Source organism: Pecten maximus, chromosome 12 (genome assembly GCF_902652985.1).
Source record: "Pecten maximus chromosome 12, xPecMax1.1, whole genome shotgun sequence".
Classification (NCBI taxonomy): domain Eukaryota; kingdom Metazoa; phylum Mollusca; class Bivalvia; order Pectinida; family Pectinidae; genus Pecten; species Pecten maximus.
Genome location: NC_047026.1, coordinates 36,717,360 through 36,789,448, shown reverse-complemented (window position 1 = coordinate 36,789,448; position 72,089 = coordinate 36,717,360). Strand labels below are relative to the sequence as shown.

The 72,089-nt window shown below is 35.8% G+C and overlaps 1 protein-coding gene across 2 annotated transcripts; it reads left to right on the top strand.

Moving 5' to 3' along the window:
* Nucleotides 1–15,823: 15,823 nt before the first annotated feature.
* LOC117339629 (methyltransferase-like protein 27) lies at nucleotides 15,824–47,674 on the top strand. Of its 2 annotated transcripts, none has more exons than XM_033901325.1 (6): nucleotides 15,824–15,899; nucleotides 42,185–42,335; nucleotides 43,233–43,370; nucleotides 45,798–45,933; nucleotides 46,602–46,694; nucleotides 46,943–47,674. In XM_033901325.1, exons 2-6 carry the CDS (start codon nucleotides 42,186–42,188, stop codon nucleotides 47,125–47,127), a joined length of 702 nt encoding a protein of 233 aa, XP_033757216.1. In that variant the 5' UTR covers nucleotides 15,824–15,899; nucleotide 42,185; the 3' UTR covers nucleotides 47,128–47,674. The 2 variants fall into 2 exon arrangements, with proteins under 2 accessions (XP_033757216.1, XP_033757217.1); XM_033901326.1 differs by lacking the exon at nucleotides 15,824–15,899 and adding an exon at nucleotides 30,800–30,818.
* The last annotated feature ends 24,415 nt before the right edge of the window (nucleotides 47,675–72,089 follow it).

The following is a 72,089-nucleotide window of genomic DNA, read 5'->3' as shown; positions in this document are numbered from 1 at the left end:
TTCAGAAACAGCCCTCTAGTACTTTTCCAACAAGGGGAACCTATATATAAAATTTAAGATTTAGCGATAATGGCTGTCTGTCGGCCATGTTGTTTTCCGATTGGTCCCAAAATGCAATACCAGGGACCAAGGGGAACCTACATATGAAATTTGAGAAAAATCCCTTCAGTACCTTCTGTACAATAGCGATAACAAACTTCAATTTTCAAAATACAAGATGGCTGCCTGTCAGCCAGGTTGTTTTCCGACTGGTCTCAAAATCCAATATGCATAACTAGACACAGAGGGCAACCTACAAAAGAAATTCAGAAAGATCCTTTCAGCAATTTCTGATCAATAGCGATAACAATCTTCAATTGTCAAAATCCAAGATGGCTGCCTGTCGGCCATGTTGTTTTCAAATTAGTCTCAAAATGCAATATGCATAACTAGGCACCGAGGGACACCTACATATGAAATTTCAGAAAGATCCCTTCATAAGTTTCTGAGAAATAGTGATAACAAACCTCAATTGTCAAAATCCAAGATGGCTGCCTGTCGGCCATGTTGTTTTCCAATTGGTCTCAAAACGCAATATGCATAACTAGGCACCAAGAGGAACCTTATATGAAATTTCAGAAAGATCCCTTCATAAGTTTCTGAGAAATAGCGATAACAAACTTCAATTGTCAAAATCCAAGATGGCTGCCTGTCGGCCATGTTGTTTTCCAATTGGTCTCAAAATGCAATATGCATAACAACGCAGCAAGAGGAACCTTTATATGGAATTTGAGAAAGATCCCTTCAGTGCTTTCTCAGAAATAGCGATAACAAACTTCAATTGTCAAAATCCAAGATGGCTGCCTGTCGGCCATGTTGTTTTCCCATTAGTCTCAAAATGCAATATGCATAACTAGGCACTGAGGGGGACCTACATATGAAATTTCAGTAAGATCTCCATATTAGTTTCTGAGGAATAGCGATAACAAACTTCAATTGTCAAAATCCAAGATGGCTGCCTGTCGGCCATGTTGTTTTCAGATTGGTCTCAAAATGCAATATGCATAACTAGGCACCAAGGGAAACCTACATATGAAATTTGAGAAAGATCTCATTAGTTTCTGAGAAATAGCGATAACAAACTTTAATTGTCAAAATCCAAGATGGCTGCCTGTCGGCCATGTTGTTTTCCGAATAGTCTCAAAATGCAATATGCATAACTACGCACTGAGAGAAACCTACATATGAAATTTGAGAAAGATCCCTTCAATACTTTCTGAGAAATAGCGATAACAAACTTCAATTGTCAAAATCCAAGATGGCTGCCTATCGGCCATGTTGTTTTCAGATTAGTCTCAAAATGCAATATGCATAACTAGGCACCAAGGGAAACCTACATATGAAATTTGAGAAAGATCCCTTGATTACTTTCTGAAAAATAGCGATAACAAACTTCAATTGTCAAAATCCAAGATGGCTGCCTGTCGGCCATGTTGTTTTCCGATTGGTCTCAAAAAGCAATATGCATAACTAGGCACCAAGGGGAACCTACATATGAAATTTCAGAAAGATCCCTTGATTACTTTCTGAAAAATAGCGATAACAAACTTCAGTTGTCAAAATCCAAGATGGCTGCCTGTCGGCCATGTTGTTTTCCGATTGGTCTCAAAAAGCAATATGCATAACTAGGCACCAAGGGGAACCTAAATATGAAATTTGAGAAAGATCCCTTCAGAACTTTCTGAGAAATAGCGATAACAATAATTGTTTACGGACGGAGGGACGGACCACGGACCACGGACGCAGGGCGATTTGAATAGCCCACCATCTGATGATGGTGGGCTAAAAATAGTGATAACAAACTTCAATTGTCAAAATCCAAGATGGCTGCCTGTCGGCCATGTTGTTTTTCGATTGGTCTCAAAATGCAATATGCATAACTAGGGACCAAGGGAAACCTACATATGAAATTTGAGAAAGATCCCTTGATTACTTTCTGAAAAATAGCGATAACAAACTTCAATTGTCAAAATCCAAGATGGCTGCCTGTCGGCCATGTTGTTTTCCGATTGGTCTCAAAAAGCAATATGCATAACTAGGCACCAAGGGGAACCTACATATGAAATTTCAGAAAGATCCCTTGATTACTTTCTGAAAAATAGCGATAACAAACTTCAGTTGTCAAAATCCAAGATGGCTGCCTGTCGGCCATGTTGTTTTCCGATTGGTCTCAAAAAGCAATATGCATAACTAGGCACCAAGGGGAACCTAAATATGAAATTTGAGAAAGATCACTTCAGAACTTTCTGAGAAATAGCGATAACAATAATTGTTTACGGACGGAGGGACGGACCACGGACCACGGACGCAGGGCGATTTGAATAGCCCACCATCTGATGATGGTGGGCTAAAAATAGTGATAACAAACTTCAATTGTCAAAATCCAAGATGGCTGCCTGTCGGCCATGTTGTTTTTCGATTGGTCTCAAAATGCAATATGCATAACTAGGGACCAAGGGAAACCTACATATGAAATTTGAGAAAGATCCCTTGATTACTTTCTGAAAAATAGCGATAACAAACTTCAATTGTCAAAATCCAAGATGGCTGCCTGTCGGCCATGTTGTTTTCCGATTGGTCTCAAAAAGCAATATGCATAACTAGGCACCAAGGGGAACCTACATATGAAATTTCAGAAAGATCCCTTGATTACTTTCTGAAAAATAGCGATAACAAACTTCAGTTGTCAAAATCCAAGATGGCTGCCTGTCGGCCATGTTGTTTTCCGATTGGTCTCAAAAAGCAATATGCATAACTAGGCACCAAGGGAAACCTAAATATGAAATTTGAGAAAGATCCCTTCAGAACTTTCTGAGAAATAGCGATAACAATAATTGTTTACGGACGGAGGGACGGACGGACGGACGGAGGGACGGACCACGGACCACGGACGCAGGGCGATTTGAATAGCCCACCATCTGATGATGGTGGGCTAAAAATAGTGATAACAAACTTCAATTGTCAAAATCCAAGATGGCTGCCTGTCGGCCATGTTGTTTTTCGATTGGTCTCAAAATGCAATATGCATAAGTAGGGACCAAGGGAAACCTACATATGAAATTTGAGAAAGATCCCTTCAGTACTTTCTGAGGATTAGCGATAACAAGATTTGTTTACGGACGGAGGGATGGACGACGGACCACAGACGCAGGGCGATTTGAAACAAGAGATCCCAGAGGGATCTTGGCGCCCACCATTGAATGATCTTCATAGGTTCCATGTCAGATTGATCTTGTCTCTACTTTTCCCTTCCTCTAAGTCTTACTAATCTGTGTAAATTCAGAAACAGCCCTCTATAGCTAGTACTTTTCAAACAAGGGGTACGTATATATGAAATTTAAGATTTAGCGATAATGGCTGTCTGTCAACCATGTTGTTTTTGGATTGGTCCCAATATGCAAAACTAGGCACTGAGGGGAACCTACATATGAAATTTGAGAACGACCCCTTCAGTCCTTTCTGAGAAATAGCGATAACAAACTTCAATTGTCAAAATCCAAGATGGCTGCCTGTCTGTCATGTTGTTTTCCGATTGGTCTCAAAATGTAATATGCATAACTAGGCACCAAGAGGAACCTACATATGAAATTTGAAAAAGATCCCTTCAGTACTTTCTGAGAAATAGCGATAACAAACTTCAATTGTCAAAATCCAAGATGGCTGCCTGTCGGCCATGCTGTTTTCCGATTAGTCTCAAAATATAATATGCATAACTAGGCACCAAGAGGAACCGACATATGAAATTTCAGAAAGATCCCTTCAGTGCTTTCTGAGAAATAGCGATAACAAACTTCATTTGTCAAAATCCAAGATGGCTGCCTGTCGGCCATATTGTTTTCAGATTGGTCTCAAAATGCAATATGCATAACTAGGCACCAAGGGGAACCTACATATGAAATTTGAGAAAGATCCCTTCAGTACTTTCTGAGAAATAGCGATAACAAACTTCAATTGTCAAAATCCAAGATGGCTGCCTGTCGACCATGTTGTTTTCCGTTTAGTCTCAAAATGCAATATGTATAACTAGGCACCAAGAGGAACCTACATATGAAATTTGAGAAAGATCCCTTCAGTTCTTTCTGAGAAATAGCGATAACAAACTTCAATTGTCAAAATCCAAGATGGCTGCCTGTCGACCATGTTGTTTTCCGTTTGGTCTCAAAATGCAATATGTATAACTAGGCACCAAGAGGAACCTACATATGAAATTTGAGAAAGATCCCTTCAGTTCTTTCTGAGAAATAGCGATAACAAACTTCAATTGTCAAAATCCAAGATGGCTGCCTGTCGGCCATGTTGTTTTTCAATTGGTCTCAAAATGCAATATGCATAACTAGGCACCAAGGGGAACCTACATATGAAATTTGAGAAAGATCCCATCAGTACTTTCTGAGGATTAGCGATAACAAGAATTGTTTACGGACGGACGGACGGACCACGGACCACGGACGCAGGGTGATTTGAATAGCCCACCATCTGATGATGGTGGGCTAAAAATGTAGAACTCTTGGCCATTTGAAATGTTAATGATTAATGATTTACATTCGAGCATTTATACGCACAAGGCGGGCTGCAGATGAAAACCTATTTATTATTTAAAGCACTAATGAATACCTATCGACTGAAAAAAAACACTAATGATTTACATCCGAGCATTTATACGCACAAGGCGGGCTGCAGATGAAAACCTATTTATTATTTAAAGCACTAATGAATACCTATCAACTGAAAAAACAGATATTTTCTAAAAGAGTTTGGTACTTTGAAAGAACTTCATCAGTTTCCCTTTTAGCCAATTCATCATAACCCAAGTGGAGGACCAAACTTTTGTAATTTGTTACCAAGTTCTTCAACTGATTCCAAGCCTTTTCAAATGTTAATCCACTTTTGGAAATAACATGCATGTCACATTTATTGCCATTTTCAAAATGTTGGTAAAAATACCTAATCTGAGAATTGCCAAACACTAGGGTGGCCATCATGAAAAAAAACTAACAACACTATTAGCACTACACAATTACTTAGTAAAATTATTTTTTGAAAATATAGGAAAAATATCTAGTCTAACAATAAGTATTAAAAATGATGAATTATTATATACCAGATTAACAGTAAAGCACTAGTAAAGCAAAGACTATGAGTGGCTATGTCTGCAGAAACCAACCAATGTGGGGGGTGGGGGGTGGGGGGGGGGGGGGGGGGGTGGGGGGACGCGTTGTGGACAAGCCCATGTACGCTCTATGGTGGTGTAAAATTATCCCACGTTATAGTTTTTTTGTCGTGGGAGGGCGACCGAAGGGAGCCAAGAGGCTTACTATATAATTATATTAAAAATTTATCGTTATATATATTTTAAGTTATTTTTACAAAAAATATCGGTAGATATATATGTGTGTTCCAGAGTGAGATTATTGTTGTATGTTGGTGTTCAAATAAGGGGCGATATATAATGTGTCTGTTATGTACCCCGGGTTTAAGGCCACCAGTTACACCCGACAGTCAAGGACGTCACTGCTTCCGTAAGGTACAGTACTTTGTCCTTTTGCCAGGCTTGGCTGGAGGTATAGATGGTCCGGGGCGTCCCTATAGTGTATGCAGGTTTTTATCTTATATTAGTGTATGCGTATCAAAAGTATATAAGAAAAAATGCAGAAAAAAAGCAGCAGTAGAAATTTAATAAAAAAACAAAGGATTTAACATGAAAAGGAGGAGGGAAATTCGTTAGCTGTCTAATACTTATAAAAAGTAATTTATTGATATGTGAGGGCTAATGTACCCAGCTCATTTAAATAATTACGTAATAGCTACGTATAAAATGTATAAGCTAAAACATTTTAAAATGTAAAAACAGTTAAAAAAAAAAAAAAAATAAATAAATAAATAAATTCAGCTAATTCCTCTGCCACTGGAATAGTTGTCTGGTATCATTTTAATGAACAAAAATATTAAAGATATTATAGTTGCCAGGCGGACTGTGTCCTTTAGTGTCCTGGCCAAAAAATGGGGAGTATGTCTGCAGTGAAACTATACACAGTTTATAGGTCCACTCGATCCCATTCTGATCCGCTGTGTTTGTCGTTGGATTAGCGACTCATTTATCGAGCTTTAAAAAACATCATTCAAATTTGTTTTTTCGAATGAAAATGGTGTTTCGACATGTAATAACACCCATTCTTGCATAAAACACTGAGAAATAACACATTTATAATCAATAAACACCTTTAAAACCCATTCAGGTCCAGATTCAGGTCCGTTCATGTCTTTAGGAGGACCCACACTTTGAAGAAAAACTATCTTATAGATATATATAATGATAAAATATTGGCAATTCTTTAATTTTATAAAGTAATTTTCTATAATACCTTTTTTAATACCGTATGTTAAGTAAAATTTTGTTACAACAGGTTTCTCGCAATCTAATTAAATGCGACAAAATGAATCAATTCATAATTGACATTATTTTAGTACTGTATAATTTTGTCAGAACAGGTTTATGTAAACAAATGTTGAAATATGTTGATAAAGTATTTTAGGTAAAGATATTTGAAAATTTACTAATTTCAACATGTGTGCATATATGACATTTTGAAGAAAAACTATCTTATAGAATAATAACAAAATATTGGCAGTTCTTTAATTTTATCAAGTAATTTTCTATAATACCTTTTTTAATATGTTGATATTGATTTAAATCCAAAAGATGAAAATAAAAACAAGGTTCCAAACCCTAAATTAGTTAATTTAACTTAATGCAACATAACAATTGACATAATTTTAGCTAATTTTAGTAAAATTGTCAGAACCGGTTTCACGCACATGGCTTTCTTTTGCACATGTATGTAAGCAAAGGGTTGAAATATTTTGATATGGAATTTATAATAAAGCAACTTATAGATATTTGAAAATTTACTAATTGATGAAATTTCAAAGTCGACCAGTAAAATTGTGATAGCTAAAACCTGGTAACTCTTTGATTTTGTCAAATAATTTTCCATCTTTTACTTTTTTGTAATAAGCTGAAATAAATTTAATTTCAAAAGTTAAAAAAAATTACACACCATCTTTCTACACCCAAAGTAACTGAATTTTACTTAATGTGACATAATAATTGACAATACGTTAGCTTAAATTTGTCAGGAAAGCTTTCATGCATATTATTTTCTTCGATGCATGAAAGTGTAAGGTTAAAATATGTTGTATGGTATTTGAGGCAAATATATTTGAACATTTACTTCATTCACTTATCAATACAAAAGATGATATAATTTGTCACTGTCCTAAGAACCATCTCAATAAAGGGCAGGTCAGAGACTTTTATTTCAAAATTTAAAGCATTTGAATATAAATAATTCATTAAAAATTTGAGAAAAAAAAACTGTTATTGAAAACAAATTGATCAATATACTACTAGTGTGTACTGAAGTACATGTACAGTATACTGCTAGTGTGTACTGAAGTACATGTACAGTAGTTCCTTGAAAGTTCGTGTCATTGTAAGCTGATATGTATGTGATATGATTCTCGAAACGTTGCTCCTCGACATAAACAAATATCAGCTGATTAAGATATCAAAACATAAACATATATCAATTAACTAGGCCTAACGAAACAGTAATTTCATTAAACAAACAAACAATACAGTAAATAAATATTACATATTTAAACGTCGACCGTCTCTAAAACGTGAATGAACACGTATGACATTTACAAGCTTACGCGAGTTTAGATAATTTGTTATCGAAAAGAACTGAACGCTGGTCTGGGTTGAATACCCATTACTGATCATGTCAAGCAACCAATTTGGTCATAGTAGAACAGCTATAACCTCCAATGTCACCTTTAATATGATATAATATTAAAAAGTCCTGGTCCTTGCGGTAAAATGTAATATAACTCACTTTGACTGCAGTTTAAGCATTGAGTTGAACGAGTAAGCGGCGTGAAGTCCCCGGTGTTATTCTATCCGGAACTCCTCGGGGAATCATTTCAGGGACAATACCCGATGAGTTCCGGATGGCGTTATAGTTTTCCTTTATATATGCGGACAAGCCGACAGAACCAAATACTGTTAATAATTTCCATTACGTATAGACTTCATACATCAATCTTAACGGACCTGTTGATGTTAATACAGACTTAAAAAGACATCATCAATATGATTCGCGCAAAACAAATATAAAACCAGTTGATCCACAATGATTTTAATGCTGATAACTCTGTTGCCGATCCAGTCCATCTGTTCCAACCGTGCTAAACGGAAAGGAAACGCCCGGTCTAGCGTCATCAAAACAGGCAGCCTATTTATAGGTAATTACCCCAGTCGAGTGGGAAAATACTGAGAAGGTCGAAAAAATAGGCCATTTTCAAAACAATATTGTAACCGTTCTGCTAAAGATATCGAAAAACTAAACAGACTGTTTTATTCAGGAAACATTTATCTCTTTGTATAACCATTGTATATATCTCTGGATTTTTTTCTGAATTTTGAGGGCGATTTAAACAGAACCTCTCGGTCAAAATGTCGATTTTGACATGTTTGACCCAAAATGTCTCACAAAAACGATTTTCCACAGAGATACCAGATACACCCAGACCTAGATCGAGCCGAGTTTTACAATGGCTCAAAGTATCAACCGAATTGTATGTGCCAATTTTTCTGTCCTCAAATCGCTATTATATCCGGCAAAATAGGCGAATTAGCTCGTATTATCATTACGTTCCGTAAGGAACGATAACTCTAATGAGTTATCGCCCCTCACTACACTTCATTCTTTACTAAAACAAACCAAGTATAGACGACACTAAACAAAACTAAAACAAACTAAGTATAGACGACACTAAACAATACTAAAACAAACCAAGTATAGACGACACTAAACAATACTAAAACAAACTAAGTATAGACGACACTAAACAATACTAACACAAACCAAACATAGACGACACTAAACAATACTAAAACAAACCAAGTATAGACGACACTAAACAATACTAAAACAAACTAAGTATAGACGACACTAAACAATACTAAAACAAACCAAGTATAGACGACACTAAACAATACTAAAACAAACCAAGTATAGACGACACTAAACAATACTAAAACAAACTAAGTATAGACGACACTAAACAATACTAAAAAAAACCAAGTATAGACGACACTAAACAATACTAAAACAAACCAAGTATAGACGACACTAAACAATACTAAAACAAAACAAGCATAGACGATACTAAACAATACTAAAACAAACCAAGTATAGACGATACTAAACAATACTAAAACAAACCAAGTATAGACGACACTAAACAATACTAAAACAAACCAAGTATAGACGACACTAAACAATACTAAAACAAACCAAGTATAGACGACACTAAACAATACTAAAACAAACCAAGTAAATACGACACTAAACAATACTAAATCAAACCAAGTATAGACGACACTACACAATACTAAAACAAACTAAGTATAGACGACACTAAACAATACTAAAATAAACCAAGTATAGACGACTCTATACAATACTAAAACAAATCGACTCTATACAATACTAAAACAAACCAAGTATAGACGACTCTAAACAATACTAAAACAAACCAAGTATAGAGAACACTAAACAATACTAAAACAAACCAAGTATAGACGACACTAAACAATACTAAAACAAACCAAGTATAGACGACACTAAACAAAACTAAAGCAAACCAAGCATAGACGACACTAAACAATACTAAAACAAACAAAACATAGACGACTCTATACAATACTAAAACAAACGAAACATAGACGACACTAAACAATACTAAAACAAACGAAACATAGACGACACTAAACAATACTAAAACAAACCAAGCATAGACAACACTAAACAATACTAAAACAAACGAAACATAGACGACACTAATAATACTAAAACAAACGAAACATAGACGACACTACACAAAACTGAAACAAACCAAGCATAGACGACACTAAACAAAACTAAAACAAACCAAGTATAGACGACACTAAACAATACTAAAACAAACCAAGTAAATACGACACTACACAATACTAAAACAAACTAAGTATAGACGACACTAAACAATACTAAAATAAACCAAGTATAGACGACTCTATACAATACTAAAACAAATCGACTCTAAACAATACGAAAACAAACCAAATATAGACGACTCTAAACAATACTAAAACAAACCAAGTATAGAGAACACTAAACAATACTAAAACAAACCAAGTATAGACGACACTAAACAATACTAAAACAAACCAAGTATAGACGACACTAAACAAAACTAAAGCAAACCAAGCATAGACGACACTAAACAATACTAAAACAAACAAAACATAGACGACTCTATACAATACTAAAACAAACGAAACATAGACGACACTAAACAATACTAAAACAAACGAAACATAGACGACACTAAACAATACTAAAACAAACCAAGCATAGACAACACTAAACAATACTAAAACAAACGAAACATAGACGACACTAAACAATACTAAAACAAACGAAACATAGACGACACTAGACAATACTGAAACAAACCAAGCATAGACGACACTAAACAAAACTAAAACAAACCAAGTATAGACGACACTAAACAATACTAAAACAAACGAAACATAAACGACACTAAACAATACTAAAACAAACCAAACATAGACAACACTAAACAATACTAAAACGAAACAAGCATAGACGACACTAAACAAAACTAAAACAAACCAAGTATAGACGACACTAAACAATACTTAAACAAACTAAGACAACACTAAACAATACTAAAACAAACCAAGTATAGACGATACTAAACAATACTAAAACAAACCAAGTATAGACGACACTAAACAATACTAAAACAAACCAAGCATAGACGACACTAAACAATACTCAAACAAACCAAGTAAAGACGACATTAAACAATACTAAAACAAACCAAGTATAGACGACACTACACAATACTAAAACAAACCAAACATAGACGACACTAAACAATACTAAAACAAACCAAGTATAGACGACACTAAACAATACTAAAACAAACCAAGTATATGCGACACTAAACAAAACTAAAACGAAACAATTAAGACGACACTACACAATACTAAAACAAACCAAGTATAGACGACACTAAACAATACTAAAACAAACCAAACATAGATAACACTAAACAAAACTAAAACGAAACAAGTATAGACGACACTAAACAATACTAAAACTAACCAAGTAAAGACGACACTAAACAATACTAAAACAAACCAAACATAGACAACACTAAACAATACTAAAACGAAACAAGCATAGACGACACTAAACAAAACTAAAACAAACCAAGTATAGACGACACTAAACAATACTAAAACAAACCAAACATAGATAACACTAAACAAAACTAAAACGAAACAAGTATAGACGACACTAAACAATACTAAAACTAACCAAGTAAAGACGACACTAAACAATACTAAAACAAACCAAACATAGACAACACTAAACAATACTAAAACGAAACAAGCATAGACGACACTAAACAAAACTAAAACAAACCAAGTATAGACGACACTAAACAATACTTAAACAAACTAAGACAACACTAAACAATACTAAAACAAACCAAGTATAGACGATACTAAACAATACTAAAACAAACCAAGTATAGACGACACTAAACAATACTAAAACAAACCAAGTATAGACGACACTAAACAATACTCAAACAAACCAAGTAAAGACGACATTAAACAATACTAAAACAAACCAAGTATAGACGACACTACACAATACTAAAACAAACCAAACATAGACGACACTAAACAATACTAAAACAAACCAAGTATAGACGACACTAAACAATACTAAAACAAACCAAGTATATGCGACACTAAACAAAACTAAAACGAAACAATTAAGACGACACTACACAATACTAAAACAAACCAAGTATAGACGACACTAAACAATACTAAAACAAACCAAACATAGATAACACTAAACAAAACTAAAACGAAACAAGTATAGACGACACTAAACAATACTAAAACTAACCAAGTAAAGACGACACTAAACAATACTAAAACAAACCAAGTATAGACGACACTACACAATACTAAAACTAACCAAGTATAGACGACACTAAACAATACTAAAACAAACCAAGTAAATACGACACTAAACAATACTAAAACAAACCAAGTATAGACGACACTAAACAATACTAAAACTAACCAAGTAAAGACGACACTAAACAATACTAAAACGAAACAAGCATAGACGACACTAAACAAAACTAAAACAAACCAAGTATAGACGACACTAAACAATACAAAAACAAACCAAACATAGACAACACTAAACAATACTAAAACAAACCAAGTATAGACGACACTAAACAATACTCAAACAAACCAAGCATAGACGACACTAAACAATACTAACACAAACCAAGTATAGACGACACTAAACAATACTAAAACAAACCAAGTATAGACGACACTAAACAATACTAAAACAAACAAAACATAGACGATACTAAACAAAACTAAAACGAAACAAGTATAGACGACACTACACAATACTAAAACAAACCAAGTATAGACGATACTAAACAATACTAAAACAAACCAAGTATAGACAACACTAAACAATACTCAAACAAACTAAGTAAAGACGACACTAAACAATACTAAAACAAACCAAGTATAGACGACACTAAACAATACTAAAACAAACCAAACATAGACGACACTAAACAATACTAAAACAAACCAAGTATAGACGACACTAAACAATACTAAAACAAACCAAGTATAGACGACACTAAACAATACTAAAACAAACCAAGTATAGACGACACTAAACAATACTAACACAAACCAAGTATAGACGACACTAAACAATACTAAAACAAACCAAGTATAGACGACACTAAACAATACTAAAACAAACCAAACATAAACGACACTAAACAATACTAAAATAAACCAAGTATAGACGACACTAAACAATACTAAAACAAACCAAGTATAGACGACACTAAACAATACTAAAGCAAACCAAGTATAGACGACACTAAACAATACTAAAACAAACCAAGTATAGACGACACTAAACAATACTAAAACAAACCAAGTAAATACGACACTAAACAATACTAAAACAAACCAAGTATAGACGACACTAAACAATACTAAAACAAACCAAACATAGACGACACTAAACAATACTAAAATAAACCAAGTATAGACGACACTAAACAATACTAAAACAAATCAAACATAGACAACACTAAACAATACTAAAACAAACCAAGTATAGACAACACTAAACAATACTAAAACAAACCAAGTATAGACGACACTAAACAATACTAAAACAAACCAAGTATAGACGACACTAAACAATACTAAAACAAAACAAGTATAGACGACACTAAACAATACTAAAACAAACCAAACATAGACGACACTAAACAATACTAAAACAAACCAAGTATAGACAACACTAAACAATACTAAAACAAACCAAACATAGACGACACTAAACAAAACTAAAACAAATCAAACATAGACGACACTAAACAATACTAAAACAAACCAAGTATAGACGACACTAAACAATACTAAAACAAATCAAACATAGACAACACTAAACAATACTAAAACAAACCAAGTATAGACGACACTAAACAATACTAAATCAAACCAAGTAAATACGACACTAAACAATACTAAAACAAACCAAGTATAAACGACACTAAACAATACTAAAACAAATCAAACAAAGACAACACTAAACAAAACTAAAACAAACCAAGTATAGACAACACTAAACAATACTAAAACAAACCAAGTATAGACGACACTAAACAATACTAAAACAAACCAAGTATAGACGACACTAAACAATACTAAAACAAACCAAGTATAGACGACACTAAACAATACTAAAACAAACCAAGTACAGACGACACTAAACAATACTAAAACAAACCAAGTATAGACGACACTAAACAATACTAAAACAAACCAAGTATAGACGACACTAAACAATACTAAAACAAACCAAGTATAGACGATACTAAACAATACTAAAACAAACCAAGTATAGACGACACTAAACAATACTAAAACAATCCAAGTATAGACGACACTAAACAATACTAAAACAAACCAAACATAGACAACACTAAACAATACTAAAACAAACCAAGTAAAGACGACACTAAACAATACTAAAACAAACCAAGTATAGACGACACCAAGCAATACTTAAACAAACTAAGACAACATTAAACAATACTAAAACAAACCAAGTATAGACGATACTAAACAATACTAAAACAAACCAAGTATAGACGACACTAAACAATACTCAAACAAACTAAGTAAAGACGACATTAAACAATACTAAAACAAACCAAGTATAGACGACACTACACAATACTAAAACAAACCAAACATAGACGACACTAAACAATACTAAAATAAACCAAGCATAGATGATACTTAACAATACTAAAACACTAAAGCCATTCAAATGCCCTCAATGTTTTTTCCCTAAATATAAGCATATCATATAAGTTTGGAATGCATGTATAATCCCTCAAATCTGACAATGCAATATCCATAAACTCATGAAAATATCTAGGTGCACCTGAAAGCCCAAATGGTGTTCGTACACATTCATGTACGACCCAAATAGTATGAAAAGCCGTGTAAGATCGACACTCTGGCCGTACAAATCATTGATGGGTCTGGAACGTCTTCTGTTCTAAAGTATGATACATGTAGTGTATTCATAACAATAAGCTGAGATCCTTCAACAATATTTGCATTATTTTATTCATATAGCTTATTAACTGAACGTTAAGACGAGTACAGAGGACTCGGCGGACATAGTCCGGGAAAACCCTCTTCATACTGAAGAGGTGGGTATTTTAATGTAATTAAGATAAATGAATGATAATTGTATAAATAATGTAAGAGCTGCTATTTCTATATAATGTATAGATTGATTAAAACAGTTTTAATCAATCTATACATTATATAGAAATAGCAGCTCTTACATTATTTATACAATTATCATTCATTTATCTTAATTACATTAAAATACCCACCTCTTCAGTATGAAGAGGGTTTTCCCGGACTATGTCCGCCGAGTCCTCTGTACTCGTCTTAACGTTCAGTTAATAAGCTATATGAATAAAATAATGCACACATTAAAACCATGCTTCATTGAAATCACTCGCGTAATACGACCACGCCCGAAATCTGAATTAATTTCCAGAATATCAACTTTACTTTTAACAAAAATACTACCTTTAATCAAATATATTATATAAAAGATACTATATTACATTACGCTTATATATATTTTTACACAGGTACTTACGTTTAATGACTCTAGTGTTCGCTACATCTTTTCGTCTCTATGCTGGCTATGATTACCAATATACGATGTTGTCCCTCTGACCGCTCTGTTCATAAGTGACCAGTGCGCCAGGTAAAACTACCCAACATTCAACACTCGCATTCCATAAATAGACAATACGTACACTACAAACAGGTTTACATACACGTTACATCACATCCGCTCATTAGCTCGCTCGCATTCTCACGTGCTATTCTACCGCGCGCGCTAAAACTATTGCCGCATTGCGTACCGTAGAATGCTTCGCGGAAAGCTGACTTCCGTTTCATACGGCGCGTATATTTAAAATACAAAAACATATTAAAAGTATATTGTCAAATAATGACACTACTACATGGATATCAATCAGTTTTCATCTAGCGAAGAGTGAGGTCGAAGTCTACCGGATACACTGATACTTTATACAATAAGGTAAGTAGACAACTCAAGCGTATAAATCTACCGTCTTTATATAACCACATTTCGTCCACGGCAGTTATGGTGGTATAACAAGGGTGGCGACAGTAATCGAATGATGGAAATTACAACAATGAAATGGTAGAAGAGATTTCATAACCAACGTTTACCGGATAATCTAGCTGGAACAAAGTTACACTATTTACAATATACATGTACATAATGTAGATTCGTTATTCAATGATTCTATAGGCTATACAATTTTAAATAAGTCACACATTTTTGGAAAGAGTCATTGATCTCCTTTTTGCCGCATACCATTCGTTATTATCCGTCGAACTCATGTTACACGAAAGTATTCGGCAGTGGCTTTTTCACCTAGTCAGCTGGCGAAGCCAAACATTCATACCATACACAATAGGAACACAAAGTCAGTAGAAATCAGTTCTGCTTTTATTCCAAACCAAACCATAAGTGTCAGTTGATGTGACATAATAAAAACATCCAAATACCGATCTACCTCAGTGTTAGAAAAACATCCAAGCGTAACGCTAGGGCACCTGTACAATGTTCAAGTGAAAACAGGAAATGTCCTATGTCTATAGATAGAACACTAAAGAGTTCCTTGATCACCAAAAACAAAACAAAATGGTGATATCGTCGAGGGAAATATATAGCGATTCGCAATGTTTGTATTTTAACAAACGTGGCGGATTGCGGTATACGAGGGTGGCGAACGAGGGAATTATATAGGATGGAAATTAGTTCCAGAGGTTTAGGTGGCGGTATGCGAGGGTGCGGTAGATTCGGGTTGCGAAAGGTCGAGGGTAGACTGTATATACAAAGGTCGAGGGTAGACTGTATATACAAAGGTCGAGGGTAGACTGTATATACAAAGGTCGAGGGTAGACTGTATATACAAAGGTCGAGGGTAGACTGTATATACAAAGGTCGAGGGTAGACTGTATATACAAAGCCAAAGCGATACGATGGACATGTCCATGTGTGACATACGAAGCTGTTAACACGTTGAATGTTTGTTTTATTATTTAATGCTAACATATTTAACTCGGTAAAATACTGCTTTAAACGCGATAGATTAATTTCCTTTTTGACATGAACGCCCTTCAGAGATAAGAGTTTGGATTTCAATTTCGTAATTGATATATTTTTTCTAGATAACACCACCCTTTTCCCTTAATTTGCACGTCAGGTGTCGTCGACCAATCAGAAGGCGCTTGACTTTTCAGAATACCAATTTTTCAAGGTTTCACATGCAAATATTTCCTTTCATTCGAATTTTGTCCTCCTATTGTTGATTTTGAAATAAACTTACTAATGCTCTTTATGGGAATAATAAGAGATTATCATATGACGACAGTAGTAAATGATTCGTTATTTACATTGTATTATTGACAAAATCGTTGTTCAATATTATTCGAGTTTAAAGAGTAAAAAAGTAAAAATAATAATATATAACAACATAAATTTCATGCAATTTTTCCATTTTGCGGGCTCTATCGACATGCCGTAAAATAAGAAAGACCTGATAACATCACATGCCACCAAAGAATGCTGCATCGATCCTGTATTTCAATCATTATCTTCACAGTTTGATAAAAAAAAATCATTTGCGAAAAAAACAGTTGACGTCTTGTTTTCCCTACATTTTATTCCTGGCAGAAGGCTCGAAGTTAGGTTATTTGAATATAGCCATAATGATTGCATTAATTTATGTCACAAAAAGAAAACAAACCTCCGTGGCTTTTATCAAATCTTACGATCGTGGCCACGCGACGGATATGTATTTGACCGGGAGCTATCACTATCATATTATTGTTTGTATAATATTCTTAAATGCTGCTAGTTCTACTTTACAATCAGCATTTTATTGCCATTTAATGATTAAATAATTGCTCAAGATTCGCTGCCCGAACAATCGGACAACAAATTATATGGTGAAATTGCATTCAGATGCCTTATTTTTTTATTTTTTTTTTAAATTGCTTACCTCGGCTGGTTCTGCACACGACTCCATGCTCGGTTTATAATTTCGAAGGAATCTGAAAAGGTTACGTAACGAGCCTACCTTAATACTGGGGCAATAAAGATGGAATGCTATGTAACAAAATACGTACATTGTATGTGATATTGTACCTGCTGTCCGCCCTTTGTGAATTATTAGGAATGTGTGAAGGTGTCTACTCCGTTGTAATGAATCTGGTTCTACATTAACCAATGTGGAGGTATTAACTTTGCCAATAAGAACTTTTCTTTTCTGTGTAATTAAACGCCATATTTCTTTCAAGGCGAGGTATTAATGTTTGAAAAGTAGGACCTACCCAATTTTTTGTTTACATTTGAGTTATTTTCAAACATTATTTGTGTAATCAATCCACGAGTTGCTGATGAATATTTCCTCTCTAGAGCTGTTTCTTACCGTTAAGGCTAGTATTATTGATGTGTAATCTCGTGTTTTGAGAGTGAAAAGCAGGAACTGGAGTTAGCGAATGTTATATTATGGCTATAGCTGGACATGACACGTGCTCCAGGCTTAAAGATTCAATGTCTTTCCAATCGTACCGCTAGTGTTCCATAGATGTACATCTTTAACGGTGAGGTTAAGTAGCTAGAGATCATTGTGAACGACCCCACTGCGCCACGTGGTTTTTAGTGTATTTGTATTGTATTTGGTACAAATGTTCTTACACATGTTAAATAACTGTTGAAAGTTATCTTTTTTGAGTTCATTATCATTCTCACTAGTTTAATTTACATCTTAAAATCAAGTGAATAAAAAAATCAGCGACCGAAAGTCGGCAGCCATACCCAGGACAGAAACAATCCGATGACAGTAACAGTCATCGCTGTGATGCATGTGGTGTGCGTTTTGTTTTGTGTTTCTAAAGCCATATCAAAAGTTAAAGTCAATTAAGGATTGCCTTCCTTGTGTACGAGATGCATGCATTTGGCATTGTGTGTGTGTGTTTTGGGAAGTTGTGGTAGTTTCGTTATTTTGTCCCCTGGTGATAGCACGGAAATGCTGCCGTGATTATAGTACTACCTGATCATTGAAGCATACTGACGAAGACACACAACAGACATCCAACCAGTCCACATTGTGAACCATTCGCCCCAATCCCAAAATACAGGACTAAAACCACATTATCGAACAAGAATATGATATACCCTTAGATATCGACAAAAAGTCGTGGCTTATTTTCTTTCTTTGTTAAGGAACTCCCAGGCTTAATTTCGAACCAGGCCTATTTTCAAGGCCGTCTTAAATTTGAGGTCATTTGTCTCATTACTTGCACAAGGCTTACTTTCGTGGCGTCTTACTTCTGCAACTTTTCATCAGTGAAACATCCATTACTGAATAACATTTCCCTTAACTAATAATTAGTTAAATCGTCAGCACTAATCTTGATTACTCAGAATCATTTATGACACTTACCTTTTTCGTCATCTAGAACTGGACTAGTTCTACGGGTAGAAAATTAACTTTGTTTGTTAGTTATAAACAGGTGAACAATGCCCAGATCTTGTGTATCGATATTTCAATGGCATAGCTAACATTGAGCCCGTGATCACTATGTGATGTTCTTATAATTCATTCCTAGACACAGCCAAGCATGGCGAGATATTAGTGTAAATATACCAAAAATGACCTGTCATCGTTACATTTGATTTCCATATTGATTATACCTGGCGATGTAACGTGGCCATTTTACACTGTATATGTATAACGTAAGGATAACAGGTATCTTGTACAGTATCGTTATGTAAGCAAGGAAATGCAGGAGTCATGTGATATGGCAGTGGACACAGTTGTCAAGATCGGAGGTGCAATTTCGATATTTCCAGGATATATTTCTACGTTTGTTTATACATTATAATTTAATAACTGTACTATTTAGTTGGCAAACCAACAAACTTTTTTTTCAGTAAGGGGGAAATATCTGATGCTAAAATGTTTGATTTTCTTTGTTTGGACAATGGAGTCGAGTGACCTACAGGTGCACGCCTACGCCTCAACAAGTAAGCGAGCCGCTTATTATAACATATGAACACACCCGTGTCTTGTTTAAAGTTGCAAACTTGTGAGTCCTATTCGGAAGACACAATAGAATCCGAGTCCCTAAAAACTCTGCTGGTGAATCCCTAAATCCAATCAGCACTGGTAAATTCTCACGTACCAACTTACCAATAAACACATCTGATGATGATTTTTTTTTTTTTTTCAAATCTTATTCAAGCTTTGGTTGAACCTGTAAGCCGTCTTGTAGCCTCACTTATTACCCAGACGTTCACTGCTGTGATCAAACCCACCGTTTTATTTAATATACATGTAGTCAATAATGTGAAAACAGAAAACTCCCTTCAAAGTTGTGTGAATATTTAAATGGGCACTTGAGCGACAAACATATCTACCATGCAGATACGTTCTCCAAGATAGTGGGATGAAGGCGCTACACAGTAGAATTGATCAGTCGTCGAGAGCACGAGGCTATCCTCGACGGAAAAAAGTCGTCGAGAGCACGAGAATATCCTCGACGGAAAAAAGTCGTCGAGAGCACGAGGATTTCCTCGACGGAAAAAAGTCGTCGAGAGCACGAGGAATACGACGATTATTCACGTCGGACATGTCAATATTTTCTTAATGTACCTGTCCCGAAAGATGTGCATGCTTTCGACCAACTGAATGTGGTTTTAGATGTATGTAAACAAAATCTAAAATTGAAAGACCAGCTGCGGTCCATCTCTCGCTGCTATATCGTTGGACCTATCTCTGAAGGTGAAGCCAACATTACCATATGCTTCCTGAGGTTGCATTGACCATGAACAAATATTTTCCACGAAACAAAAACTTCAGGGCAATGAACACAAAAAGCGACACAATTAGTGGATGTTGTCTTGTGACTAAGTGATATTTAATTAAAATATGCATGTTATTTAGTGTTATTAATTAGAATTGAATAGGTATGCTTAATACTTGTTGCACATAAAACTATATTTCCATATTAGATGTGTGTGCGAATGTTAACGTGAGTATATCTGGAGTCCTGTTAACGTGAAATTACATGTTACAAAACCATACACATGGGTCTACTACAAATGCTTCTTTCGAGGAAGCCAACTGGTAAAGGTGATCCGACACTTTATCACCAGCCCTCTACCTCTGGGTTACGTGTTTGAAACCCACGTGGGGCACTTGCCTGGTACTGACCGTAGACTAGTCCTTAAATGACCCTGGTTGTTAACAGGACGTTAAACAAAATAAACCAAACCAAAATCATTCGTACCTGAGTGATTTATCGATGACTCCGTGATTTTTCATGTTATACGATAATGTTAGTGTCGAGGGGTGTCTTGCTCTCGTTCATGGACCTATACTCATATGGAGCCGTCTGGTGGCATGCTCCCATACGCTTAATTTGTAGTAAACTCTTCCATTCTAAATTTGCATATGAGTTGAATTATTCAAGCGAATGCATGTTGACCACCATTCTTCAACAGATTTCTAACATGATATTTCACAAGCATATTCCTTGGCTTAGTATCACGCTATCTGTTTTATATCGTCTACGTTTGCTGTGAACAGACATTTTCCAAACATTTTGATTCTGTTGATATCGCCAGTGTTTAAATCAACGAGCAGTTTTATCATATTCCAAGGAATGTATACCAAAACAATCAGTTGTTGTAAGACCACAAGATAAACTTTGGATACTTTCAGAACTCGGGGAAAGCCATGGGGCTACAGGGTAGACTCCATAAAGTATTCAGGCGCCCATGTCCATTTTAACAAAATAGAAACACCAAAGAAATAAAATCAATTATAACTTGAATTAGTAACCTTAACTCTTATTAGTTACTTTTTGGATACATTATACATAAAAAGTCTCAGATGGTCATATCTATTATTTTATATTATTTTATAATTATTTTATAAACAGAACTGCTATATTTTCCAATATGCCCTCCTTCTCATCGTCAATTGTCACACACCAGAATAATCAACAGGTGAGCATATCTGAAGGTAAATGAAAACGATGAAAATTACCCAAATTTTCTGAAATAATTTCCCTGTCGGTGGCTTCACATGTTAACCTGTAATGCATACAAATGCAAACTGTAACAGATGTACCTGCAGATAAAACATCTGAACAATGCAGCTGGTGTGACTACCAGTCGGGGACATACACTAGATAAAAATAAATAAAATCGTGCTGTATCCCGTCAAGCCTGACGGATGAGATGATACCTGCACTGTATACCTGGATGTTATGAATGAGATACTGACATTCTTTGTTCCCAGAATACAAAGGGAAGGGGTTATGGGTTGGATATTTGTCTGTGAAGTGTCCAAAACAAGACTTGCCATTGGTGTTGTCTATGAATTTAAAGAAGGCGATTGTAAACGAACTTATAGAAGTTTTTAAAAGCCTTCTGCAGCAAACTGTATCATGGATTGATGATATTTGGTCTTTTTTTCGGCACAAATGATGTAAGAGTGGAGTGTGATCCATAAATATTTGGTTAATTAAATTTATCTATTCGATTAATTTTATCTATTTACCTTAAATCCATTGATTGATTTATTGATTGAGTGATTGATTGGTTGATTGATAGTGTTGTTTTTTTTCTCAGGAAGATTTTATTCTATTCTTGATCTTAACAACTAAAAGTGATAATCTCTGACAAAGATCAGTTATAATCGATTGAAAACAAGACTATGCTGATGTACAACACCAAAACCTACATACCACGTGTGTATAACCGTCCATAACTTTGTGGTACCAATTGTATCTTTTGAATTTAAAGAGGATAAATACCAATTAAATACGGATAGACCCAGACACTGCATTGTTTATACAGTATATATAACGTTCGGTCTCAAAATGTGGACAAAGAGAGATAACCCAAAATCTGTTTTGTCATAGTAATTAATCGGGTGGCAACAGGCAAGTTCTCTTCAAGCCCTATATATTCTAAATAAAAACGTATAGAACATATTAAAAAATATTTTGGAACACAGAGTTCTGTAATTAAAGTAATAAAATTGTATATGAATATTCAATGTTCAATAAAACGGATACTGCTTAAATCTTAAAATATCTCGGTATATCTGTGCAACGTTGATGGACCCCCGTTTATAATAAACCCTAGGTCAGTTTTCAACGTTGAATATGAACCCTGAAAATTGGCTGTGTCGTTGAAAAATGAAAACTTAAAAGGTCAATTCTCAACGGGTTTTCAGGAAATAGACATTTTCCTCAAATCCAAACAAGAAGAAGTAGCGTCTGAAAACATTTTGAGACATCAGTGAAAAGATATTTTCTGGGGTTCTCCATATCAAGTCAATCAAAGGTAGGCATATAAGCGACCTTCTAGTTGAATTTATGCAGGAAAAGAACATCGCTATCGGCTTCATGCGAGCACAGGGACACGATGGTGCCAGTAATACTATCAGAACGTGACCAGGTCTGATAGAATAGTAACCGACAGCTCTGTGAGAAAAACTCATTACATAATCGATTATCAACACAGCATTGTCACGACTGTATTGATTAAACATTTTATTGTTCAAAATATAACGTTAGCCTACAAGTAATGTTAACATTATTTTAGTTATTGCTGTTGTTATTATTTCACCATCAAATTACACCTGTAATGAGAAAAGTGCTAATAAAGTGGATTTAATAAACATATATTCATTGATATTGATATATATTTTGTAGTTTTATAGTATGTCATTATAGTGCCTATTAAGGAGGAGGACTGCAGTAGAGAATTATAACTAATCTTCCCGATAACAAATCATGGGTCACATGTCTATACATGTAAAGCATGTTGATCAAAAAGCCTGACACTGATAGTTTGAACAGATCAAAAGATGTATCTGAACTGCCAGCACTGGTTTCAAATTTGTGCAAAACAAGCAATTTTAAATTTTGGCCTCAAAGAAAGAATACAGGATCAGTTTATTCCTAAATGGTTAAAGGATATAGATGTGACATCTAGAGGAAAGATATGCTCATTGTTTTAAATCTCATTTTCATGTTGAAAAATATTTTCTCAAATCAAATGAAAGAGATAGCAGAAATATTTGGTTGTTTTTATATCAAGTTTACATATGCCCATAATTTACTCATTTATTTGTAAGCATGAATCACTATGCCTTTGACAATGTTAAACATTCCAAATTATCCTGTACATTATCCTAGTAGTGCAAAGATATGAAAGGTCTTATTTCATTATATAATGTTTCTTTTCTTATCTATCTCATGAAAATAGGTTTGCAGAAAAACTTGGAAAAAATGCAAAGATCCGATTTGAATCCTTCATATGAAATTGCATATGGCTGTTTTTGTGTTCCAGACTCGTGTAAAATTTGCTGAATACCGGTAAATGTTATCTCTTGTTACACACAACTCTGAATCACCAATAAGATCTTGCAACCTTCAATGCTGGTGTCCATGTAGCTGAAGTTAAGATACCCTGATCATGACCTAAAGCCAATGTCTAGTTGTATTTTTCCGTTGTTGATATGCTTGTTTGATTTATTGAGTTTCAAGCGGGATGTTCATTAAAATGGATGTCCTTTGTTCCCAAAACCAATTATATCCAGGTAAGGTACATTTGTAGATATAACGCTTTTCTACATCTTAATTCGTTGTTTTATCCAGCATTGGGGCCGCGGTGGCCGAGTGGTTAAGGTGTACCGACACTTTATGACTAGCCCTCCACCTCTGGGTTGCAAGTTCGAAACCTACGTGGGGCAGTTGCCATGTACTGACCGTAGGTCGGTGGTTTTTCTCCGGGTACTCCGGCTTGCCTCCACCTCCAAAACCTGGCACGTCCTTAAATGACCCTGGCTGTTAATAGGACGTTAAACAAAAACCAACCAATTGTTTTATCATGGAGAACATATATATATAGAGGATCTGTCATGAGTTTCCCTTCATATTAGATTTATGATACGAGTTTTGAATTTTTTTATTTTTGCGAGCCTCTGGCGAGCAAAAATAAAAAATTCTAAACGAGTATCATAAATCAAATATGAAGGGAAACGAATGACAGATTCTTTTTATCATATGACGTTTTCTTTCATCGTTCTCCATCAAAAACTGATTCTCTCTTTTGCCTTGAATCGTCACATCTCAACCAAAGCACCCGAACCTTTGAAGTAGGTCAATTATACCGACGAGAGAAGAAATAGTTCTAACACAACTGACTCTTGAAAAGGATTAATTTTATTAAATACACGTCTCAAAACAAAATTTCAGCATTTTTTCATTTAATCTATAATAGATAAATTGTCCTTGGTGTTTGAAACAATGACGAAAATATTTTAGTTTGAAAGTACATGAGCGACTGTTTTTGATGTGACGAAGCTGTGACGTCACTTGGCGCGATAATGGAGGCTTCGTACAAATGTCTATTCGCTGTCGCTGTCGTACAGAACCATTGTACGGCGCCTTTTCACTGCTTTGTGTTTATCCTCGTCCTCGCGCGAGTTTATGGAGATGTGAAATTTTCCACCATGAATATTCCCACTGAACATTGTGTTCAGACTGCCGTGAAAAGCGACGTTGGATGCCGATTTGTTGGCAGTGTTGTTTGTGTTGACATTACACGTGTTTGTCGACGACAGTGTCAGCATGTTATTCTGAGTAAACGTTGAAGGCAAGTTGTAACAAACTACATTGCCGTTTTTCATGAGGATTTTATTAAATAATGCTATTATTTGTTTATTTGAAAAGAATCTAGACTAGATATGTCTCATCGGACAACGCAACCGCAATTTTCTATCGGAGTTAAAATATGTTACTAGGGGTCATAAAATAGATGTTTGCTAGGCCTAATTAACATCTTATAGTATAAATATAATTAAAAAAACTTAGGCTGTGTACATCTAGGATTTCATCTTTGATTGTACAACATGTTCTGTTAATACTAATAGACCGATTTGTCGTTCAGTTGATTTTTTTTCAAAGTTTACAAGCACTATAGGTCGCCATTTTTACGAGTCGTAGTAAAAAGAAGTACATGATGTAGGTCGTTCCCACGCGTATGAATACAGTTCTCACGGAACCAGCCAATCAGCGTACGTAGGCTAGCGAAAGGTGTTATTACTAGTGTCATAAAGAAAATTTACGTGATGGGTTTATGACACCGTATATAACGGTAGTCATATGATAAATATATACATATCTACCATGAATATGGTTAGCTGGATGATGCATTCATGTTGCTTGAAGTCATGATATTGAAAAATGTATGTAAACTTTATTTATGTTACAACAATTACAAAACAAAAAATGACAACTCATATTGATCACTCTCGTTGGCCCAGTTTGAAGCGCGCAATGGGGTCTTACTGTGGGAGAAAGCAGCACATAGGAACCCCATGTGGTTCGAAAGGTGACCCCATACATTTTCAAGTCCAGTCCGGTAATCAAAACCTGGACCACCTCGGTGAAAGTCTGAATGCTGGTCTCTAACTGAAACTTGAAACCAAATTAAGGCTAAATGTATACAAATACATGATACCTGGAGGACCAAGACCCAATGTATTTCAACCAATCACTGTTTAGACATAAGATCTATATGTGACAATAGCATATCACAAACTGTTGATCAGAAATGCTTAGTTCTGTATCAGTTCCAAATGATATTAACCCTTACATTAACTTGAATGATATGTGGCATAAAACGTGTAGCTAACTTCTAGCAGTTGTGGAGCAAGAGATCATTTGGAGTGGATGAGAAGAGTACAGATGATTTTCAAATTAAAAAGATATTTCAAAGAGGATAATGCGGGGTTCAAAGAACACCACTCTGGGATATTAAGCACTTGTACTGTTAGCATGCATTCGATGTATTAATAAGTTGTCATATCTCATATTTAAAAACAGTCACCTATAGTAGCTTCATTATATTCCTTCAATGATATAGACTAAAAAACTACAATCTAATCACAACATGTTCTTTAATCACAACATATTGGAGATGTGCCTCCATGACATATATGAATAATAATTGGTTAAATGTATTGCCAATGAAATAATTGCATTTCTATGGTGTTTGTATTTGTATATTAAGAAGGAGACACAAAAATATGAAAGGCCAACATATATGGAGATTTAACATTAGCATTGGCCCCCGCTTAGATTTTCAAAATATGTTAAAAAAAATGTATGGGTATGAGAAGTTTAAATCTGGAAAATTTAGTTTTAGAATTAATTCTGTGAAAAATGTGACCTCCTTGACTAACACCTGTGTCGCTGCTAGAGGTGCTGCTGTATAATTCCCAATCATTCCCATCGTTGTGTTCAGAATATTTCAACTAACATTTTGATACCAAATATTACGATATTTCAAGGGAAAATGTTTATTTTTATTGCTGTTTTAAGCAAAAAACAAATCAAAACTCCATCACAAATGAGAAAATTCCCATTTTGGACATCTGAATTTGCATAGTTCCAGAACCAGTCTACCTTTTATTTAAGGATTAACATCAATTATTTTTTCTGTTATACAGTCATAACAGAAAAAAACTGGAGTGTACTCTAAATAAACCGCGAAGCGGTTTATGAAGGGAGTACACTCCAGTTTTTTATGTTATGACTGTATAACAGAAAAAATAATTGATGTTAATTCTTATAATTTAATTTCGTCTTATACACACCAAGATATTTCACTTTCTTTGGCGAACTCTTTTCTGTGATAAATTATTACGCAACGTCATCAGCCAATCAAAAATGACGTTACATTTCGCAACGTCAAAATTTGTTTATGGAGGTATAACAAAATTATATCAGCCAATGAAAATGCGTGTTTCAAACAAAATTAAATTATACTTGGTTAAAAGTTGGCTAGTAGTGATATATTTCAATACACGATTTATGAAAAAAATGAAAACCGGTAAATTCGACGTTTTACACATTTGTTTCAAAAAACAAAAATACAGATTCGTGACCATTTGTCCTTAAACTTTTGTTTCTTTATAACCAAAAGTCGGTGAGTCTTGATGTTTGGCAAGATTGTTGCCCTGTTAAATGGTATAACTTTAGTTAACATTGGTGACCCCGAACTTCGTTCAAGATCACACGAATGCGATTTGCTGAAATAGTTACAATGTGGGTGAAATAGAATTGAAATTACAAGATTTTAATGTAGGTATCAACCTTAACCTTCGATTGCAACGGCCTTTAATTGTTTGATGAAGCGCTTGTAACATTTCCCACATACAATGTATGCTGATGCTCTCAGCAGTCAGTATTTGCTGCAGCCAGTTATATTTAGATAAATATACCTGTCGTATTTGTTTTCGGGACTCTTAAGGCAAATTGTTCAATCTGGTTTTGCAACCACGACATATACACCTATCTGACATGGGTATGTAGTAAGTGAACTTAATGAGATATATGTAGTTGTTGAAACTTAATAAAGAACGTCTGGCATAGATGTAAGCTTCAGAGTTGATATACATATGTTGGGAAAATAACTTGTGTCGGGTGTCGGACAAGGTTATCATTTCTTACTCAATCTGGTTTTATGCAAGGAGGTCCAGTATGACTATTCGTAATGACTTATCCTATAGGCTTATGGTTTAGTTGCATATATCCACATATAGAAAAATATGAAAGAAATTGATGTGGGGCCAAACGGTGCTCAATAACAGGGCATAGGCATTATACCATGAACGAGCAGTATCGGTTGAAATTTTTCGAAGTTGTAAACATTTGGATGGGGTAATAGCTGATAGTTGTTTGATATTTTGTTTTCAAATTGAACTTGCCATCTATTTAGGGTTATGCCTATCTTCAATTTAAAAAAAAATGAATCACTACATGACTAGTTAAAAATATATAGACCACACACAATACCAGAAAGAATAAGAGGTTTAATTGTCTAGGCCTTGTTGAATATTGACTGTAGTTTTGTAATCAGCAGTTTTCAACCATCGGTATATTATATTTGCTTTGAGAGCTTTTTTTCCGAGAAAGGAGGGTTCTAGCGTTAGCCGTAAATTCTGGCGTTTGACACAAAACAACTACTAGAAATACCCCTGTATTCTCTTTTCTTTCTCATTTCAATTCAGTTTGTTTATTCTGTAAGCCCGTCAGCCAGCTTAATTATTATTAGAGTAGCGTTGGATGCTTACACACTCAATTACACTTAATCAAGTAATTCATCAATAACTTACATATTATATATGCGATGTAAAGTAGAATTACATAGATAATCAGTATTACGAAGAATACTTTACAATGCGTTAAAATCTTTGACATTGTGGACACTAAGCGGCAAAATGATATCAAGTTTATGAAAATCGAAATCAAGTGAGCAAATGATAACGGTTTCAAAAATTTGAATAAAAATGGGTTCAAAATAAAAAGAAGCTCATCCTCAATAATTCGATAATCACACTGTGATAATTATATATGCAAGTCCAGAGTCTTGTATGCACTCATACAATTTTGATGGAACTCGAAGAATTTCTGGGAGATATTAAATTTAACATTGTGGGACTCATGAAAATAAATTGATGATGGATCACTGATCACAACGCACAAATCGTTTGGCAAGTCTGAAGTATGATCTTTGTATTGACAACGACATGATATTTGTAAAATGTGCAGAAATAAACGAACAGGTCTGAAGTAAGTAATGTTGGTACACATGTATACGCTTCAGTAACATGATGACAGTCTTATCCGTGAACCACTTTTCTTTTTGTTCGTCCTGATTTCAGTAAACTGACAAAAGTTAATCAATAAATACATTAAAGTAAGCATTTTGTTCTACCTTTGTAACAAAAGTATGCAAATCCATTTCCCTTCTATCTTTGTTTTTTATTTTTTCAATTTTCAAGTATGAAATGTCTAGGCCTACTACGTGAATGTGATTGCAGAATTGGCATTCTTGACTTCGTTTGCTTTTCCTGTGTACTCTTACGTTCAATATAATAAATAATTTATGAATATAGATCATCGTTCATTCGACGAAACTCTTCAAATAATCGTAAATTAGACGAAACTTATCAATGAGCCGAAGCATTTCCCGGACGAAATGCATTCGGAGATGACCCCAAAAAGTGCACCTGACCACAGACGATTATATAAACGTAATCCCGTATGTAAATGAAGAATCTGGACAGGCTGAGGGAGCAGTTTGAAAAATAGCGTTCTGAGCGAGGTATTCGGCGATGTTTTCACGGATTATTGTGTTTTGGATGTAACGATTCGTATTGAGTGACACGGTAGGTTAAAGATGAATGTTTCCTAATGACGGTCGCATTTAGTGTGAACCGTGTAGTTTTTGATAAATGTGTTTTTTAGCCGATTGAAGTGAGATGGGGTGCCGTTTCGCTATTGACGGAGTTTTCTGCCTTCACTTTTTACACACTACACATACCACTGATATCATTTTTTTTTAATTCTCATTTTCTATGCAAGCGCCTGTGGTTCGAACGTCCACTGTATACGCCATAGTTACTCTCCTTCAAGTACCCATGTGCTCTTTTATTTGTTATCAAACCTTTACAATATGACATCTTTTTTAAAGTAGAGAAAAGTTCATACTTTGATTTGATATAAAATTCACATCATTTGAAATTGGTATGAACGAATGGGTGGGTTTGAGTCACCAGTAAAACACGTAGTAAAATATTTAGTTTGGTTTACTTCTTGTAATACAGTCGTGATTATACTTGCCACGTATAGGAGAGTTCATTAGATAAAGGTATTTCGTACACCTAAATGTAAATGCAGAGACCGTGATGGACACCGGTTGGTTGGCTTGTGGTCTCGTATCTAGAGTATTGCATTATGTAGATATACCACCCGGTGATTCACGCTTGTGTATGTACAGATAGCGCGTCAGCAGTCTTCCAGCAGAGATCAGAGAGTCAGAAATCAGGTTAGTATAGGCATGTTTCTCTACGTATATAAACTTCAAACTATTTCCCGTCAGATTGTTAAACTTATTTGTTTAAATCCAAACTAATTCTGACACATGTAACTTAACGAGATAGCATCCTGTTTTCACTGATATGAATATCTGCACAAAAGCTGCTACAGCTTCATTTTATACAGAAAATATGAGCACAAGGACCAGACACGCCAAACTTTACCATGTCAACGTGGCTTTCACACAAGCCCCTAAGCCAAAGTCAAACATACACCCACGATACGTGTATGTAATTATATCTAATACTATATATATGTGCATGTACATAGTTCATGTACGTTAAATTTCAAAAAGACGTGTGGTTAGTATTTTCAAATAAGCTATTTCTGCCAGTTTGCCCTATCGCCATGGCAGCCAGTGAGCACGCTATCTTACGGCGAGTGTAATATGACCCGTGTGGGAGTAAGTAAAGTTGAAGATCTTTATAAGTAGCTATAGAGATATTCCGTGGGGGTAGGGTGGGGTCGGATGAGGGAGGAGGGAGGAGGTGGTGAGATAGAATTAGTATTTGTATTATTTTATATATGTGCATGTACATGTTGCAACTTGTCATGTACAGTACAACTACCTAATATCCATTAACATTCAAACATTCGAATCCAACATTCCACGATTTGACGGTATGAAATTGAGGTTACTTTGTGCAGGGGGATACGTGTTACATAGGGTTGAGCACGTGGTGACAAACTTATATTCCGAATGCCTTTTAGTCTGAAGACTCAATAGTTCGAAGACCCAACGGTCCAAAGGCTCGATAGTCCGAAGGGCCGCTAGTCCGTAATATATTGATACACGTTGTGCAGTAATGTTGATATTTAGTTTTATATTAGCATTACTCAAAATTTTTATTAAATCTTTTTTTAACTCTATTGTGAAAAATAAGAAATTAAAGATAAAGACAGATTCAAAATCAAATGGTTCAAAAGAAACTTTCACAGATAAAGATTTGGAGCGAAAAAAGCAACAGAAACAAACAGAATAAAAAAGCATGCATGGCATGCGCAGAAAGAGTTCTTGGCGCGTAAACACAAACATTTTGAGCTTTTTACAGTTCTTTGACTTGATAATACCTAACAGACTATCGTGAATCAGAAACTGAAAGAAAATGTGTATTTATGAAAGTATGCGGGGAATTCCCCCAAAAAATGCCGGGCCAAGTTTCTCTGAAATTAGTCCCTCAATGCAACGGCGGGTTTTACAGTCCATACAAAATGGCGGGACACCGAAAGCGTGGACCTGGGAAAACGCAGACAGATTCTGCCACAAGTGAGTGGGATCGGCAAAACCCGGGTATTTCCTTAGAAAAGGAAATGATTCGTTGGAACTTAGCGAGAAAAGAAAAGGAATAGACTCGAATTCCGATTGTGCCGGACGGCTATTGGATTGCTGATTACCTTTTGAACATTGTCAACTTCACCGGCCTAAAATTTTATCGATGTTTTGTATGCATATCGCTACATTTTAAAATTAAGTATTTAAATGTTAACCATGTTAATATGTTTAAATGAAAGCATTATAAGGCAAAGTTCACGTATGCTCGACATGTAAACAACGACCATGTATGTAGTTTATGTTCAGCACACGTAGTAAAAGCCTCGTTCTCGGCTCCGTGACAAATCTCGCGATTAATATAAATGCGGAGAGCGTGAGTGAGCTGTTGTGCCTTTGGTAGCACACCACAGTAAGACAGCCTGGCCATGGGCAATTTTTTTGTTAAGCAAATAACTCCTGTATTATGATATGCATAAAAAATGAAAAAATAAATGTACACTATAATTGGTATATTCAGTATGAAGTAGTACATACAGGCTTCACATTTATTAAAACAAAAATCAATAAATTGGTTCCGGATTTCAAATATCCGGATTTTCCGAACGTGTGTTTACACAGGAAATTTAGTTTTGCCTACAGCGCAAAATGGAAGCCCACAACAAAGGTAAGATAGCGGAAAAACTTAATTTACAGCATATGTCCAAACAAGATTAATTCTGTCTTTGGGATAGAGATATCTAATTTTAAATAGGTTTCAGAAAAAAAAATTGTGTAGAGAATTGTGCCATTTTGGGTCAAATATCATAATATTTAGCAATTTTTGAGAATTTGTTAAGCTGTTACCATGGTATTCACAGCTCTAAAAATCACAGAAAATATCAGTTTACTTATGCTTCAGAGCTCTATTAAAATTGCAAATGTTGTACAGATTTCAAATATATATACTTTATTCGAGGTTATATGTAAGGTTAACTGGCAATGTTTACATATCTAAAACATGTGCCATATTTTTCAGAATTTGGCATTTTTACTGTACACTGCTACCTTTGGACTAAAAGGCATTCGGAATATAAGTTTGTCACCACGTGCTCTACCCTATGTAACACGTATCCTCCTATACACCAAGTAACCTCAATTTCATACCGTCAAATCATGGAATGTTGGATTCGAATGTTAGGAATGTTAATGGATATTGGGTAGTTGTACTGTACATGACAAGTTGTAAAATGTACATGTACGCATTTTGCAATATTAAGTAGTTGTACTGTACGTCTAGAAAATGTACCTGTACACAAATCTATTACTCTGTAGTTGTTATTTGGCGGCCGCATTATCACTTAATTACTGGACCCCGTTAGAATCATGTTATTTTTATAATTTGGTAAGTTAATAAACATTCCGCAGAATAGATCTCTCAGACGTTACAATAGGTCTATCAAACGTTACAATAGGTCTCTCAAACGTTATAATAGATCTCCCAGACGTTACATCAGGTTTCCTAGACGTTACAATAGGTCTCTCAGACGTTACAATAGGTCTCTCAGGCGTAACAATAGGTCTCCCAGACGTTACAATAGGTCTCTCAAACGTTACAATAGGTCTCCCAGACGTTACGATAGGTCTCCCAGACGTTACAATAAGTCTCCAGACGTTACAATAGGTCTCTCAGGCGTTACAATACGTCTCTCAGGCGTTACAATAGGTCTCCCAGACGTTACAATAGGTCTCTCAAACGTTACAATAAGTCTCTCAAACGTTACAATAGGTCTCTCAGACGTTACAATAGGTCTCTCAGACGTTACAATAGGTCTCTCAAACGTTACAATAAGTCTCTCAAACGTTACAATAGGTCTCTCAGACGTTACAATAGGTCTCCCAAACGTTACAATAGGTCTCTCAAACGTTACAACAAGTCTCCCATACATTACAATAGGTATCTCAGACGTTACAATAATTCTCTCAGGCGTTACAATAGGTCTCTCAAACGTTACAATAGGTCTCCCAGACGTTACAATAGGTCTCTCAGACGTTACAATAGGTCTCTCAGACGTTACAATAGGTCTCTCAAACGTTACAATAGGTCTCCCAGACGTTACAATGGGTCTCTCAGACGTTACAATAGGTCTCTCAGACGTTACAATAGGTCTCTCAGACGTTACAATAGATCTCTCAGACGTTACAATAAGTCTCTCAGACGTTACAATAGGTCTCTCAGACGTTACAATAGATCTCTCAGACGTTACAATAAGTCTCTCAGACGTTACAATAGGTCTCTCAGACGTTACAATAGGTCTCTCAGGCGTTACAATAGGTCTCTCAGACGTTACAATTGGTCTCTCAGACGTTACAATAGGTCTCTCAGACGTTACAATAGGTCTCTCAGACGTTATAATAGATCTCTCAGACGTTACATCAGGTTTCCTAGACGATACAATAGGTCTCTCAGACGTTACAATAGGTCTCTCCGACAATACAATAAGTCTCTCAGACGTTACAATAGGTCTCTCCGACAATACAATAAGTCTCTCAGGCGTTACAATAGGTCTCTCAGACGTTACAATAGGTCTCTCCGACAATACAATAAGTCTCTCAGGCGTTACAATAGGTCTCTCAGGCGTTACAATAGGTCTCTCAGACGTTACAATAAATCTCCCAGACGTTACAATAGGTCTCTCAGACGTTACAATAGGTCTCCCAGACGTTACAATAGGTCTCTCCGACGATACAATAGGTCTCTCAGACGTTACAATAGGTCTCCCAGACGTTACAATAGGTCTCTCAGACGTTACAATAAGTCTTTCAGGCGTTACAATAGGTCTCTCAGACATTACAATAAGTCTTTCAGGCGTTACAATAAGTCTCTCAGGCGTTACAATAGGTCTCCCAGACGTTACAATAAGTCTCTCAAACGTTACAATAGGTCTCTCAGACGTTACAATAGGTCTCTTAGACGTTACAATAAATCTCCCAGACGTTACAATAAGTCTCTCAGACGTTACAATAGGTCTCTCAGACGTTACAATAAATCTCCCAGACGTTACAATAGGTCTCCCAGACGTTACAATAAGTCTCTCAGACGTTACAATAGGTATCCCAGACGTTACAATAGGTCTCTTAGACGTTACAATAGGTCTCTCAGACGTTACAATAGGTCTCTCAGACGTTACAATAGGTCTCTTAGACGTTACAATAAATCTCCCAGACGTTACAATAAGTCTCTTAGACGTTACAATAAATCTCCCAGACGTTACAATAGGTCTCTCAGACGTTACAATAGGTCTCTCAGACGTTACAATAGGTCTCTCAAACGTTACAATAGGTCTCTCAAACGATACAATAGGTCTCTTAGACGTTACAATAAATCTCCCAGACGTTACAATAAGTCTCTCAGACGTTACAATAGGTCTCTCAGACGTTACAATAAATCTCCCAGACGTTACAATAGGTCTCCCAGACGTTACAATAAGTCTCTCAGACGTTACAATAGGTATCCCAGACGTTACAATAGGTCTCCCAGACGTTACAATAGGTATCCCAGACGTTACAATAGGTCTCTTAGACGTTACAATAGGTCTCTCAGACGTTACAATAGGTATCCCAGACGTTACAATAGGTCTCTTAGACGTTACAATAGGTCTCTCAGACGTTACAATAGGTCTCTTAGACGTTACAATAAATCTCCCAGACGTTACAATAAGTCTCTCAGACGTTACAATAGGTCTCTCAGACGTTACAATAAATCTCCCAGACGTTACAATAGGTCTCCCAGACGTTACAATAAGTCTCTCAGACGTTACAATAGGTATCCCAGACGTTACAATAGGTCTCTTAGACGTTACAATAGGTCTCTTAGACGTTACAATAGGTCTCTCAGACGTTACAATAAGTCTCCAGACGTTACAATAGATCTCTCAGACGTTACAATAGGTCTCCCAGACGTTACAATAGGTCTCCACCTTCTTGTTAATTTGACATAAATAGTTAAAATATTTCATACATAAATGTAATTTATCTGTGTTGTATTAAACATCGATATGCTTGCTTTGTAAGCAGTGAGGTCCTGGACTTCGTACGGAACACATCGGGTATGTTTTGGATACTCCATAATAACCTTTGGGGGGGGGGGGGGGGGGGGGGGGGGTATTGTAAATACATGGGAGTGCCCCCATGGTAATATTCCGTGAACTAAATTAAATATATTGTTTTTTACTTGTCTGTATATTAGTTCCGAGACTAATGAGGTTACGTTGTGGAGATAAGCCGTCTAAACCGCTTAGGCTGGACAATGGCCATCCCACTTATAATAATACATAATCCTTTCTTAGTTTGAATGTATCCTAGAAACCAATTTATATAGCTCATTTGTATCTCTAGTTCTAATATTCTAGAGATAGGTCTAAAGTCCATGCTGTAGTATACACAGGTAAATCCAACATTCTCCACCAAGAAGGTCGAATAACGCGACCTTAATACCATACTTATCGAACGGGGGATTACTAATACCTCATTTAATATGGAATCGCTATAAACATACTCTATATCTAAAGATAAAAATGATTATATAAATTTCACCGATACCTGAGATTCCTTGTGGAATAAATCGTCGTCGTCGTCATCATCATCAATCTAAGTTCCTCATTGACACCGACATTGTGGGTTGTCATTATATGATGTGGGTTGTCATTATATGATGTGGGTTGTCATTATATGATGTGGGTTGTCATTATATGATGTGGGTTGTCATTATATAATGTGGGTTGTCATTACATGATGTGTGTTTGTCATTATATGATGTGTGTTTGTCATTATATGATGTGGGTTTGTCATTATATGATGTGGGTTGTCATTATATGATGTGGGTTGTCATTATATAATGTGGGTTGTCATTACATGATGTGTGTTTGTCATTATATGATGTGTGTTTGTCATTATATGATGTGGGTTGTCATTATATGATGTGGGTTTTCATTACATGATGTGAGTTTGTCATTATATGATGTGGGTTGTCATTATATGATGTGTGTTTGTCATTATATGATGTAGGTTGTCATTATATGATGTGGGTTGTCATTACATGATGTGGGTTGTCATTATATGATGTGGGTTGTCATTACATGATGTGGGTTTGTCATTATATAATGTGGGTTGTCATTATATGATGTGGGTTGTCATTATATGATGTGGGTTGTCATTATATGATGTGGGTTGTCATTACATGATGTGTGTTTGTCATTATATGATGTGTGTTTGTCATTATATGATGTGGGTTGTCATTATATGATGTGGGTTGTCATTACATGATGTGAGTTTGTCATTATATGATGTGGGTTGTCATTATATGATGTGGGTTGTCATTATATGATGTAGGTTGTCATTATATGATGTGGGTTGTCATTATATAATGTGGGTTGTCATTATATGATGTGGGTTGTCATTATATGATGTGGGTTGTCATTATATGATGTGTGTTTGTCATTATATGATGTGGGTTGTCATTATATGATGTGTGTTTGTCATTATATGATGTGTGTTTGTCATTACATGATGTGGGTTGTCATTATATGATGTGGGTTGTCATTATATGATGTGTGTTTGTCATTATATGATGTGTGTTTGTCATTACATGATGTGGGTTTGTCATTATATGATGTGGGTTGTCATTATATGATGTGTGTTTGTCATTATATGATGTGGGTTGTCATTATATAATGTGGGTTGTCATTATATGATGTGGGTTGTCATTACATGATGTGGGTTGTCATTATATGATGTGGGTTGTCATTATATGATGTGTGTTTGTCATTATATGATGTGTGTTTGTCATTACATGATGTGGGTTGTCATTATATGATGTGGGTTGTCATTATATGATGTGGGTTTGTCATTATATGATGTGGGTTGTCATTATATGATGTGGGTTGTCATTATATGATGTGTGTTTGTCATTATATGATGTGTGTTTGTCATTACATGATGTGGGTTTGTCATTATATGATGTGTGTTTTTCATTATATGATGTGGGTTGTCATTATATGATGTGGGTTGTCATTACATGATGTGAGTTTGTCATTATATGATGTGGGTTGTCATTATATGATGTGGGTTGTCATTACATGATGTGGGTTGTCATTACATGATGTGAGTTTGTCATTATATAATGTGGGTTGTCATTATATGATGTGGGTTGTCATTACATGATGTGGGTTGTCATTATATAATGTGGGTTGTCATTATATGATGTGGGTTTGTCATTACATGATGTGTGTTTGTCATTACATAATGTGGGTTGTCATTACATGATGTGGGTTTGTCATTATATGATGTGGGTTGTCATTATATAATGTGTGTTTGTCATTATATGATGTGGGTTGTCATTATATGATATGGGTTGTCATTATATGATGTGGGTTGTCATTATATTATTGATGATTTTACATGTACCACATCACGTATAAAGAGAACGTACATCATACACTGTACAAGACAGCTATGGCGTTTCATACTTTAGACCATTTCACACAATGGACAGTGTCGTTTCACACGTACCATAATTCACACATATCACTGAGCTTGTATTACGAATACACCTGTTAATATCGCCTGTACCGATATCTTATTGCATGTCATTCTCTAGTATAGTGTGACTGGTATCAGAAATAGCAGAGGATATTCATCAATCACTATTAGGTTCGTATAAGTATTGTAGGTAAAAGATTTATGTTAAAAAAGATAATTATATCCTGTACATGTACAATTTGTAAATACTGAATACATGTATATCCTTTGCAGTTTGGTTATATGACGTGCATTTTAAATGTAATGGTTTCCACATTTTTCTCAATTTCTCTGTTCTTACTCTTAATATTTTCGACGTCTGTTTTCATTTTCATGGCCTCAGATTTTAGTGAAGAAATTGACCTAGACATCCGAAGAAGCATGCAGGGTAGATGTTATGGGTCATCTAAATAGAAACTGTACATCAGCCTTATATGGTTATCTGGGCCTCATTGAAATAACTTGATCAATTCCTGGCACACATTTACAGTATGCCGAATTTGGTTTACAGTTAGTTAAAGCACTGCGGGGACAGGCAGGTCAAAGAATAGGACAGTAGTTGGGAATATTTTGCCATGTTTACTGAAATATCCATTTAAGAGATGCATGCCCTCTGAGCCTATTGTTTATAACGTAAATGATAAAAAAAAACCTATCATTTGAAATAGTGTTTATGGCAAATTAGGCTAGTTGAATTGCATAATACATTTTTTCTAATCTAATTAATTTACTGTTTCATTGAAAAATGTTTGGTATGGCTTTGCATATATTATGCTTATGGCGCCCAATCACAAAGAGAAACCGGAAGGAATTCTCAAGGACAACATATTCGCGACCAATCGCGCAACGCCGCTCCATCCGGTTACCGTCGCTAGGGACGCGCACCAAGAGGTCGCAATATAAGTCACCATGACAACCCCGGTGTCGCGAGTACTGACCTGAAAATAGCATGTCTCAATGTTTGTGGTATCAAAAGCAAACTGCTTTTACCTGAATTTAGTTATCTTATTACGTGCCATGATATACTTATTTTTGTTGAATCCAAAACAGATGATATCGATATACTTGATATACCAAAAGATTATTCTTATCAGGTGAAAAATAGATCAAAATTTAAGAAAACATCCGGGGGCATTGTAATCATATACAGAACCAAGCTGAGTCAAAATCTAAAATTTAGTTAAACAGACTCTGAATATATCCAGTGCGTTATACTGTCTGCACATTTAATAAGTAACGCACGGGATTTATTATTATGTTTATCAGTAAATCTGAAGTGAATGAGGTAGTTAACCAAATATCGAATCTATTCAAAACGGCAGCTACAGACATTTTTGGATAAAAACAAAATCGCATTGGTATACAAAATATAAATAATGTCTCTAATAACAAACCATGGTTTACAGCTGAGTGTCTCACCAAAAGGCGGGCCTTCCATGATGCGAAAAGTATATATACACAAGTCACAAAACTGATATCAATAGACGAAATATGAATAAAAAATCTATGTAATATAAAAAAAATCTTATGGAAGTGTTATAACGTATATAAATTTAATACTGAAAATCAAATGCATGTACGCACTATGTCAAAATCTAACCTAAAGGAAATTTGGGACATCTTAGATTCATTCAATAAAAGTAATTTTTTTTTAACATGTCATAGTTCCATGGATTATCGACGATTAAATGCTTGAGAAAGATATATATACGATCACTGTCAGTGAAATTATGTAAAAGCGCTTCGCAACAATTATAATATTATTGATAGTTTACGTACAGGTATACGTACATATAGGTAATTATCAAAACCGTAATTTTTGCTCTGGTTTTTTGATGATAAAAAACATACAATTTAGTCCATCGTGACTTAATTATAATTAATACTAAAAACTTATTAAACTCGCAATGATTAAAGTGTATGCGTTTGTTTTTTATTTTTTATTTATTTATTTATTTATTTATTTTTAATTGTGTAATTATCGTGAATGATTGAGATTCTTGTGATTTTGCTTTCAAGTCGTTTGTCGTAAGTCATGTCTTCTCTTAAAGCAGGGCTTTAAAAATATACAAACATGTTGAGAGAATTACGTATACTCAACTTTGAGTGGGTTAGTATACCGCTAAACAATTACCAGGTGTGAAATTACAGTCCACAAGCTCGTCACGCCTGTCACTGCACCACAGGTGTCCGTGATTTCTGGCGTTCCAATTGGCACGCTTGTGAGTTGACGCGTTTGGTTTCCATGCACATCAAAAATGTTCAGAAAATATGCTTTAACATGTTGTACGTAAATGTTAAGAATTGCGTTTATACTATAGGGAATTCATTTTTTTTTTTTTAAACCAAACACGTTATTTTTTTAATTCAGTGAGTTTCGTTTCCCCTACAAGCAGAGACTTGTATATCACACAAGCCTCTGCTACAAGGAAGACAAATTCGTATCGCAAAGGTTTGCCTATAGAATGATTAACCTAAGTTAGCTCATTCATATGTACGGCAGCGTATTAGGGCCAATATAAAAAAAATATTTACTAATTCGTACGTACGGATTACTAATTCGTACGTACGATTTACTAATTCGTACGTACGGATTACTAATTCGTACGTAAGATTTACTAATTCGTACGTACGATTTACTAATTCATATCATATCATATAACATATATCGTAACATATACCTACTATGCTATTTACATATTAAAATATATACATATAACTACGTAATAATAACTGTACATGCGAGTATGTGTGCAAATGTGAATATATGTGTACAATAATATATAATTTATTTGCAAATAGTAATAATATACAATGTTGTAGCCCTTGCGAAGTACTTATATCTGAGCTCAGTGACATCTGGATATAAACTTGTAGTTACCAGACTTTAAGACGGGTGTGAGAAACTGAAGTCGCTATGAAAGTGGCACTTTCAGCATTTTTGGTTTCATCTTAGATTACATTTTTGAGCTTAATATAGCAAGTCGTTCCGGGTACACAGTTACATGCATAGTGTCGAAACCCCAATGCTCTCCTAAACCGTAAGCCCAGTACTCTCAAAGATTCTTCTGGATAAAAATATTTTACTGCTTAAAAGCGGCATTAACATAAAACCATTACTTGAATTTTATCGCGCAACTCTTAATTACTTCCTGAGATGCGGAAATCCTATTCAACAGACATGTAATAGAGATACATTTTAAGGAAATGCTCGTATGTACAGCGAATTCAGCATAGGTATTGACACTGTCCACGAGTGTTTACACTTTCAGCAGGGAATTGCACTAAATGTTTAAGACAGTTAAGTCACCAAGACATTCCCTCAACCATGCACATCATTTTTAAGTAAAATAGATATGTTAAGAAAAAGATAGTAATTTTTTTCCATTGATGGTCGCCCTGCCGTGCCGACACCCCATATCGCACAATACAGTTGAATATTAGAGAACATCTTGCCAAGTAGATTTACGTGTTCTGTTTATTTTCAGTATGGCAGAAGAAAAGGCCAAACGTTTTATACAATCAAGCGATGTAACTGACGGTCAAGCCTACTGTGCCAACTTTGGCGCACACAAACCCGGAATGAGTATGGCAGAGGTTGCCGAGTATTACTCCAAATGGGCAGAAGATTACGAACATGTAAGTACAAAGTTACATAGAATTTGATTAAAGATAGATGAAAAAAAAATGGATATAATATTCTATGTCAACCAATGTTGGACGGCAAGATCGTTAGATTTTAATAAACTTAACACGGTGTTCTTTCGGGGGAAACAGCGTTTAAAAATATAATGTCAGGCTTCAGTTATCAAAATACCTCAGACGTGTCGGTATTTGATTACAACATTTTTAAAAAGTAAAAACTGATGATTAAAGACGGGTTAATTTGCATAACACAATATCAAATCAGCTGCATATTACAGAAATTCTACCTATTTATCAGTAACAAAATGGTACTTTAAAATTGCAACGTTTCAGCGACAATAATTTTGTATTAGTATTGATATTAATACATTCATTTTCAAATATAAATTAAAGCTAATTTTATTGATCATTAAGTAAAACTAATTTTATCTATCATAAGACATATGACGTATCAAACGTTGAATATTGCAACGTTTGACACGCCAGAAAAACAAAGCTAATTTCATTTACTATTCATTATAAAGTAAAGCTCATTCTATTTGTTATTCATTATAAACTATATATTATTAAGTAAAGCTAATTTTATTTATTATTCATTATATTATTTCAATTTTAGTATTTGATTTATTCATGAGACAATTATTAATCATATGATATTTATTTGTTATTTTAGATATTTTTATGAATAAAATTGCTATAAATTCGAAACATTTGTTAATTAGAAATGAAATCGTTTTCATGAAATGATATACCGTTATCAACACGTTTTTAACAAAATTAAAATATAGCCTATAGTATTATAGTAAATATATCCGATTAAAAGTGAACTTAATCTTATTTAGTGGATATGTTTTTGAAGATATATATATATAGATAACCATTTCATGGCAGGATCTAAGCCAAGACAGATATCTAGGTCCATCCTTTGCATGCAAGGCAGTGTCGGAGGAATATCCGCTCACCACCACCGACCGGAAGTCGATCAGAATTTTAGATGTGGCATGCGGTACTGGCTTTCTAGGAGAAAAGGTATCCATGTACGGGGACTGATTGATATGTTATGAGCCTCATATTGAAGGATTTGAATTTTACCGGACATATTGTATTATTTTTCAATATAATCCCCTTCAGTATATAAACACTTTTGCTAACGGTGTTTAAGGGTCTTAATACCACTTTTATAGAACTCCTTTTCTTGGCTGTTCAAAAAGTCATCCACTTATTCACCTGATCTCGCTCCATCACTTGAAAGCCACAATCGTGAATGGCAGCCATGGCAATGACAGACTTGTGAAGAGGAGCATTGTCCTGATGGAATAACACACCTTTAGTGAGTTTTCCGCGGCGCTTAAGTTTTATATTTTCCAGTAACTGCCTCAGAAATGCAGCATAGTATGGGTCATTGATTGTTTGTCCCTTTTGGAGATAATATATCAGTAGTTTACCATTTGCATCCCTGAAAATTGAGGCCATAACCTTCCCAGCTGATGGAACAGTCTTTGTTGACAGTCGATTGTTGTTTGGCCTCTGGTGTGAAATAATAGACCCATGTTTCATCCGTAGAGACAAATCTATGAAGAAAATCGGCAGAATCTTCATCAAAAAGGTTGAGATTAGCACGCGATAATGTGCGCCTGGTGTGTTTCTGATCAACTGTCAGAAATATTGGAACCCATCGGGCCGAAAGCTTTCCTATTGCAAGATTCTCGGTCAGAATGGTGGGATGAACTCTTTCCTGTGAAATGCCAACTCTACTGGCTATATATCTTTCTGTGACTCGTCTGTCAGTCATAATAGTATCATGAACTTTATTGACCATTTCTGTGGTTGCAACATTGACAGGCCTTCCAGGAGCGGGGTCATCCTCAAGGCTCTGTCGTCGACGCTTAAATTCCACCACCCATCTTTTCAATGTAGCATATGAAGGAGCATCTTTCCCTAGTGTTGCTACTTTATCAATATAGATACCCTTAAGTGTTAAAACTTTTTTATGCAAATATTGGATCACTGCTCTTTCACCGATCTTATCCATTTTGTGAAACCCGCTTATCTTGTTTACTTCAGAGTGCTACCTCGTCGATATAAACTAGCCAAGAGACCAGTCCTTTGGTACACGGCCCTATGTAGTAAGAGAATAGTAGGACTTAAAAATAACTTCCCTAAGTACCTCCGTCAATACGAGGCTCAAAACATATCAAGCATCCCTCGTAAAAGTTTGTTTCAAACAAATCATTACACAGAATATATATTCACTTAACATGACGACTCTGTTCAAAGGAGGAGTGATTAAACGTGGAATGTAACCGTTTTACTGACGAAAGGCATATTTTGTTCCAAAACTCATATAATCTGAATGTTACAATAAGTTTAGAAGTTATGATAAATGGAAACTCACAACTTTCCGTCGACCTTAATAGAAACATCTTTAGATATGTGCAATGTTTATCAAATCCAGTAATAGGTTTTGAATTTTATTATTTGATCAGTTTATTCAGTCAGCCGTATATTGTATTATTTTTGTCATTATCCATGTAAATGTAACTATGCCTTGTAATACACTGTATATATGTTGGGAGAAGGCGTTGATAAGTTGTTGTAACTTGTCCCTAATCCCGTGTCTATGGTTTGACAATAAATACGTTTAAACTAAAGATTAAACGTGTATTTTAATCAGGGACTGTTTCTAGAGTTATATGCACAATGTTCCACAAGCGGATTGTCCGTACCATGTTGTACAGCTTTCACATATTTTTCGACCATTCTCTGTCCCTATATCGGCTGTTAACTATACCTACAAAATGAAACTAAGGGAAATAACTCTGATATGTTATAGTTATTTCCGACTGACAAATTAAGAATGTTGTGGTGTTTCAGAGGAAAGGTTCCTCGTAATCTGTTAAGAATCGTTTTAAGTCATTGCAGTCAAATCGTAGAAAGATTTAATGGTGATAATGGAGTGTTTTCCGATATATTTCATATTCTGACCTTTTCGTGGTATGTGGCGAATCTGTTTTCCTGTCGATCCTTTTGAAGCATGGTCCACGTTCGTGTTAAAATCAGTAGGACGTCATTCAGTTTGTAGGAAACATAATCTGCACGTTATATTTAGTATGTTAGCTTGCTGTCACAATTGTGATGGAAAAACACAAAATCAGAAAAAAATTCTACATCGCTTATATTTGATTATTTTCATGCAATGGAACCATACCATCAGATAAAATTAGTTTGGCAACAAGACCGTTCGTAAAAGTGAGTTTCAAACGTTAACATTTTTACGGTTTAACTTGAGTTTGATGTTTTCTTTCTGCGAACGTCCTTGCCATCTATTATTACCCTAAATGACTCACATTAGCCATTGGTCGTAAATCAATATAATACTTATACTCGAGAAAGGACAGACTATTTTTTCGAGTTTTACTGTGTTTTTAATCGTTAATATTTTTTTTATTCTATTAGCTGAAGGAAGAGGGCTTCACCTATGTGGACGGCCTAGACCCGTCTGATAAGATGCTGGATGTAGCCAGGACAAAGGATTCATACACAAACTTGTATTGCGAGTTTATGTCCGATGCCACCCTTCCAATTGAAAATGGTATGTGTTCACAATGATATACATGTATTGTCATCCAAATAACAATGTCCTATCGACAAACGTAACCATACGGCACACTCTACGTACTATCTACTATCTACACGCGAATAAGTACATCAACTGGTTACTATTGTGTAATTCTCTAGGAACAATATATCAGAAATAAAGTTGATGTGACCGCTAATACACATAGCAGAGTTTCCCTAGAAAGAGTAAGTTGGCTACAAGCCCTGTACTTCCCAAAGGAATATATAGTAAAGTTTACTTTGAATCCCGTTTTCCCCATAGATAGTAGTAATAAGGCATTGAGCACTCATGTTCACAGACAATAGTAGGTAGATCACGAACCCCATACATAATAGTTAGTAGATATCAACAAGCTATCGGGTCAACATTCTCTCAGATGACCTAGGCTATTTCCAAGGACAATGGTAAATATGCCAGAGCCTTAGCTATTTTTTATATGCCCAGTTTAGATTAAAATGTACGTTATGAATAGTACGAAATGGAATTGAAAGTTCGTGCAGTAATACAGGTAGATGACAATTGTTAATATAGAAGATACATTTGGTTTCAATGATCATCGGAATGTTGATGTTAGCTGACGTTATACTGTGAGATTGTTTTTTTCTTATTGTCTTTCCTTGTATCATTGATTATGTTGTCAGATAAATACTCCTGTGTCGTCGTTGCCGGAGGAATGGGGGAGGGACATATTCCATGTGCAGCTGTAACGGAGATGATCAGGATAGTCCAACCGGGTAAGGCGAGATCTTGTGACGTTAACATCCATCCGTAGTATGACAAGGTCTGAAAGCATAAAAGGAAATTGTTCATAGTGTCTGTTCTATATCCAGTGATCACAAATGTGGTCTACATGTACTCTTGTAATGAATAAGAACATCCAACCTTGCTAATTTATTATATTGTCTTGTTTCTTTTTAAACTTAAATAAGCATATCATACATATTGAGGCTTCCCTTACCATGTCATTGTTTTCTGTTGTCAGGGGGTTACGTCATCATCGTAATGAGGGAGGAATATCTCACTCACGTGCAGGAATACAAAGGAAGACTTGAAGAATGTTTCCTTAAGTTTGAGAATGACGGGAAATGGAAACGTTGTTCACGAGAAGTTGTACCCAAGTATTCGTTTGACAACAACGGAGTGATATTTAAGTTCAGGGTGTGTTAGATTTCGGACGATATATGTATCATATCATTCCAGTGTTTGCTAACACAAAAGTAACACCGCTTGTATATATTTATGTTAAATTATGGTCAAATACTTAAAACTGTTGTGAACTCTCCAAACGTCTTTTGAAATTTTGGCGTTCATAAAGACATCATACATACTCCAAACACTTTCACTCTGGGTTGATTATTGCATATACCAAAATAAGTGAGTGTGAAATCCCAAAGCTTGAAATAATCATTGCAGCTGTTGAATAACAAACAATGAAATAAACTCGTGTTTTGATTGGTTGATATGGTGACATTTGACCGGTACTATTATATTCATTTATATATATATATTTATGGAATTATTGCTTTGAAAAATAATAAACTTACTAATCATTATTAATGATTATCAATAATCAGCACCTTTATTTATCGGGATATCAGAGCTCTTGGTAGAAACCTTATACAGTAGCCTTAACCAAAACGTGAGGGACATTTGAAATTCATTATTCAAGTACAGAAAAAAAATGAAATAAAATATATATTAGCTATATCAACAATTGAGTTCTTCGATGTTATTTTTTTACGTCAACTCAACCGAAGGGTCGCCTTTTTGAAAAAAAATAGTTGCGAAAACACCTATCTTGCCTGAAATATTCCTGAGATAATTCTGAAAAAGTGTTGTTATATTTAACAAAAACAAAAAACGAAAAACAACAAAAACAACAAAACAAAAAACAAAACAAAAAACACACATTTCAAGTTTCTTCCCCTGTTCCACTGTTGCCATTGAATTGAAAATTGGCAATTATGTTAAGGAAAAGAAGCGAACAGAATCTTCCACAAATGCGATTAAGCTCAAACTTGCCAAAAAATGACCATGTTATTGTTCTGATTAAGTGTGACTACTTTTCCGGTCAACCCGAAATTCCAAATCGCCACCGTAGCAAGAGGGCGCTCTCTGACACCTTTCGGGATTATCTACGAGAGCGTACCTCCAGCTCATGTGCAGAGCGAGTTACACAATATGTACATCCAAGGGAGATTATTCTCCCGATTTGTACTACACTCCTCCCCGTTTTATGAAAATCTCCTCCTGGACTCTGTGATCTTACGGAGCTGTACTTGGAAGTTCCGTGGAGTTCATGGTTCCGATACTGGCCAGCTTCCAGGTCTCGAGGTTAAGGAACTTCTTCGGGGATAAAAATGGGGTGAGCCCCCTTAAGCTATTTCTAAATTCATTTATACATCTACATGTACCCCATGAGCGAGCATGTTACTTTTTCGAACCTTATAGGATAACCTGATGTCCAACCGGACACATCCAACCCTTTTTCTTCCTGGCCCACTGCCGTTTCCATGTTACCATTTGTTCGTTTTCCTAGATCCTCCTTTCCATGCGTTTGATGAGGAGCTGCATGAGCAGAAGCTGGAACCCGGATCTCAACTGTCCCATCAGGCACCTCTCCGTCTAGGACGGGGAGGGGCAGTCTGAGAGGACCATGAGACTGGGGAGCTGGATTTGGGAATGTTACCCCACCTTCTGCGGGATCTCCTCCTTTTTGGTTTCACGCGACGTTAACGTAGTCCAGTGGCTACCCCCCGGGGATAAAGCCGGGTTCACCTCATGCGGATCTGATTCCGTCTCTGCAGTGGGTGGTCCCCGAGTATTTTGGGGGTCCCGGGTTGGTGAGGGACTGCTCCCCTGAGAGCCCCGAGAACGATCAGGGAGAGCAGTTATGTCCCTGAGATCCGCTTTTTCTGACTCCCGCTGGGAGAGGGTTGCGTGACACATCGGGGAAGGGGTAGGGGCACGGGCTGAAGACGGCCTTGGAACTCCCTTATGATGGCCTCATTGTATGGTCAGGAACATAGGGTTTTGATATAGCTTTGAAACTCTATAAAGATACCTATTATCCCTCACGCTATGAACTAGTTCACCGTCTTTTACTTCTAGGGAAAACATAATTGTCAAGCCGATGGGGTTTTCTAGTTTGCCTCCTTGTCCGGGTAACTGGCTTTGACAGCGTGCTCGGCGGTGTGTTCCTGCGGTCCGTCGGCGTGTTGTTGTCAACAGACGGGTTCCCGCTCATAGTTGCCATGCGGGCTTCGAAATCCCCAGTCAGACGTATGTCACGCGAATCCTCGTCTGAGGAAACTTCCGACGTGGAGTCTCAGCGTGATGGCTCGGATGATAAGCTGTCTTATCCAACGTAACCATATGGGAAACTATCCTCCGCATACATCTTCAAGCGGTCATGATGGCAGTATTCGGACCCTCTTCTTCGTTTTCTAATTTTGTATATTGGATGTTTTTATGCTTCTACTAGATAGGGGCCTAACCAGAGAGGTTTCAGTTTGGAGCTTTTTCTAACCTTGACGGACGAATACATCTTGTAGACCTGTCAGGGCTCCGTGAACAGCTGAGCCTTGAAGTAACTACCCTGATCGATAAACATTTGTTGGTGCATGTGTACACAAGAACGGACATGTAATTTGGCGTCCAATCTCATCGTGTGCTACCACAGATGTTTCAACTTCTTTCAGGTCTTATTATCACCTACATGCCCCCTACCATGTGGTCGAGCTGTTGGGGTAGGATTACACTAGGGCGTTGATATCCGGCAGATCCATTGTACAATATCCCTTGCCTGGTTGTCAAAATTAAGCGTAGTAGCCACAAGAATAGTTCACCCTGGAACGGCTCCACGTCATCTTTTTATCGAGCTGTAATCCAGTACTTGTACATTCAGACATTAAGTGCGTGTGGCTAATTAAGAATTTAGACTAAATACGTGTTTTGCATTCAGGCATTAGACTATAATAATCATTGGTCTATAGTACGTGTTGTGTGTTCAGTCATTGGCCTAGAGTATGCGTTGTGTAGTCAGGCATTGGTCTACAGTACATGTTGTGTGTTCAGACATTGGCCTATAGTACGTGTTGTGTGTTCAGACATTGGCCTATAGTATGCGTTGTGTAGTCAGGCATTGGTCTATAGTACGTGTTGTGTAGTCAGGCATTGGTCTATAGTACGTGTTGTGTGTTCGGACATTGGTCTATAGTACGTGTTGTGTAGTCAGACATTGGTCTATAGTATGTGTTGTGTAGTCAGACATTGGTCTATAGTACGTGTTGTGTAGTCAGGCATTGGTCTATAGTACGTGTTGTGTGTTCAGACATTGGCCTATAGTACGTGTTGTGTGTTCAGACATTGGCCTATAGTATGCGTTGTGTGTTCAGACATTGGTCTATAGTACATGTTGTGTAGTCAGACATTGGTCTATAGTACATGTTGTGTAGTCAGACATTGGTCTATCGTACGTGTTGTGTGTTCAGTCATTGGTCTATAGTACGTGTTGTGTGTTCGGACATTGGTCTATAGTACATGATGTTTGTTCTGGCATTGGTCTATAGTACGTGTTGTGTAGTCAGGCATTGGTCTATAATACGTGTTGTGTAGTCAGATATTGGTCTACAGTATGTGTTTTATGTTCAGGTATTGGGCAGTTGTATGTGCTTTGTATGCGGGTTATTTTATTTCATGTTGACAAACAAAAGTATTATTATAGTAATGTCAACATTCTGCAAAATGGTACAGTAGTATTACGTGTGTGTTTCTTAGAGAGTAGACTGCATGGACACTTCATTCATTGTTTAAAAAATAGAGGTACATATATCATCTTAATGAAATTTCACTTTCTCTGCTTTCCCTTTATCGAATTCAAACAGCATAGGTATTGTATTGGATGAGCATTTTGTTGCGCACTACTTACCAAGAAAAGATATAATAATATTAATGTGAACATGTCTGTGTCCCAATACCCAAGGAAACCATAACTCCAACATATCTGAGACACAACGTAAATAGAAAATTATACCACTAGGTTTTGTTACACCACCACATGATTATACATGTATATTTGAAAACCTGTTTCTTCCACTATAGGTGATTATTAGTTTATCCCCAAGACATCAAATATACACATGGAATTAACTCCATTGGCTGATACGGGACTACCTTTCTTAATCACGTAATTTAGTGTTGGGTGAGGTTTGTTTACATCGTTTGCTTAATAAGCAATGACCGATTTGGACGAAGACTTGATAACTGTGGTTCACGTTGGCGATATAATTAAGCTTGGTAAAGGGAAAGGGGTACTGTAAAGCTATCTCTAAAAGAGGGTGACATTTTAGTTTCGATCGATATAAAGTCGACCTATATTCTGGTCAGATGTCAACAGAGCCACGGTACAACTCCCACAAGTCCCGACAAAGCCCAGTACCGCCACCCTCAGAATGCTACAGCACTGTGTCGTCTGGTGACTCGCTGACCGATTTTCATATTGAGGGTCCATAAGTAACGAGGAATACAAAAACACTATAAAGAAAATTGGCGGTGACGTAAATATAGTACACACTCGTTCCCGGCCAAACAAAGCTTATGGGCCAATTCCCCCTCCCCACCTAAACAAATCACTTTGTGTGATATTTATTAACGTTCGCAAGCAGCGGAGTACGAGCCATCCTCCATTGGAGGCATTCGATGTGGTATTGACATAAATTTCAAAGCAAAAGATTATGGCAAACAAATTGGAACTAGTGCTGAATTGGATGTAATCCGCTGTGAACAAAGGGAAAAATAAAAAGGAAGGCAAGGGGAAATCGACCAAAACATAAACAAACAAAAAGTCGAAAGCTATTTCGGACACCAATATAGATAAACTCTACGAAACAGGTCAATTCGGTTGTAGACATGCGGAAAATCCTGATGAGAACTAGATGGCTACAAAATACTGTACATGTTTGGGATGAGAGGTGTGACAGAACAAAGGGGTAAAAAGTAGGGTAATGTGAAATTATGTTGCTACAGCGGAGGAAATGAGTTTATTAACGAAAGACAAAGCGCGCTATCCACCAATGTCTTAAACACCAACGATCCCAACTACACTGCAACGAAAAATAATCCAGAAAAATCAAACAAATGTTACAAAAGCCCGTCAGTAGGCGTTCATAAACTGAGGAAGTTTATTAGCATTATTGGTCTTAATTTGAAATTTACTATTCACTAAAACACAGCCAAACGATCCCTAACACACATACGAATCCAACATGGTATGATGATGGCGCGAGTTACTTTCGACTGTCAGCTTTGATTGACGTAGCTGAACTTTGTACATTATGTATATAGCACCTGTGTCGGTAATGAATTTGTATTCTTGTCAGTCTGTGTCGTCATATCATTGTGTTTATTGCAATATTAGTTATTTGAACGTTCTTTGCTTTACGGCGATTCAATGAATTTTCATTTGACTTCATGAAACCTCGCAAGGCTACGACATAGGAACACACTCGTGTATAGGGAACCATTTGACTGTTGAAAACCTCAATATGATTGACAACCCACCATCGAAATAGAGGTGCTTATATGGCATGCAGAAAGAATTGGCTACCAACAGTACTGCCTGTACTCACAATGTAAACATTATTAAAGGTGCCACTGAGGACTTTCTGTACTTAAGCACAATTAAATAATCTTAATCAATACATTTTTTCACGCATACCAGCAGGTATCTTTTATCTAGCACTTACTTTGTCAATGTTTGTTGATTAGAATCTAGTCACGTCCAGACAGTAATACATTGCATCATTGCTTTCCAAATGTTACAAATGTTGTTTTTTTCAGATGTATTATGTCGGAAATACACAATTAATTAGAAGCGAAATCTCTGCTGATATTTCTGAAGATAGGATGTCATACTGGTTTACAATCTGATAGCGGGAATGTTAAATTGGACAACGGAAATACAAAATGATGTATATGCATTGCTTATGAGTTGTGTAGCTTGAATGGACTGGTGAATGGAAGTAAACCTCGTGCAAATGAAGTGAACTGGAAATCAGTCCATGTACAATTTGCACGAGGTTAACGTCAGACATCAGTCCATGCAAGCAACACAATTGATAATCAGTCATTAGAAGAAAACAAGAATCGGCTGTCGTACTAAACTAAAAGCTGTATACCTCACCTGTACAACCGTCCAAACTTCAATTCAACAGCTCCCACAAAGAGTAATTGCGATCGATTTTAAAGAAGACTGGGCTGTTTCATACAATACTAAAAGTCAAATACTAGCTTTTAAACTGTATTTTTTTAAATCTAAGGTAGAAAAAATTAATTGCGTCCCGACGAAATTATATCGTGCTCCGCCTCTATTTACCTGGCACGTTCATTTGTTCGTGGGATACGCAAAGTAGGCGATCCCATTTATGCATGTGCATATGTTACGGTGCATGTACAAAAGATAAGATCGAGTTGTTTAAATGTCAACAAACACATTGCATGTACGTTCATTTGTGCAGGATAATTAACATTATAATTAACATTAAACAGTACAGTTTAACAACCGTATTTACATATTTTTACTATTAACAATTAAAAAATAGAACGTTCTTGATCGTTGAACGTTGTTTGTATCAGTACTCGAGTAAATCAATTTGGCAATAACAATGACAGTAATAATGGAAAGTACAGTTGAAGTACTAAGAACAAAAATGAATAAAATGGAGAGGAGGAAAAATAAGAAAAATCAAGAAGAAAAAAACAGTTATAACAAATATCCACAAACACAAAATAAATACCTTTATTAATGAAAAATATTGGATTCGAATTCGATACACCATCGACTTATCGAATTAACCCTCACGGCTGATTCGTCAATGTAATACTTCTAGGGCATCATTTTAAAGTATTGCTTATATATATATGCAAAATATCAAAGATTAACAAGACCGGTCACTCTTGTGGGATTATAACTTAAGGCCTTATAAACGATTATTATTAAAACACTATTAACTTTTTTTCATTTGTTTGTGTAAGATATTTGTCATAACGTGTGCAATTTTATCCTATTTTGTTGCATGTAGTATATACGCTGTCGACGCTGTGGCATCTTTAAAATAAGTAAAACAATACTTGCAGCCGGAAGAAATGCTATTGTTCTCCACGTCCCTATCTGTATGTAATTTTCGCTCTAATAAATGATCGATGTTTTTTAAGCATTGATCTGCTTTCATTTGGAAGTTCTGGGCTGATGAATGCCAACTGGACAAAGGCAAATTTAATGAAGCGCGCTAGCGTGGTATGTATTTGTAATTATATATTTATTTGTACTTATATGAATTGTATTTGCCATTATATACTGTGGGTTTTTCATTATATGATGTGTACTTATCATTATATGATGTAAATGGGTCATTATATCATTATATGGGTCATTACATTAAGTGCATTTTTCATTACATGATGTTAATTTGTCAATATATGATGTGTGTTTGTCATTAAATGATGTATATTGGTCATTAAATGATGTATATTGGTCATTAAATGATGTATATTGGTCATTATATGATGTATTTGGATCATGATATGATGTATATTTGTATATATGGTGTACTTTATATGCTTTTATGATTTATACATGTACCATATTCTATACCTGTTTTATATATAGAACTTTTATCATACTAGACAGCTATAGCGCTCCATACCTTAGTTTCACACCTACAATTGTTCACCAACATCCCTAAGCCTCTCTTAGAGTCATCAAAAATAAGCCGATTACGTTTTAGTTGGAACATGTTTTACCACTTTATATGTTTTTAATATAGAAAAAAAATACTGAGGAAATGTTGCTTTGGAAGGCTAATCCATATTGTTATAGTTTGTCTGAAGAAAACCACCCTACCTCTAAGTACACTGTACACACAGTTGCAAACATCAATAAGGTATGGATGCATTGATTACACAGTGATAGTTAACAGTATTTTCTTCTTCTTTTTAAATTTTGAAGCAAACATCGTCGCCTGTTCTGTTGTTGATGTGAGGTTGTGTTAGGGGACTCGCTTACATGATGATGTGGCGGAATCGGTTTTTAATAAGTTATTAATTAGGAGTTTTACCCCTTTGTTTGGTCGTGTCATTGTATTAGCCATGTAGGGGAAATAGTTTGTTACCTTTTGGTTCCATTTTTGTTGTGCCGGGTGTTATTATGGCCATTTAATCCCGGTATTTTGTTGCAGTGCGCTTGTCGCCTGTTTGTTATGCCTACTTCGCCGCCATGCTGGCGGAAGGGGTGCCAGACGTTTCGCCCCAATGTCACAATGTCCCATGCCACAATGTCCCAAATTTTTACCCTAACGTCCCAAATTTCTGTCACAATGTCCCAAGGAGGGTGTCACAATGTCCCAAATTATTTGGGACATTGTGTCTGTCATTACCACAATGTCCCAAAATACCTTGCCACAATGTCCCAAATGATACCACAATGTCCCAAAAATATTTCTCATGTTTTAAATAGATGGAAAGTTGTGAGAGTGAAATAATATCATATGCATTGGCTACTTACCACTTATTACAGGATTTGTACTCGTTTTATGTATACCATTTAGTCGCGGAATAATCACTCTTTTGTTGCATGAAGATCGTCAGTAGTGTACTAAGGGGGATAACTCTAACATTTACCTCAAGACTCATTTGGCATTGATGTGGTCCGAAATAAGTTCTAAATATATAATTTGTTTTCTTCAGTTATTGTAACTTACAGATTCGTTATGATAGATAATTTGGTGCCAAATGAGTTTCTGCCCTTTATAAATAGAAGAATGTTCCATTATATATTAATTGACTATCATTTAGTTAATGGAACATTCTTCAACTTTTTTGCCCGGGCTTCATCAGTTGAGAGGCAAAGCGAGAAAACCTACAATTACAACAAATACTGTACACTTACATACAAATACAATACATACTGTACACTTACATACAATTACAACACATACTGTACACTTACATACAAATACAACACATACTGTACACTTACATACAAATACAATACATACTGCACACTTACATACAAATACAACACATACTGTACACTTACATACAATTACAACACATACTGTACACTTACATACAATTACAACACATACTGTACACTTACATACAACAACACATACTGTACACTCACATACAAATACAACACATACTGTACACTTACATACAATTACAACACATACTGTACACTTACAACACATACTGTACACTTACAACACATACTGTACACTTACATACAATTACAACACATACTGTACACTTACATACAATTACAACACATACTGTACACTTACATACAACAACACATACTGTACACTTACATACAAATACAATACATACTGTACACTTACATACAATTACAACACATACTGTACACTTACATACAAATACAACACATACTGTACACTTACATACAAATACAATACATACTGTACACTTACATACAAATACAACACATACTGTACACTTACATACAATTACAACACATACTGTACACTTACATACAATTACAACACATACTGTACACTTACATACAACAACACATACTGTACACTTACATACAAATACAACACATACTGTACACTTACATACAATTACAACACATACTGTACACTTACAACACATACTGTACACTTACAACACATACTGTACACTTACATACAATTACAACACATACTGTACACTTACATACAATTACAACACATACTGTACACTTACATACAACAACACATACTGTACACTTACATACAAATACAATACATACTGTACACTTACATACAATTACAACACATACTGTACACTTACATACAACAACACATACTGTACACTTACATACAAATACAATACATACTGTACACTTACATACAACAACACATACTGTACACTTACATACAAATACAACACATACTGTACACTTACATACAACAACACATACTGTACACTTACATACAACAACACATACTGTACACTTACATACAATTACAACACATACTGTACACTTACAACACATACTGTACACTTACAACACATACTGTACACTTACATACAAATACAACACATACTGTACACTTACAACACATACTGTACACTTACATACAAATACAACACATACTGTACACTTACATACAAATACAACACATACTGTACACTTACATACAATTACAACACATACTGTACACTTACAACACATACTGTACACTTACAACACATACTGTACACTTACATACAAATACAACACATACTGTACACTTACATACAACAACACATACTGTACCTTCTAACATGCTTACTTTATATACAACTTCTAACATGCTTACATGCAAAACAACAACATACAACTTCATCAATTGCATATAAATATACACATTTCATATTCAAAGTATGTATGATAACTTATACACTTCTATTGTATTGAAGTATTTTTTTCTCTATTTTTTTTTTTTTTTTTGTTACATATATATAAGATATGCTATATGCACCCTACATCAAATGTCACAGCTAGCTACTGACGTCGCTGGACAGGCCCGGTGATCCTGGAAATGGCCACCAGAAGGTCCATACATGACAGGTCCCCATCACAATACAGGCTCCATAGCTGGAATAGACGTCCTTGCTGTAGCTTGACGTCCTTCCGCTGCAGTCTGCACAGCGTTCCCTCCGCCACAATCAAGGCCTGCATCGGAACCTTGCTGGCTTCCTCGTGAAGAAGTGGGACTATTACGTAAAACGGCGGAATGGCGTCGTTGGCAGCGTGGCTGAGGCGACGGTGCCAACCCTCACAGACGTTGTTGGTCCTGGTTGGCCTGCCGAATACGCTCCAGGATGGGATGGGGAAGCAGGTGCTGCCGATCCAGGACCTCTCCTTGTAGGGAACCTATAGAATATAAATACGATATGTTAAACTTCAAATAAGCATGACAAATTAATATTAATGTGTTACGTCTACGTAATTTCGAATGTCTTTTAGTATAACAATGTATAAAAGTAGACAATAGACATGTATATATAATTAAAACTGTTATTGTCGAGGAATCGGAAAATATGTTGTATACTAAATTCAAGTTATCCGAACTCTGTAACTATAAATGAGCAATAAACTATTGAATTGAATTGACATTTCATTTCATTTTATTCCATTCCGTACGTATTTACCTGGAGTCCAACTTCCTGAACCTTCCGCCATACAGCCCGTCTCGGCAAAGCGGCCACAAGCTCTTCAAAGACCTGTGTAATAAGAGGAATAATTATTATCCAAGTAATTGATCATAACATATATATATATAAAGTATACCAAATTGAAAGATGGCATTGAACACTTTCATTGTTTCACTCGTGAGTCTCGCGGTAATCTTACTTTATAATGAAGAATGTTTGAATGTACTGTACCTTTATTATAAATCAACTGCACATGTATATCTTTATTTAGTTTTTACGTATCTCGAAATGTCATTATCATACCTTGACGTAGTCGCTGGTCTGGCGTCTGGACATCAGTACGAAGGCCAAAGGTACCTGCTTGGTGGAATCACCTGATGTCACAAAGGCGTGCACACTGAATAGCTGCATGAATGGCGGTTTCACGACCTGTAATATGATGATTTATTAGTTTCTAGATTGATGTATATGAATATATATTTCAGAAGACAATTATAAGTCACAATACATTAAGTCATATTTGATATAACTTGTGACATTAACAGGATAACAGGCCAATTATGTGATAGCTGTATACAAGTGTTGTTCAAGGAATTATGTAATTATATTATGTTATATTGAATTAAGGTAAAATACGAATCACAAAGTATGGGAACTTAAATTTACATTGTATTCTAATTCTAATTCTTAGTTCGTATACATACCTTAAAGGTGCCATCAACATACCATGTTGTGGCGTCACACAACATGGCGCATTGCTCGTCAGTGGCGAACAACAGGTGACGCTGGCCATCGGTCTCGATGTCTGCCCTCAGAAAACCTGCCGGCAGGAAGTTGTTGGCTACCTGTTAAAATATGAAGTTAATATTTACACAATATGTCAAATTGCCTTTCCGAGTTGTCGACCGTCGTGGGGTATGGTATAGAACGGCGAGTTACGTTATTTTCGTACTACCTTTCGCACGTATATATATTGATACAATTATGAGCATTTATTATTTATTATTTATTTATTATTATCAATTTAGTTTATGTTGATGACCGCATAGACTGTCAAATATACTGTCAAAATTGTGGAGTGATTACACATATTTATACTGTACATACCTCGAAAGAAACAGTGTCCGGCTCTTTCGGGCGACAGCGCTCACGTGCACGGTTGGCCATTCTGGACAGGTTCGTGGCTTTCGGTCGGCTGTGGATCGGTTTCTCGGTGTCTGCCATGGAAAACAGAGCTTTCTCGGCGATGATTCCGGACGACATGAAGATGTTGCTGAGTGCATCCTGCTTCACCTACAATGATTGATAAAACAACATAAAATATCACTAAAAATACACGGCACGGTAAGGCTAATTATTAATCGTCTTTTTCGGCAACATGACACATATGAATTTTTCCATGACGAAGGTATATAATTTATAATAATATAAGTTTTAAATACATTTGATTACTTATACCTGCACATAAATGTCTGCATGTAGAAATTAATCAGAACCGAACCATACGTTTATATGAATTTAATTTTGCACGTATATATATTTAGGTAAATTTGACTATATTTTGTCCACACTGTAGACATCATTTAGTGTTCGCTTTTATTTAGTTATTTGTATACTCCGAGCAATACCTTGGCCTTGATCCGTTTGGCGGTGAGACAGCCGGGAGCCCCCAGATGATTGTGTTCCTGCCTCCCATAGGAAGAAGATGCCGTCTCGTTCCTTCACTGTGGCAGGACAGTAAGATGATTTGCCGCGGACAGCACATTGCCAGTCGTTGCCGGTCGGTGTCTTTCTCTGTAATATTAAAACATGTTTTAAAACATTTACCTCTGGTTGTTAAATATATATAATGATATAATTATTCTCGTAAACACTATGTAAAAATCACTTTTAATAATTATAAATAATTATTTATAAGTATTAACTTGTAGCGACGGTAGGAATACTACATAATCCTAATTCGAAATACATACCTTCTTGTTGTAGGAATAGCCATGGTTATCGATGAGGGCGTTGCGGAAGTTCTTCGTTCCCATCTCCAAAATCTCGAACTGCAGTTCGTCGTCACTTACAGTACTATAAACAAAGTTATCAATTAGTTGATAATTTATAATTAAGATTTGAAGACCATCGGTTATGATTTTATTCGGTATGCGACGGCATATAGGATTATAATATACATACATCAATGCGAGTATATCCATTGCATGTATGGCATTGACCATCTTCGCTAGCCAAGGCTTCTGATTACGTTACACTCCATAGAAGTCATTGATCACACATCTCATCGAAATTGACACAAGCCTTCATGTGTGTCTGTAAACATCACCGATGAAGTACATTGGTAACGCTCATTTTGATTGGTCGAACATTTCATGAATAAAGGGTGGTAATTTCGAATCTCCGCTAGAGGGCCAGAACTGACGACTATATCCGCCAAGGGTTCGTGGAGTGTAACGTAATCTGAAGCCTTGGCTAGCGAAGATGGACATTGACATGTATTCATGTATTGATGTCATAGTAATAGAAAATAGAGTGTAAGGTACACTTATAAAAAGCCACATCATATGTATCACGCCGAAACCTACCATTGTTGCTCCAACTGGGATGCTAGATCCTGTACGTGCATAGTCCTTGGAGCAGGTAGGGGCGTAGCCTCTGGTGCAGGTACAGTCTGTGTCCTTGGTGCTGTTCTTGGTGCAGGGATCGGTCGTTTCCTGGGTGCAGGGACAGTCTAACTGGATCCGGAGAAGGTGGCGGCGAAACATGATATATACGTCCCGATATATACGTCCCGATGTATTTAATAAAATATAAAAATGAAGCATGATATATACGTCCCGATGTACTTAATAAAATATAAAAAGAAACCTGACAGGGATAATTCGTTTGTGTGCATGTCTAGGTGCACGTCGTACGAAATTCATTTTCTCTGAATAAATTATAAAAATGATAATGTAAAGTTTGTTTTATTTCGTAATCTTTCGACATTTACAGACACATTAAAATAATGAAATGCCGTTTTTGTGGGGCAGCGCATCCGTACTTTAATTTTACCAAACACACCTACTTGCAGACACACGAGGATATAGTTTTTTGTCAGCAGTTCGTCAAGAGGTCTGTTGAAACTTCATTAATGTTGACTTCGTATGACTATAAATAGTAATATAATCAAGCAATTATCAGATTAATTCATTAATGAATGTTCCCTTACACATACGTCCCGATATGCATAGGCGTATATGCTAGCGGCTTATCTTGATCACAGGCGCTTGCATAGAAAATATGATTTTCAATTTTTTTTTTTTTTTTTTTTATATGACAGTGGTATGTGTAATCTGTTAAGCTCAAGGTTGGCAACTCCGCCACGAGCGAAACGGCACCCCATCTCACTTCAATCGACTAAAAAACACATTTATTCAAACTGACACGGTGCACACTATATACAACCGTCATCAGAAAACATTCATCTTTAACCTACCGTGTCACTCAATACGAATTGTTACATCCAAAACACAGTAATCCGTGAAAACATCGCCGAATTCCTCGCTCAGAACGCCATTTTTCAAACGGCTCCCTCAGCCTGTCCAGATTCTTCATTTACATACGGGGTTCAAAGGTCATGCGATTATATGATCGTCAGTCGTCAGATGTACTTTTGGGGGTCATCTCCGCATGCATTTTGTCCGGAAAATGCTTCGGCTCGCTGGAGAGTTTCGTCTGATTTACGATTATTTGAAGAGTTTCGTCGATGAGCGATGATTTATAATCATAAATTATTCATTATTTTGAACGTTAGACTACCATGCACCGTATATGACAGTACACAGCAGGCACGGATCCAGGAATTGGAAGTGGGGGTCCAGTAATTTAGTGGTAATGCGAGCGCCAAAGGCGGGAGCCGATTTTTTTTTTGGCGAGGGGTCTGGGGGCCAAAATTTCGGAACAAAATTTCGGAAAAATGAAATGATCAAATGATTATAGCAAATTTTGCAATCTTTCGAGAATAAGATTTTCGGGGGGGGGGGGGGGGGCATAAATTGATTCACACAGAATGTCACTATCGTATCGTTTTCTAAATAATGAACGGTTTTTAAGGCTATAAACAATTTTTCCTCATCCGAAAAGGGGGGGGGGTTCCTGACCCCCTGGACCCCTCCCTCCCCCTCTGAATCCGCTAGTACACAGGAAAAGCAAAAGAAGTCAAGAATACCTATTCTGCAATCACATTCACGTAGTAGGCCTAGACATTTTATACTTGTAATTAAAAAAAATGGTAAAAGGGAAATGGATTCGCATACTTTTGTCACAAAGGTAGAACAAAATGCTTATTTATTGATTAACTTTTGTCAGTTTACTGAAATCTGGACGAACAAAAAGAAAGGTGAATCACGAATAAGACTGTCATCAGGTTACTGGAACGTATACATGTGTACCAACATTACTTACTTCAGACCTGTTCATTTATTTCTGCACATTTTACAAATATCATGTCGTCGTCAAATACGAAAATCATACTTCAGACCTGCCAAACGATTTGTACGTTGTGATCGATGATCCATCATCAATTTATTTTCATTTCCCACAATGTTAGATTTAATGTTTGTCAGAAGTTCTTCGAGTTCAATCCAAATTTTATGAGTACATACAAGACTCGGGACTTACCTATAGATCTATCACTGTATGATTATCGAAATATTGAGGAGCTCCTTCAGTCATTTTGTTTTAAACCCCTTTTTATTCAAATTTTCGAAACAGTATTACTTTCTTACTTGATTTCGATTTTAATACACTCGATATCAGTTTGCCCCTTAGTGTCTAAATAGCAGGTAAATGCAAAATCCTGCATTCTAGTGTATTTCACGATAGATTCATACCTGGTGTGTTTTTATAAAAACAAGTATATGAAAGATGTTTTTTAATGATTTTATATCATTATTTCGCTGACTGATACGGGAATTCGTTTTTTAAGATACCCTTACTTTGACAATTTCAGGGGGGGGGGGGGGGGGGGGGGGCTTTAAATCCGCCAGTGACAATGTCAAAGAGTTTAACGCATTAATACTGATTATATATTAATTCCATTTTACATCGCTCGCATATATAAAATTTAAGTTATTGATGAATTACCTGCTTAATTGAGTGTGTAAGCATCAAATGCTACTCTAATAATAATCAAGCTAGCTGAAGTGCTTACAGAATTATGAAACTGAATTGAAATGAGAAAGACAAGAGAGGGGCAGTAGTGGTTATTTTGTGTCAACGCCAGACTTTTATAGTATTTTAGGGCTAACGCCAGAATACCCAGAACAACCTCTCATTCATATCGGTATTGTGTGTGGTCTATATATGTTTAACTAGTCATGTAGGGGTCCATTTTTCTTTTAAATTGAAGATAGGCATAGCCCTAAATAGATGGCAAGTACAATAAAAAATCAAAATATCAAACAACTATCAGCTATTATCCCCATCCAAATTTAACTTCGAAAAATGTCAACTAATACTGCTTGTTCATGGTATACGTATAATGTCCCGGCCCTGTCTTGAACAAGTTATTGAGCACCGTTATATGCAATCTTTTTGATTGAAAACGAAGTTCAACAACTACCGAAATGATGCAGTTGAAGAAAAGGAAAGGACGATCTCATCACTGCATGGCATTAAAACATTTTATCTTATTAGTCCGTGATATCGCAAACGACGTCCTGTGCATGCACCTGCAAAATAAATTATGCCGAGATGGCCCCAAAAAGTGCACCTGGTGACAGTCGATTATATAATCGCATGACCTTTGAACCCGTATGTAAATGAAGAATCTGGACAGGCTGAGGGAGCCGTTTGAAAAATGGCGTTCTGAGCGAGGAATTCGGCGATGTTTTCACGGATTATTGTGTTTTGGATGTAACAATTCGTATTGAGTGACACGGTAGGTTAAAGATGAATGTTTTCTGATGACGGTTGTATATAGTGTGCACCGTGTCAGTTTGAATAAATGTGTTTTTTAGTCGATTGAAGTGAGATGGGGTGCCGTTTCGCTCGTAGCGGAGTTGCCAACCTTGAGCTTAACAGATTACACATACCACTGTCATATCAATTATTATTATTTTTTTGTTGAAAATCGCATTTTCTATGCAAGCGCCTGTGATCTTGATAACTCTAATATGAACACAACTGTAAGTGGTACCTGAACCGATATCTTATTACATGTCATTTCCTAGTATAGGGCGACTGGTAGTAGGAGTAACACAGGATACCAAACACCATTAGGTTCGTATAGAACGATTGTAGGTAAAAAAAATATGTAAAAATAATCTTTATAATTATATCATATGCATGTACAATTTCCAAGTATTGAACCTATCTTTTGCGGATTAGTTATGTGACTTGCATTTTTAAACAGACCATCAGTGCCCATCAAACTCAATTAAATGAGCAGTCTACCCAAATCATAAGTTTGAAGAAGGAAAATAATGAACTCTCCATCCAGTGTCATACACTTCAAGGAAAGGTCGAATCACTTGAAAGTGGCTTAGAAGAACTTGAGCAATATGGGAGGCGAAACTCCCTCCGATTTCATAATGTAAAGATGACCAGTGGTGAGTCCACAAACTCTGACCCTAAAATTGTAGCGATCTGCAGACAAATGAACTTAGATATAGCTGATGATGACATTTTTTAGGTCTCACATCATAGGTAAACCTATAAATGGCAAGTACCAAGTCATCTGTAGATTTCGGAACTGGAAAGTTAAAAACTCTATTTACCGCGCTAAAAAAGCCCTGAAAGACAATCCGGATAGAGTGTTCATCACCGAGGATCTTACGAGATACCGTCAGGGTATTATTAAAGAGCTGTCTGTAGCCAAATCTCAAGGTAAACTTGAATCTTTCTGGACCAATGACGGGAGAATCTTCTTAAAACTTTATGGAAATCCAAATAAAATTATCATCAAATCACCCAATGACCTTCTAGCTCACCTGCCTCCACAACGCCGAAATCAGGATACTAACTGAATTCCTCCAACGAGTTGTATACACAATTTATGAACCTGTATATCATATCGCTTTATACAGCAATACAACAATTCATTTGTATATTAAAAATCCCGATATCTGAATAATAACTTAACTTCTAGTTGGTAATTAAAAAAAAAAAACAAAGTTCTATTTACTTTCTTTTTTGGTTTATAGCTATTTTAGTTATTTTAATTACCTTAATTATGTCCATTAGTATACACAGTATATCATGGTTTGGAAGCTAAATGATAAACATTTGATAATTAATACATCATGATCTGTAAGTAAAGATCAGTACTTATGATCACCAATAGTGTTGATTAACATCTTGTCATAGATATATCATGATCTTTAGGAAACCTGTTTTTCTCTTTTATTTTTTTAGCAAATGTACAAAAATTGCTTGTTCGTCATTCGTGTTACACTGCCCCGATGTATATAGTTTGTACATACTTGAGATATGGGGCATGAAATTAGAAAACTATTGAATGTTTTTGTGGACATGATATGATCATATGAGTAAACGGAGAGTTGTGTGTGTCTGTGTTGACACATTTTCAGTACACACTTACCAATGACGAGTACATGCACGCCTATTACGTGTTGTTGTTAGCTAGCGTGACTTGTGTCCTACCAGGTGTCTTCACGTGCGTTTCACGATACAAATGTCATGTGACAATGAGTAACCAGTTTTGTGTATAGATATAGTTACATGCAAATCTATAATGTAGATGACTTTGAGTGTTACATCAACGTTTGAATACTATCACAAATCTGTCCAGCGATAATAGTGCCTACCAATACATTGTTAAATGGCAAAGTTGTATCGTAAGGCGCAATAACAACATAAGCGCTTCATAAGTTTCCTTTTATTTCGTTCATTAAATACACGAGATCATATAACTATTGGTAAAAAAAAAACATACAGTCTAAATTCGCTTGTTCTATATACATGTAGAACAATTCTGCGAGTGTTCCGTCTTATTGTTATTATCATTTTCATATTGAATACAAGTTATTTTATGTGATAACTTTTCAATGATACGTTGTGTGATATTCAAGGAATGTCTAATTTGTTGTTGAGTTTAATTTCGTATTTCTATGCATACGTATACCGGTACGATCATATAAATGTTGCCGTGGTTTTCGATTGTATATTAAATAGTTGACCTTGTATATAAATCATTCCTATGCTTCTTAATTACTGCAATATCCCACTAGCCTGCCAATCATCCAAATGTGGTTCTTTTCCCATGTTTGATGAAATCTTAGTCATTCTGTTCCTATTTGGTATATTTATCTTTCCTTCATTTTATCCTCTTTCTCTATTCACCTTTCTTACCTTTCACATTTTTTGTTTATTCACTGTCATTACCCTTCACCCATTATGTCCGTACTTCTATAATAGAACTGTCTTCTTGTCCGAGTGTCCAGTTGTTGACATTTACAAATGTATTATGGTATACACACCCGACTGTAGCCCTATACGTCATGTACTAATTATTGATGATCATGGGTAGTGATTTAACTCAGTATAGGGCGGCGATCGGCTGTTTCTACCATCGTACACACTCTACATTAATATCTCAACAGTTTTTATTTTACATACATTTTCTAAAATTATTCACGTGTTACAGGTCCAGTGTGATGTCCATTTTAAGAAACATTGCTTTTATCACTCATTTTATCTTATCTTGTATCGTTAATAACTCTAACTTCCTCTTTATGCTGCAGCTTCTCCTCCTTTCCTGTAACGACGTTCATCCTAACCCCGGCCCCCTCAATCATAACAACGATCTATCTATCTTTCATTTAAATATACGTAGTCTGAGAAATAAGATGTCGTTTTTAGAAAACGTTTCTTCTGATTATGATATTGTCTGTGTCACTGAGACTCACCTTGATCCATCAATAGCTGACTGTGATATACTCCTGGGTGCTTATGAACTTTACCGTAAAGATCGAGGAACTCCGGGAGGGGGGATAACTGTTTACACTTCCAGTCTCCTGTGCTCCCGTCGTAGAGCTGATTTAGAATTTCAGGTGGGTGAAGTTGTTTGGACAGAGATCCAGTTTCCAGATAAGAAATTCCTCTTATGCACATTATACAGACCTCCAAACACAACACACTCCTTTTGGAATCATTTTAAACTGTCATTAGAAACTGCCATACAAGAAACTCCACATGTAGTAGTAGTAGGCGACATTAATGTTGATCTCTTAGTTGTTGAAAACACACATACAATCCATGACATTATTAACTCCTTTCACTTGACAAACGTTATAAACAAACCGACACGCATTGGACGGACGTGCTCTACACTCATTGACCCTATACTGCTTTCCGACACGTGTACCTTCAGTTTAGCCGACGTAATCGACATTGATAACGACATCTCTGACCACCAAGCCACGTGTGTAGAATTGACTGTTGACACTGCTATTGTTAAGATTTACAAGAGAAAAGTGATATGTTATAGTGACGCAAATTACGGACTTTTTAGTGATAGATTAGACGAAACTGACTGGCAAGATCTTTTTTCAATGACACACTCCCCAGATGACATGTGTGATATTTTTACATCAAGATTTTTAGATATAGCTGGGGAGTGTATACCGACAAAAATAGTGACAGTACGACCAAATGACAAACCTTGGTTTAACGACTTTTAAAATTTTTCAAATCAAATCGAACCTCCGCTAACCTCACTAACTTTCGGAAACAACGTAATCATGTGAATAATCTTAAGAAAAGCACTAAAGAAAGGTTTTATGCGGACATAAATGGCATTCTTGATCAACACTCTGTTTCGAACCCTAAAAATTTTTGGAAAATTGTCCGCAGGCTAATTAAAACAACTGATACTGCCAACATTATACCTCCTCTCAGAAATGAATTTGGTCAAATCGAAATTACAGAAGACGGTAAAGCTAACACTTTAAATGATTACTTTGCTTCCATTTCTACTATCGACGATTCCAATACCGACGTGCCTGTTGTACAACTTAGGACGGACGCTACTCTATCTGACATACCTTTCAATTTGAACGACATTATCGACATCCTTAAATCGTTAAATATTAGTAAAGCTGTAGGTATTGATACCATAAGTCATCATATGTTAAAAAACACAGCACTATCAGTAGCTCTTCCTCTTTCTCTTATCTTTAGATCTTCTTTAGAAACTGGTATCTTTCCCAAACAATGGAAAAAAGCATTAGTAATGCCTATATTCAAAAAGGGGGATAAACAGGTAGTTTCAAATTATAGACCTATTTCACTATTAAGCACTGTTGGTAAAGTTTTTGAAAGATTGGTAGTGAAATATTTGCACAACTATTTATTAGATCATTCATTAATATATAAATATCAGTCTGGTTTCCAGCCAGGTCATTCGACAGTACATCAAATGATTGAATTATATCACACTTTATGCGAAAACTTAGAAAAAAAACGTCCTTCATGTATAGTTTTTTGTGATATTTCAAAGGCGTTCGACCGTGTATGGCACAGGGGATTGGAAGTTAAACTAGCAAATTATGGCATTTCCGGAAAATTGTTAGCGTGGTTCAAAAATTATATTAGTGATAGACAACAACAAGTCTTTGTGGGAAATACGAAGTCTTTGGTTAAATCTACCAATGCCGGAGTTCCTCAAGGTTCTGTATTAGGCCCTCTTTTATTCATTCTATATATTAATGACATAGCTGATAACCTGGAAAGTCTTTGTAAATTATTCGCAGATGATACCTCCTTATTATACTGTGATACATCTCCTCAAACTATTGAAAGAAAAATAAATAACGATTTAGATAAAATTAAACACTGGGCTAGTAAGTGGTTAGTAAATTTCAACCCTTCTAAAACAGAGGCATTACTTGTTTCCAACTTTGAACTTGAATATGCAATTGAAATTAAGTTTAATAATATAAATGTAGACTTTGTAGAAAATCATAAGCACCTTGGAGTAGTATTAAGTGAAAATTGTAAATGGAGTATGCATATAGAAAATATTTGTAAAAATGTGTCAAAACAGGTAAGTGTTTTACGAAAACTGAAGTATTTGTTAAATAGACGAACTTTAGACAAAATTTACAGAGCATATATTCTTCCTTTACTAGAATATTGTTGTGAAGTTTGGGACGGATGTACCCTCGGTGACGCAGACAATCTAGAAAAACTACAGTTAGAGTCTATCCGTATTATAACAGGTTTACCATCTTATGCAAGTAGGGTTTCATTATATTCAGAAAGTGGACTCGAACCACTAGTAAATAGAAGAAAGAACAGAAAACTACAACTTTTTTTCAAAATTCAAGCTAACCTCACGCCGAATTATCTTTCAGCTTTACTACCTCCTTTAGTGTCACAAAATGTAGAATGTAACCTCCGTAATGCAAACCATTACTCCTTACCTAACTTCAGACTTCAACTTTCTAATAGTTCTTTTTTCCCGTCTACTATTCGACTTTGGAATAATTTAGACCCTGGCATAAGACAGAGTAGGTCAGCCCCAGCTTTTAAAAACTCTCTTCGTAAGCTTAATGACATAAATATCCCCTCTTATTATTTGTTTGGTGACAGAAAATCTAATATTTTGCATGCTAGATTAAGAACTCATTCAAGTACTCTAAACGACGACTTATTTCATGCTAACTTAATTGATTTTCAACTTTGTCATTGTGGACATTCTATTGAAAATGCATTTCACTTCTTTTTTATTTGCAACAAGTACATAGATCAGAGAATAAAGTGGTACCGTGAGTTAAATGATTTCATCCCACTGGACCTACAGCTTATTCTACATGGCAGTCATGAATTATCCAAAGCAGACAACGAAAAAATATTTCTGCACACTCAGAAATATATTCACGATACAAATAGATTTTGATTTTACATTTGTACTTTCTCTACCACCTACCTCTCTCTATCACTCCATTCGTGCAAGTCTCCCCATTTTTTTTATTTTTTTTTTTTTTTCAACATATCTCTCTTCAGTACTTAATATATTTGATATATTGTGTTTTTGAAAAAGGGAAAAAGAAAAAAATCATATATATATATGTAAATTGTTTAACCCCTTTAACTCTATCAAAGTCTGCGTCTTTTATCTTTCTCGACTCATATGGCACTTGGGAAACGGAAATATCAGAAGGAAAGGAAAGACCAAAGCGAAAGAAAACCGTGGCAGGGGATATGATGAACATTGAAAAGCCGAAAGTTACGAGTAGTGGATTGTGTACTTGTGCCATCTGGGTCGAGAAAAATCATTCACGCAGTCTTAAAAAAAAAAGATGTTTCAATTACTAGTGGAAATGTCTAAATTATTTCATAAAAGAATTAAAATGAAGGAGATGTCACATTCTTTTCACATACTTGCACCTTCTTACACCCCATCCTTACCCTTCCCTTATCCACACTCCCACACTAAATAATTATTTTATTGTTAATGTCATCTTGTATATTTTGTATGTGTTATATAATATTGTATGGAAAGGGCTTGATATAAGTTGGAAAACTTGTGCCCAATCCTATTGTATGTATTTGATACAATAAAATATGTTTAAACTAAACTTGCATTTTTCATTATATGATGTAATGATTTTTTTCCTCATTATAAGGTTTTCACACATTTCCCCATTTCTCGGTTCTTACATTTAACATTTTTGATAGACAGTATTGCACATTCTATAATCCTATAATGAGGGAAGTGTTATGACAAGAATTATAGTCTATTTTAGAGTAGCTAACCTAAATTTACCTGTGTTTTTCACCTGTTACCGGAGTTATATCATGATAGTAACTTTCACGTATACCTATAAGATGTACACGCATTTCTTAAATATCAATTGAATTAGAACGATGATTATATTTGTGCCTACATGTAATGAAATGAACGCCGAAAGTACTGGATAAAGACATATCACATACAAATACCGTATATCTTTGCGGTAATAAGTGAAAATTCGGGTCCAATTAAGAATCTTCAGGACTTAATACTCGAAGGACTTTGGTTTATCTTGAGAGTAAAACTGCCTTATTAACTTAAAGAGTGTAACTTTTACTACCTGGAAACAAGGCATATGATCATCCAAGCTAATGATGCCCGCCAGCGTGTTTGTAGATTACGAGACATCTGCCCACAACGCCATTCGTCAGATTTCCCCCGGGGTCGCAGTTAAGGGATGTTTTTTTTCCACTTCACATAATGTATATGGAGAAAGGCTCAACAAACAGGTTTGCAGCAGCTTTACAGGACCGACAATTTTATCAACAGACTAGTACGCTTTGCCACTGTATTACCCTTGATGCCAATGGAGAGTGTGGAGGACGTGTGGTTCAACGACTTGGAAGAAAAAGATGATGCTGACCTACCTGTGAAACCATACCCTTAACAAACTACGTCGTGTCGCAATGGATAGAGGGACACAGGCAGATTTGAAACCACTCGAAGGACGCGGCACCACCAACGACCTGGAAGCCTGCCATAGGAAACTGAAGAAGAAAGTTTGCCACTCCAATCCCAACATCTTCACTGTTATCAGAGTCTTCCAGGAGAGCCAGGCCAGTAACGAGATCAACAGGGTACAGACGGACGCAAGGGGAACAAACCAGACCACGCACCAAGAGTACCGGAACATCGCCACCGCCACGCTAAGGAACGCTTGCAGAACCACACCATAAACCTGATGGACTACGTCGACGCAGCATCACACCTTCGTTACTTGGAGTAAAGATGAAAACCTGTGTATGAATTGTTATGCAATTATTGATAATGCCATATACTGTAGGACCGTTGATAATGCCATATACTGTAGGACCGTTGATAATGCCATATACTGTAGGACCGTTGATAATGCCATATACTGTAGGACCGTTGATAGTGCCATATACTGTAGGACCGTTGA

Coding starts and splice junctions, on each gene's coding strand:
- LOC117339629 (XM_033901325.1), top strand. CDS start 42,186: ATGGCAGAAGAAAAGGCCAAACGTTTTATACAATCAAGCGATGTAACT. Junction 45,934..46,601: donor CACCCTTCCAATTGAAAATG/GTATGTGTTCAC, acceptor TTATGTTGTCAG/ATAAATACTCCTGTGTCGTC. Junction 46,695..46,942: donor GATCAGGATAGTCCAACCGG/GTAAGGCGAGAT, acceptor TTCTGTTGTCAG/GGGGTTACGTCATCATCGTA.